At 35.8% G+C, this 63,988-nt stretch overlaps 3 protein-coding genes and 1 pseudogene across 6 annotated transcripts; all 4 read left to right on the top strand.

Annotated features, from left to right (window-relative positions):
• Positions 1 to 4,729: 4,729 nt before the first annotated feature.
• Positions 4,730 to 9,488, top strand: LOC143622756 (putative cytosolic oligopeptidase A). The gene is made up of 15 exons (XM_077093822.1): positions 4,730 to 5,080; positions 5,146 to 5,313; positions 5,406 to 5,529; positions 6,455 to 6,675; positions 6,804 to 7,034; positions 7,128 to 7,218; positions 7,337 to 7,458; positions 7,553 to 7,660; positions 7,727 to 7,972; positions 8,060 to 8,205; positions 8,279 to 8,396; positions 8,464 to 8,623; positions 8,744 to 8,775; positions 8,934 to 9,071; positions 9,253 to 9,488. The coding sequence occupies exons 1-15, from the start codon at positions 4,730 to 4,732 to the stop codon at positions 9,334 to 9,336; spliced, it is 2,340 nt and encodes a 779-aa protein (XP_076949937.1). The 3' UTR covers positions 9,337 to 9,488.
• A 1,044-nt stretch (positions 9,489 to 10,532) lies between these two features.
• On the top strand, positions 10,533 to 12,715 carry LOC143622757 (L-type lectin-domain containing receptor kinase IX.1 pseudogene; annotated as a pseudogene).
• Positions 12,716 to 18,474: 5,759 nt separating this feature from the next.
• LOC143622718 (uncharacterized protein At4g37920-like) lies at positions 18,475 to 21,354 on the top strand. The gene is made up of 6 exons (XM_077093783.1): positions 18,475 to 18,665; positions 19,770 to 20,047; positions 20,124 to 20,289; positions 20,374 to 20,618; positions 20,692 to 20,879; positions 20,967 to 21,354. Exons 1-6 carry the CDS (start codon positions 18,518 to 18,520, stop codon positions 21,169 to 21,171), a joined length of 1,230 nt encoding a protein of 409 aa, XP_076949898.1. The 5' UTR covers positions 18,475 to 18,517; the 3' UTR covers positions 21,172 to 21,354.
• Positions 21,355 to 27,913: 6,559 nt separating this feature from the next.
• Positions 27,914 to 30,886, top strand: LOC143622755 (glycine-rich domain-containing protein 1-like). 4 transcript variants are annotated; one of them, XM_077093818.1, is made up of 8 exons: positions 27,914 to 28,119; positions 28,205 to 28,322; positions 28,404 to 28,652; positions 28,729 to 29,630; positions 29,719 to 29,863; positions 29,947 to 30,102; positions 30,176 to 30,515; positions 30,591 to 30,886. In XM_077093818.1, exons 1-8 carry the CDS (start codon positions 27,962 to 27,964, stop codon positions 30,740 to 30,742), a joined length of 2,220 nt encoding a protein of 739 aa, XP_076949933.1. In that variant the 5' UTR covers positions 27,914 to 27,961; the 3' UTR covers positions 30,743 to 30,886. The 4 variants fall into 4 exon arrangements, with proteins under 4 accessions (XP_076949933.1, XP_076949935.1, XP_076949934.1 ...); XM_077093820.1 differs by having other exon boundaries at positions 27,915 to 28,119; positions 30,176 to 30,362; positions 30,453 to 30,886; XM_077093819.1 differs by having other exon boundaries at positions 27,915 to 28,119; positions 30,176 to 30,578; positions 30,669 to 30,886.
• The last annotated feature ends 33,102 nt before the right edge of the window (positions 30,887 to 63,988 follow it).

The following is a 63,988-nucleotide window of genomic DNA, read 5'->3' as shown; positions in this document are numbered from 1 at the left end:
TGTAACCCGAACTGGACACGTAACTCGTGCAAAGCTAATACTCATGTAACTGAAGATTTAACACATGTAACCGGCATTGGAATGAACGTTACCGGCATTAAACATGCTTAACCGACACAGTGCTGGTAATTCATGTCGATTACTGGTGTGGGGAGTTGGGTAGAGCGTTTACCAAGATTGGGTTACGCACTTTACATGGTGGTGGACACGTGTTTATCGGCCCCGTTGAATGTAATTAATGGCATCTGCGTAACCGGTGACGAAAATCAAAAAGCACGGTTGGAATATACATTAATTTCAAATAAATCATTTTGTAAATGAACTCGTTTTGGCCCGTAACCCTTCTGACCTGACACTGTTCTAACCTGAATCATGTTCTGATCTGACCTCTTTCGACTTGAACCCGTACCAACTTGAACCAAATTAACCCATTTTTCTAAATCGACTCGTTCCTAACCTAATCCAGTTTTACACATGACCCGAACTCACCCGACTCAACTTGTTGCCAATTCTAACTTGTAATCATGTAACATCTAATTTTTTAAAACGACAAAAGCATAGCAAACCTATACTCAACTTAAAGAGAATAATATGTCGTTTCCATGGTGTAATTTTTTTTTAAATATTATTAACGTGTGAAAAAATTATGACCATTAAAAAGTCGTGGGATAGTTGGTTTTGAAATAAAGGATTATGTGTAACTATTTTTAAAATAAAAAAAAATGAGTTGAGTTGATGGACCAAAGTTGTACTTATTGTTTAAGACTGAAACATACACATTGGTCCCTAGAATCTCATAACTTTATACATTATTAATGGTATTTAAAACAACAAGTTTTGTACCCCTCTACAAATTAAAAGGTCCATCATGTTTTGTATATAGTATAGATATAGAATATAGATATAATTTATGAGTCCTACATTAACACGCAATAAGATCATTAATGACAGATCAAGCATTATGCTAACTTTGGTTATTTTAAATATGTGGGTCCCACAACTCCACAAGCAAAGAACCAAAGAAAAATGTGATCAAGAAAAACAAACTAAATGCCGTTATTGACATATTATCGCTGCATATAGCCATATTGACTTATTAAATCGATAAATATGACTAGGGTTGTTCCCGAGAATTATTAAAAACTTTTGAGTCGAAAGCAACAAATATAAGCCTTTAGTAAAAAGAGCTTTTTTATTGGGTTTAAATTTACCGGGGTGATCGGGCCGCATACTAAGGGGGGAGGGGGTAGTTCCATCTCCATCACTCACCATACCCAATGGTGGTGTGCCACCTCACCCCACCACATTCCATCACTAATGATGGAATTTAGTGAGGTTGGTGGTAGTGTGAGTGTGATGGGTTTTAAGAGGGGTTACTCGACCGCATTTCAACTAAATGGGAGCTGTCCAAAAGAGGGGTTATGTTGGAGGATTTACAATGTGTGTTTTGTGGAGACTTTGTTGATTCATCACATCTTATGATAAATTGTAGTGTCTCCAAGTGGGTATGGTCTATTATACATGACTGGGTCAAACTTCCTAAACGGGTCAGTTTTGGCACGTTGGAGGAGATGCTCGGTTACCCGGATAATTTAATAAAGAACAAAGAAGAATGTAAAGCAGTGCAATCCATCTCGGCAGTTACTTGTTGGATGATATGGAAAGCCAGAAACGACATTATTTTCAATAATGTGCCTTTTCATATGTCCAAAGTGGTCAACGACATTAAGTCCGCTTCCTTCTTGTGGGTGAAACATCGTGGCAAGGTTTCGAGCCTTGATTGGGAGAAATGATGCAAGTTTAGCTTTATTAATTTCTTCTTATAGAGCTTTTGTACTCGGTTGTGACTTTTTCTGTTTGTTTAGACTTCTTGCTTCTTACTAGTTGTCCTCCTTTTATTTATTAATATTATTGGTCTTTCAAAAAAAAAGTTAATGTTAGTTATGGTGGAGTGAGAATATTTGATTTTTCAAAAGTAATAATGTTAGTTAGTGACGTCATGTTGACATGTTGTATGTGCATTATCCCCACTAAGTTTGAATAAGCAACCATTAACATATTTCCTTTTAACTTCTGTTATTGTAGACGAATTTTTATCTTATCATTTTCAAAACGATGTTTAATGAATATCTAGAACTACAAAATGCATCATCACCTAATTTGTTGCCAAACATGATCTCTGTTTTCTACTTTTCTTTCTTTTATTTGTGTGGCACAACTAAAAGTTATTTGATGTCTCCAAGTGACATAGTGGAAAGACGTTTTCCTATTGTTGAGGGTTCAAATCTTGTATGAATATAGATGGTTTATAGGAGAAGACTAGAAGTCTTTAAAAAAAAAGAACTCAAGTTATTTGATACAATAACTTCATGCATACTATGATAAATACTATGTAAAGAAAATAACTTAGATTAATGGCAAGATCACAACGTTAGCTAAATACGGAGTGTGTTATATTTTATTAGGTGATAGTATAGTACTAAGTTGTGTATCTATTATTGCTCTAGTAAAAGACTTAAATCTCGTTAATATGCATATGCCCCCACATGGATAACATTCTATATATCAACGCATCATCACAGTCAAATTTATGTTCATTCGTGCTTGTGTATTTGTATTCGTTCATTTATCTTCATTTACATATTTACTTAAATTTATTTATTAGTTGTGCACTTGTGCATCAACCATCTTCACAATCAAATTTTAGAATCAAGTATTGGGTAGTCAATTTGATGAAAGAAGGAGAACACCTGCGTTTACTTCTATTTTTAATCATTTATTTGTGTTCATTCTTAATGGGCGTTTGGGATTGCTTCTTTAAAATGCTTTTTGCTTTTTGGAGATGTGAAATGTCCAAAATACCCCTCTAAAAGCACCCAAAAGCACCAAATTGAAGCTTTTAGGTGCTTTTGGAGGAGCATTTTGGACATTTTACCTTTCCAAAAAGCAAAAAGCATTTTAAAGAAGCAATCCCAAACATGCACTTAGACGTCCATTTATTTTTGTTCATTTAAGTCCAATTCACGTTTCAACGAATGAACATATCCATGAGTATGTTTATTTCCTAACGAGTGTTTACGAACAGTGGCGAAGTTTGGATGAAGATGCAAAGAGGACGGACGAAAATACGCATTAAAAAAACCGTAAACGAAGGGGGCCGGGATCAAATTTTTGGTTGTAGAAGGGGTAAATTTACACTACGTATAAAAAATGTCATGCGCAAACAGATAAATTTACACTACTACGTAAAAAAACGGAGGGGGCCGGGATCAAAATTTTGGTTGTAGACGGAGTACATTTACACTGCGTATAAAAAATGTCATGCGAAAACAGATAAATTTACACTACTTCGTAAAAAACGAAGGGGGTCGGGACCACCCCTGGCCCCAACCATCCTTCGCCCCTGTTCACGAAGATAAAATCCGCCTGTTGAAGTATTTTATTTTTATTTTCAGTTAAAGTTAAATAAACACACACAAACTAGCCTTCTTTATATTTGTTAAGTATGTTATAAGCCAACACAGAGTGTCACCTCTTTTCAATCTACTGATCACTTCTAGAACTTTGTTTTTTTTATCACCCAACTATTCTATTTTTGTATATTCACATTAAAGGACAGCAAAACATTTTCATGTTGCATCACCTTTGTAGATGTGGTATACCAATGCCTTTTTATTGTATTCGACTACCATCTAGGTTGTAACCATTTTAAGAAGATATCTAATGATACATGTTTGTTGTATGCTCCATGATTCATAACTTTAAAGACGCATTGAGATATGTTTTTTTGATTAAGTTATTAACTAACCTATAGTTATTTGTTTAGGTTTTAAATATTCATAACCAATCACTTCAACAAAGGGATTCTGATTTTCTCAAAAATGTGAACGGTGATTTGATTGATTCCTTTACGAGAAAATTTCTAAAATATCCATTTTGAATAAGGTGGTCAAGGTTTTGTCTACAATCATAATGAATTCCCTGAATGTCCATTATCAATACCGCAGGATCCTCCCTTAAACTTTGTCAGACTCACTTATTTTAAACCAATAGTTACTTGCCATGTGTCATATATATCTTCGGACTCTCATATATACCGTCGACCTTACATATATACCGTCAGAAGATGGTATATAAACCGTCGGCCTTACATATAAACCATCGGCCTTGCAAAATTTTATGAAATGATTTAATAAAATAAATTCTTTTACACAAGAAATTATTAAGTTAGGATCCGACGGTATATTTGTGAGGCCGACATTATATATGATCTTCCGACGGTATGTATGTAAGGCCGACGGTATATACCACACGTGTCAAGTAACTACTGGTTTAAAATAAGTGAGTGTACGTAAGTTTAAGGGAGAAGCCAATGTTATTGGTAATGGACGTTTGAGGAATATATAACGATGATAGACAAAAGTTTGAACACATTGTTTGAAATGGACATTTTGAGGATTTTCCCTTCCTTTATTCATTTTTTTTGTTGTGTAAGTCATACTCATTTTGACAACTTTTTGGTTATTCTAATAACTTATACTCATAACTAAACCATAAAACATTACTATAACCTCTATGTAAACACGACACAAACCCATTTTTGGTGTTTTTTAAATGTATGTGCTTTGGCTAAATAACATCGTTTTCTTATCATCTAACTTGTTAATTTGATTTGATGTAATACAAGTCACGTATTTATTATCTATACACAACAAAAAATAAGAAAAAAATGGGAAGAAATATCACATTTGTTATCAAACTCGTAACAATGGCCACCATCATATCTATCGCACGCTCTATACAAATACATCATCGCCCCATTTGTTACTCCACCGCTTGTTCAACCTCCAAACGCCTTCTTAAATCTCGCATCTGCCCACTCTGGTCTCCTTCCTTCTTCATCTGCCTCCGTCAATCTCACTCTCCTCTCACCGCCGTCACTCCTTCACATCATTATTCAATGTCGACGACGGTTTCCGATAACAATAATCCGTTACTCAACAACTTCGAGTTTCCGCCTTTCGATACGATCGATGCCAGTCATGTCCGCCCAGGGATGCGTGCCTTGTTGAAGAAGCTTGTAAGTCTCTAATTGATTATCGATTTCTGCTTATTAGGTTGTTGATTTTGGATATTATGTTACAGGATAGTGATCTGGCGGAATTGGAGAAGACTGTGGAGCCTACGTGGCCGAAGCTGGTCGAGCCGTTGGAGAAGATGATGGATCGGTTGACTGTTGTTTGGGGAGCTGTTAATCATCTCAAGGCGGTCAAGGATACCGCTGAACTCCGGTCCGCAATCGAAGAGATTCAGGTTTATTAATTATTTGTTGTTATTGCTAGTTTTGGTTAATTTGATTGATGCATGTTAAAAAAGCTTGATGATTGGTTATATTCTGATTGCAGCCTGAGAAAGTGGAATTTGACCTTAAATTGGGACAAAGCAAGCCTTTGTATAATGCTTTTAAGGCGATAAGGGAGTCACCAGATTGGGATAAACTGAGTGACGCCCAGAAACGCATTGTTGAATGTAAGTATTGTTTTATCTTGAAGTTTGTTTGTTGTTGCAGTAAAGCTTTATGGGACATGCACCGGTTGATGTTGACTCAATTGTATAGAATAAAAGAAAATGCTTGTGATAACATATATAACATAAAGGCAAGCTTGATACGCTTGCTTCACTTAAATAGGCTAAATATTATAAATTCGTTAATATATCTAAAGCTAACACATTTACAGAAGTTTACTAATTACAACAACAGCTATTGCAATTGACCATAACAAAAGGTGTAACCTAAAGTGTTTCTTTGTTGTCATCAAAAGTTATGCATGAAAATATGTGTGAACCCTTGGGTGGGCAAAAGTAAAATTGCACTAATTTTGACGTTATTTTACTAATCACGTGAAAATAACGTTAAAAGTGGCGGAAGGTTAATCAGGCATCATGTGGTGGCGTTGATAGCCGAAAGACAAGGGCACATGCACCAATCAGCCGGTGTCCCGATGATTGAGTGTTATGTGTCTTATGTCCAAGGCTTGATTCAAAACTACTATCAAGCCGGGGGTCTCACCGGAAGCAGCCTCTCTATCCCTATGGGATAGAGGTAAGGCTGTCTACATCTTACCCTCCTCAGACCCTACCATAGCATTGCTATTGGTGGGATATACTGAGTACGATGATGATGATGATGATGATGATGAAAAGTTATGCATGATTTTTTATCAACAGAAGATTAATTTGTATCTGAAACTTCTCTTTACTCTTCGTTTTCTTTAGTCCTTAAATACTTATTCTGGAGTTGATTCTTTCTTGTTTGCAATACGTTTTTATCTTTTTCACGACTTGAATATATATTACTACTGCAAGTCCGTGTCCAAAAAATAATTATTTTTATTTTAATCCTAATATTGAGCATCTGTGAATTTGGTTTGACATGATATGTGTACGCATGCAGCATCAATAAAGGAGGCCGTTCTTGGTGGTGTCTCTCTTGAAGATTCTAAGAGAGAAGAATTCAACAAAATTCAACAGGAACTGACAAAACTTTCACGAAAGTTTGAGGAAAATGTTTTGGATGCCACTAAGAAGTTTGAAAAACTAATAACAGATAAAAAGGAAATTGAAGGATTGCCGCCTACAGCTCTTGGTTTGGCTGCACAAACTGCCTCATCTAAGGTCATAAAAAAATCTTGTTATTCATGCTCGCTAGTCTTTATCTAAAAAGATAATCTTGTTAGTGTTTTATAAAAACACAACAGTGTCCTATTTGTCTTTATTTTTTTATAATACATATTGATTTTCAGGGTCATGAAAATGCCACTGCTGAAAATGGGCCATGGATGATTACATTGGATGCTCCAAGTTTTATGTCTGTCATGCAACATGCTAAGAATCGGGCTTTAAGGGAGGAAATTTACCGCGCTTATGTAACTCGTGCTTCTAGTGGAGAATTAGATAATACTTCAGTTATTGAGCAAATTCTAAAACTGAGATTGGAAAAAGCTAAGCTTCTTGGATACAATAACTATGCAGAGGTCTAAATTTGTATTCATTTCTCTTACTTTCTATCTAGTTTTGCTTCTTATTCTCTTTATTTGATTGGTGTGATGGTTGAAAATAATTCTCAGGTAAGCATGGCAACTAAAATGGCCACTGTTAGTAAAGCTGAAGAGCTTCTAGAGAAGCTTAGAAGTGCTTCTTGGAATGCTGCAGTTCAGGGTAATATAGCATACATATTTTTTATTTACATTGTTTATATATATATATATATATATATAAGTACTGTTCTATTTAATGGCTTAAACACTCACTATACCAATTGTTTCATATCTTGTAGACATGGAAGATCTCAAACAGTTTTCTAAAAGTCAAGGTGCTCCCGAAGCTAATGAGTTAACTCACTGGGATACCACCTTTTGGAGTGAGAGGCTACGCGAATCAAAATACGAGATAAATGAGGTTCTTTTATAGATCTTGTATACAAAAAGAATAACATCTTTGTGTTGTTTTTAGTTTAAATGTTTGCTCATATATTAATTTCTTGATATTGCAGGAAGAATTGAGACCTTACTTTTCATTGCCTAAAGTTATGGATGGTCTTTTCAGCCTCGTGAAGATGCTATTTGGCATTGATGTTGAACCAGCTGACGGTTTAGCACCAGTAAGATATCTTATTACCTTTTGTTTAAGGACTCAACATGTTTAATTCTTTTGTTTTTGTTTGTAGGTTTGGAATGCTGATGTCAGATTTTACAAAATCAAGGATTCAACTGGCAAACCTATTTCATACTTTTACTTTGATCCATATTCTCGCCCAGCTGAAAAACGAGGCGGTGCATGGATGGATGAAGTGGTTGCAAGGAGTCGAGTATTATCAGATGACAAAACCTCGGTTAGGTTGCCCATTGCACATATGGTCTGCAATCAAATGCCACCTGTTGGAGATAAGCCAAGCCTTATGACATTTCGCGAGGTAAGTGCAATGCTTATTTACATGAGAGAAACATTGCAAAATTTTTAGTATTTATATTGTTTAATACATGATGTATGATGTTTATAGGTGGAGACTGTATTTCATGAGTTTGGTCATGCACTTCAGCACATGCTAACAAAACAAGATGAGGGTCTTGTTGCTGGTATACGTGGCATTGAATGGGATGCTGTTGAGTTACCTTCTCAATTTATGGAGAATTGGTGCTATCATAGGTATCATATTGACAGATTGTAAGAAGAGTTCTTTTAAAGATTATATTTAATTTCAATTAAACGCCTGTTGCAGGGATACACTGATGAGTATTGCAAAACATTATGAAACTGGAGAGAGCCTTCCTGAAGAGATATATCAGAAGCTTCTTGCTGCTAGAACTTTCCGTGCTGGTAGCCTTAGCCTTCGTCAGGTGAGTTTGAGTGTATGACATTATTATTTGTTTTTTCTAAAAATTAACATCTTATGTTAATTTGTAGCTAAAATTTGCAACTGTTGACCTGGAGCTACATAGCAAGTATATTCCTGGTGGGTCTGAATCGATTTATGATGTTGATCGAAGGGTCAGTGAAAAAACTCAAGTAATTCCTCCTCTTCCGGAGGACAGGTTCCTTTGCAGCTTTAGCCATATTTTTGCAGGTTGGTTCCTGGTTTAGTATTGTTATATTATCTTGTCAATGCTAATTAGTTTGCGGATGAATATTTTGTTATTAAATTATATCGCCATTACCTTATTATGATTTTGTCTACCATTTACAGGTGGGTATGCTGCTGGATATTACAGTTATAAGGTATTTTTTATGTCTTTGATTATCACGAAGTTTTTACAGTTTCCACAAATTACTACACAAGTAAATAGTAGATTACTAGTGTTACAACGTTTAGGTTGTATATTTGTTATCTTTTTCTCAGTTGGCACTATTTCTGATTGTGAACATAATTTCTACAGTGGGCAGAAGTATTGTCTGCTGATGCTTTCTCGGCTTTTGAGGATGCTGGATTAAATGATGACAAGGCGGTTAAAGAGACAGGGCGCAGGTTCCGTGAAACTATTCTTGCGCTAGGAGGTGGAAAAGATCCACTAACGGTTAGTTCATTCAGAGTTCATATATTTGTTTTTTTCTCTATCAACTTCTTCAATTACATAATTTCAACTGGTTTCTCTAATACATTTACTAGTAATTTGTGCATTTAAGATGGAAAATGGGCCACTTTCAATACGAAGAAAAAACTTGACTGACTTGATAATGGTTGAATGGAATATACAGGTTTTTGTTGAATTCCGTGGACGGGAACCCTCACCTGAGCCACTACTCAGGCACAATGGTCTGTTACAAAGTGCATCAGCATGATTCATAACAGGAGCAAATTGCTGATCCGAAAGTTGTTTTTGTTTTTCTTGGATCTAAATCATGATTGCAGTTGACATGATGTTTCTAGACTCCTTATGTTTTATCGACTAGTTAATTTAATCAGCAGTTGCACAATGAAAATCTCCCTTTTTAGGACCTCTCATATGGTGGTTTGAGTTGTCTTGTTTTACTTTTGGAGTCTATTTTGACCTGGTGATTCAGTCAGGTTTGACAACCAAGTCTGTTTGAGCAAATTTCCTGGCATCTTATCATTCTCATCATCTCATGTGTATGATAATTATATGCCATTCACATGATGTATATCCAGGGATCATGAGTATATTTTAGAGTTTAATTTGCTTTTATATATACAAAAGGAGATTGTAATCGTAAATTGAATTTTAATAAAAACAAGCCTAGAACTTTAAAATCTTTATGACGGCGTTTAGTTGATTTTAGATTATGTGTGCGTTCTATAGAGTATAGAGACACATTCTTTTCGAAACCGAAAAAATGTTGAGAACTACAAGAGTTTAATAGATTGAACATGGTGCATTAGAAATAACCAAGGTAGGGAGACCTAAGTTGACATGGGACGAGCGTATTAGGTAGGATTTGATAGATTATACATCTCCAAGAACCATGATTGTAGATGGGCTTTTGTAGAGACAAAAGGACGTGTATTGATCGTTTTATTAGCTGTTAATATTGTAGTTTTTATTGTGTTTTACTCGCTTAGGTACTATTTTAGTGTTGGCATCAGCTTTATGTTACTTATATAGCACCACTTTTATTATTAGTATTTGATGTTTATTGTGACTCTTTTATCTATATACTTTATGTAATCTGTTTTCTCTAGTTTATTACTCTTAACACATTATTGGAGCGGGGGTCTCAATTGGAGTGGTCTCTATATCAATGTCCCACTCTCCTTAGACTCTATCATATGAGTGAGATTCACACGTGCCCTACACTGACATAACAATGAATTGTTTTTCTTATTTTTATAACTTAACTTGGCGTAAAGTTCACACACAGATGTGTTCATACAATAAATAAAAGACCTTGACGTTGATTGAGCAATATTAAATGTATATTGTCGCTGCTGCCAACGCTAAAACACTCCATGACAACATGGTTTTGGACCTTGTGATCAACTGGTTGTATATAAAATGTTCAGGGCCGGTTATATTTGGATGGCGTAAATATTCTGTTGTATACTGAAGTTGGAAAATATATTTCAAAATAAAGAGACAGAATCAGTTACTTTCTAACTATATGTTAACTTTACGTGCTTAATCGTTCATCGAATTTTAACTTTCCTTTGATGATATTTATATATAAGACATTAAGATTAAGATTAAGGCGCCATTAACAAAAGTAGTGTACTTACCGGTATGATATTCTGGGTCTTCGCCTTCTTATTCCTGTTGCCTTGTTCTGAACCGTTAGATTTCAAGATCGATCGTTTCGAGGCTGAAGCAACAGACATAATGTATAGAGGAGATGCCATACCTTCTGTTGGAACCATAGAGTTCAACAAAGTCAACTACATTAACCGTGTAGGCCAAGCCATATACTATGACACCTTACCCATTTGGGACCATAAGTCGGGCAAGCTAACCGAATTCACCACTCACTTCAGCTTCTTCATCGACACACAAGGCCGATCCGCATACGGTAATGGCCTCACCTTCTTTCTTGCCCCAGTGGACTTCCAAATCCCACCCAACTCAGCCGGTGGCTTTCTAGGCCTGTTTAACACGACTTACTCCGATTCACCCAAAAACCAAATAATTCTCATCGAGTTTGACTCTTTTGTGAACCCTGAATGGGATCCCGACGTTGAACACGTGGGCATTAACAAGAACTCGGTTCATTTAGCTACTTACGCTGCATGGGATGCTGGTTCACACAGTGGAGACAATACAGATGCATGGGTATCTTACAATGCCACCACAAAGATTCTGAACTTGCGGTGGAGTTATAGCGTTGGAAATGATTCTGGAGGGAATCTTTCGTATCAAGTTGACCTCAGGGAGGTTCTTCCTGAACGGGCAATGGTCGGGTTTTCAGCTGCCACGGGTGCTAATGTAGAAAGACATGTCCTTCAGTCATGGGAGTTCAGTTCAACTTTAATAATGGTTGCAAAAGGTAAAGATGATTCAAAGGATTGGAAACTAGCAGTGGAGATAGCAGTCCCTCTTAGTGTTCTAGTTCTAATAGTCATTGCAGTATGCGTTGCATATTGGAGAAGAAAACAAAGGAGAAGAAACCAAAGAAGACCTGCAGAGAACCCGGTAGAAGCAGCCGCCTTGACATCCATGAATGATGATCTTGAGCGAGGAGCGGGCCCGAAAAGGTTTTCTTACAACGATCTAGTTTTAGCAACCGATAACTTAGCAGATGACAGAAAACTAGGGCAGGGTGGATTTGGGTGTGTCTACAAGGGCTATTTGTTACAGGAAAACGCAGTGGTTGCGATTAAGAAAATTTCAGAGGGTTCTAAACTGGGGAAGAAAGAATACAGAACGGAAGTGAAGGTTATTAGCAGTTTAAGGCACCGAAACTTGGTGCGTCTCGTCGGTTGGTGCCACGATGAAACTCAATTCTTGCTTGTTTATGAGTTTATGGAAAATGGTAGCCTTGACTCTCACCTATTCGGTCAAAAGACTCCCCTTGAGTGGGATGTGAGGTATAAGATTGCTACGGGTTTAGCTTCTGCGTTGTTGTATCTGCACGAAGAATGGGAGCAATGTGTGTTGCACCGTGATATTAAGACGAGCAATGTTATGCTTGATTCGGGGTTCAACGTGAAGCTTGGAGACTTTGGTTTGGCTCGGCTCATGGACCATGATGAGTCGGGTCCACAAACAACTGGTTTAGCCGGAACCCTCGGTTACATGGCTCCTGAGTATGTAACGACAGGGAAGGCTAGCAAAGAATCAGATGTTTATAGCTTCGGGGTGGTGGTATTAGAGATTGCATCAGGGCGGAAGGCGACAAATAGAGTTGAGCCGGATTCCTATCAAGGATTGGTGCAGTGGCTTTGGGGTTTGTTTGGGAAAGGTGAGCTGGTTTCGGGTGTTGACCAGAGGCTGAACATGGTGTTTGACTCGAAAGAAGTCGAGTGTTTGATGATGGTGGGGTTATGGTGTGTTCACCCTGACTTGAATCTAAGGCCGTCGATCCGGCAAGCAATACAGGCGCTGAAGTTTGAGATTGCGGTCCCAAATCTTCCGATGAATATGCCAGTGCCGATGTACTGTGCAGAACCAGAACCAGATGCTCATGAAGGTAGTTCTGGTTCCGGAGGCGGTTCGCTAACTTACACTAGCATTGATCTGATCCGTTAAAGAAATGGTGTATGTTAGTTCAAGTGAGCAATTCTCGGACATAGAAACATAAGCTGTATTGTTATATATCTACTACTCACGACTCAAGTTCGAGTCTTAGAAATATAAATTGAAATGAGCCAAACTCGAGCTCGAGCTCTTATAAGTTAAACAAGGCTCTTTTGTAGTTAACAAAAATATAAGCAAATTTCAAAAAATATTAATATTGATAAAAAAAAAATATAAGCAATCATAAGCAAATTTCATGATATTGTCATCATAGCAAACCATAGTTAACAAAAATCATAAAATATAGATATTGTCATCATACCATTATTGAGTAGACATCAGCAATCAAATGATTGAGCATAAAAATATGGTTATTATTTATCATCTCGTAACTCAATCAATTCAAAACAACTAAACAAGTAACAAAATAGTGTAAAGAAGCTCATATTAGATACACAAAGAATCTGCAGAGGCAAAACTGAGGTTGTGGACTTGTGGCCATCACCATTCAATTTTTTGCCCATTCTTTACTTGCCTCCACTACTCATCCGTTACACCTTCATTCGAAGCCGATTGGACGGTTTTATGCACTTAATACTTTAGATTTAAGAACAACATTACCATTTTGACTTTTCAGGTCAACCCTTTAGATTCAAAATTGTGAGAGAGAGTCCTACAGGCTCAAACTAAAAACATAAATGTATTTTATGCATATAGTTTTGATAAAAAACCTAAAACTAGTGACTGTGAGATGTGCTTTGATATGTGAAGTGGAAAGAGGAACAAAAATGTAATCCCACTTATTAAACCAAGGCTCTGTTTGGAATTTAGTTTGAAAACAGCTTATTAATTTTTTTAAAAAACAATCACTCTATATAATAATAAACAAGTGGACTTTCACAAAATTTCCCTTTTATGTTTCACCAAATTTCTTTAAAATGTCACATGACATTTCCTAATTATTTTATTTCAATTTCAAAATTAAGTGAACTTGTGAGTATTTTTAATTATATTAATTATCTTTGAAATACCATCTAGAGATTCTTTTTTGTTAATTATTTATCACATATTCTTTTTATTTAATGAAGTGAACTTATGAATATTTGTTAGTTATTGTGAAAATATTACTTCGCTTAATAATATTTAACAAAATAAATATAGCTATAATAATTTCATCGAGTTTTCCATCAACAGAAATGTAATTCAATTAACAATTATTTGAAAAAAAAAACAATTACTAAATTTTATTTAACCTACAAAATATCACTTTTAAAGATGATACATTTCTAAATCATATACTATTCATTAAATTTTAAATTTTAGAGACCCAAATCAACTATATATATTATTATTTTATTTTTTTTACATATTTTTCTATTGATATATTTTTATTAAAAACATATTGTTTATAGCTGACATTTCAAGTTTAGTTGATACACCGTTTTATGTATACGATTTGGAATTTTAAAAGTTTGAATGTTGTTAAACGTCGTCACTATTCGTTATTAATGATTATGCAGCTAGGTATAGTTGATTTATTTATCACATTGTTTAAAAGAGAAAGGTGATTGGCTCTAACACCATGCCCCAACAAAACTTGTATAGTTGGTTTACTTCTCATTTTATTTTATAGGTAAAAAACTAAAAAATAAGAAAAACATTAGGAAAAGCAGGGGTGGACCCACGTTGGTTGAATGGGACTAGAAACTCAACCCGAAAATCAACCCAATTTAACTCGATATATTCCACCAAGATCCGAATAACCCCTAATAAACGGATCAATATTTGGATTGATTTCCATTAAGCCCAAACCCAAACAACAGTGATGAATCTAGATTTTTTTTTCAAGTGATACACTATTTTTAAATGCTTCAATTTCATAGTTATTTATTTATTCAGTAAAATTATCATCTTTAATTTTTATTTTTTTTGTATATAGGTATCATCAATGAGAATTTAGTCTCTACACAACAAAGATTGACCACAAATTGTAAGTGACCATGTTACTATCATTATTATATTATTATTTTTTTTAAGTTTAGCTAAAAGTGATTGTATTTTGGGTTGCATATATAGTTCACAAGGCATGTGTACTTTGTTTGCTTCCGAACATAAGAATATGTTTCTTCTTTTTCTTTTTTTTTTCATGTGACCCATTTTAGTAAACGGGTTAAAGGATTGATGTGGCCATTTACGAAAACATTTAAATTATTTTTAGACAGAATTACAAATTTTGTCCTTTAAAAAAAGCCAAATTACGGTTCGTGTCCTTTTTTTAGTTTCCTTGCAGGCGGTGTCCTTTAAACATTTTTTCCTACACGTTACGTCCTTTACGCTAACTGGGTTAGAAAAACTCAGTTAAATACCCTCACGTGAGACGCATGTGAGGGTATATTGGTCTTTTCAACGAAGTGGTTCAAATATATTATTGTAAAAAATAAATAGTAATTATTAGATATATACTCTCTCTCTCTTTTCGTCTTCTTTCTCTCTCTCTCTACTCTTTTTCCTTGTAGCACAGACTATCCTAACCCAACATCACCGACCAGATCGCACTCGTTAACGTCAACGCAGACAAGCTCCGAGGTGAGATGCTTGACCTCCAACACGTCGCCGCTTTCCTTCCTCGTACCAACATCACCGCCTTCGTTGACTACTCCAACATCGTCAGATCTGATCTTGTCATTGTCACTGCTGAGGCCCGACAGATCACAGGGTAGTCCAGGCTTAACTTGCTGTAGAGGAACCTGTCTCTGTATAAGAAGATGGTGCGGCGGGTTTACGGTGGGTTTACGGCGGCGGATCTGCTCATGGATATCCAACAGGGTATCCGGTGGGTTTACGGTGGCGGCAGAGGTGGTGGTGGGAACTGGGGGTGTGGGTTTCGTGGGTCAGTGTTGGATTGTCGTCGGAGTTAGAGAAATTGGGTGATTTGGTGGGTTTGAGATCTAGGGTTTCTAGGGTTAATGATTTGGTGGTAGTGGAGGTAGAGGCGAAATGGTTAGGTGGTGGTGGAGGTAGAGGCGAAATGGGTTGGAGTTGGCCAGATCCGGTGGTGGTGGATGGGTTGGAGGTGGCCGGATCCGGTGGTTGTGGATGGGTTGGAGGTGGCCGGATCCGGTGGTTGTGGATGGGTTGGAGGTGGCCGGATCCGGTGGTGGTGGTGGCCGGGTTTCGACCAGGAGGTTTAATGGAGAGTTGACCAGGTGGTGGTGGTGGTGGTGGTTGTAGATGGGTGGTTGACGGCGGCGGTGGGAATGGAATCTGCAACGGGGTGGGTGGGGGTATGGTGGCCGGAGTGGTTGTGATATGGTGATGGTGGTGGCATAGAGAGAGAAAGAAGAGAGAAAGGAGGGGGAAGGTGTTATAAATTTGCAGGTACATACGAAAAGACAAAAATGCCCTCACATGCGTCTCACGTGAGGGTATTTAACTGAGTTTTTCTAACCCAGTTAGCGTAAAGGACGTAACGTGTAGGAAAAAAATGTTTAAAGGACACCGCCTGCAAGGAAAGGACACGAACCGTAATTTGTTTTTTTTTAAAGGACAAAATTTGTAATTGGGTCTTATTTTTATAACTTTGCAATAGTGCGTTACATAAATAAAGATAAATTAAACTTTTTTAAAGTAGCCTCAAATTTTTCCGATACATTTGATTAGTTTTATTGAAATTTATTTGATATACATTAAAATTTTCCGATACATATGTTGCGATGACTGTAAACCAAAGTCAAGGAAATATTTATAGAATTGTAATTTATATATTTACTTAAACTATTATAATTGTCGATATAGTATAAACCCATTATTTATCTATATATATGTTTTATATTTTGTTTTATAATATTTTTGATCAACCGTGTGTCACACGGGTTCTAACCTAATAAATTAATAAATATTTGGTAATCACAAAAATCTTTTTTTTTTAATTTCTTGTTTGTTTTCAAAAAGCCACAAATCCTGACTTTTTAAATGGCATTTAAAAAAAACAATAAGTAAATAAGTTGTTTTGCAAGTCAATCCCAAACACGCTAAGTAAATAAAGGTTATAGTTGTTAAAATCAGAAATTAATTTCTAAAAAAACAAAACGATTAGATGAACGGTGAATTCCATAAGAGTAAATGTAAAGAAAAAAACCATATAGAGTGACCTTGAGTGTGTTGTGTTGTTTTTTTTTTTTTTTTTTTAACGGCTAATTTCACAGTTAAGTTATACGCAGCCTCTAAAGAGGCACCCTATCGTCCACTCAGGCCAAGACTATGTTGTCTTAACCGGGCATACGCTTGGCATTCGAGTTTGGCAAGGCGTTCCTCGAGAAAATTTCCAGCCACCTGCCACTTGACAAATGTTGTACGCCCACAAGAGCAAGCCCTCTGGGAAGGTACACTATAATAGAAAACTCGAGTCGGCCTCCGGATTCGAACCTGCGACCTCAACAGGTGAGTTTCTTATCCTTCATCAGCCTAGAGGTGCACAAAAAACCCGTACCCGGAACCGGTTTTTTTTATACCCGGGTATTCTATACCCGAAACCGGAACCAACCCTACCCGTAGGGTATGGATAGGGTATGCATTTTGAGGTCAATACCCATACCCGGAACCGTACCCGATTTATACCCGTAAAATACCCGGACCCGGTCATACCCTATACCCGATACCCGGTTATACCCGACACCCGATGCCAATTTTCTAATACCCGAAATAATACATGAGTTTTTATAGTATATTTTTATGTTTACTTCACAACTTTTATGTTTAAGTTTTTGTAAATGCATATTACTAAGTAAATAATTTGTAATTAAGTGGATTTATGGTTTTTGTAATATAGTTTAATTATTTTTATAAATTACAAAGCAATTTTAAATTTTAAACAAATTAAAAATGTATAAAAAAATTACAAATTCAAAACCGGGTATTAATACCCGGTCCCGGTTCCAATACCCGAACCCGATCATACCCTACCCGGGTACATAGGGTTGAGTTTTTCTCCTCAATACCCTACCCGATTTCTCTTAATACCCGATTTTCCAATACCCGATCATACCCGAAACCGGTTTCATACCTAAACCCAGTATTGAAAAAAACCTGATTTGTGCACCTCTACATCCGCCTGGCCACTCCACCAAGATGGAATGGTTAGTGAGCTTGAGTTTTACTTCTATGATTCGCCATTACGGTATCCAAATCAAAAATTGTAATTGCAAAGGAGGAGGGGGAAGATTTGGGAGGAAAATTGCTTCAACTAAGCATTTTAAATAATTATTTTTTTTTCTAAATAATTAAAAGATTATTAAAAAGTAAAAATCTTAAATTTTGGAGATTACTAAAGTGTTATAAATGTATTGTTTATTTGTCAAGGAAGAGTATGGGTATTCATAATTGTCAAGTAAAAGTAAATGCGAGTAAAAAGTGTTGTCATGTATGCGCCATCTAGGCAAGGCTTATGATCACACTCGTTACTCCCGGTGGTTTGCTAGCTCTCTCTCATGGATGGGTGGTGACCCGGCGTGCGGCGTTGTGTTCAGTTGTTCACCACCCCTCATGGTTAAGTGATAATTCGATACCAATTATACCTGTATCGAATCATATACTTTCGGTGCTAATTCGATACCAACTTCTAAAGGTTTAGGATCGGTAGAGGACCGATATTTTACCCATTTTTTTCCTTGTGTACTATATCGCACAAAGCATTTTGAGTTTGACTCCTTAAAATGGGTTTAATTTAAAAGAGGTTTTACCAAAACGACGTCGTACTAGCTCTCTACTATCTATTATCGTTATCCAAATACTTCTTGAGACAGCCAAAATCCCAGGTCCGAGCAGCAGGATAACATAAGATGAGTAACCTACTGCGTTTCCAGGCTTCAATCTCCACCACCACCACCACAAACCCATCTTTATTCAACGCCACTCTTGAAACCTCTTCAACACTCTTCTTTCCCAATAAACCTCCAACCACCAGGCTCTACGGATTCCAAACAACCAGTAAGTAATCTCTATTTCTCAGTTATAACCAATTTCAACCAATATGAATTAACTAGTTGTGTTGCAAGAAAACTAAAGACTAGTTACATATCTTAAATTAAGAGAAGAGCTACCACAATTGACTTACTTAGATCTACCAACCCGGAAACACACCAAACCGAATTGAAATTAACCGAAGATTATTAATCGTATTTTTTTGTACCCTCTGTTAACTGAATTAACCGAAACCGAACCATTCATATTTTGATATTATTATTCTAGCTTTTATGAAAGCCTACATTTTCAAATATTTCTAGCTTTTATACCCTCATTCATTTCATATATGACATGTTTTATACTTCCATTTCATGTATTTATCCCCACATTTCTTGTATTAAAAGTTGGTTGGCTCATTATGTTAAGTTTATAACTTTAGCCCAAGTCTGGATTTGGTTATTAACCGAACCGAAAACCGACATACTAACTATGCAGTCAATCTCGGTGGTATCTCGATTATCGGTCCTCATGTGAAATATCGGTCAAAATATCGGTAAGAATATCGGTACCGATAATATCGGCGATATTTGGCCGATATTGAGCAATATTTCACCGATATTCCCGATATCAGTGTTTTTAGTCTTAATGTTCAACTTTTAGTGTTTAATGTTGGTGGTTTGAGTCTTAATCAGTTCCTACTTGCTACAATTGTTATTGTTTTGCAACTTGCAAAAGGATAATGTGTTAATAGTAGGAGAGTATACTGAATTGTTAGTGTTAAAGTGCTATATATATATTGCATGATATTAAAATTACCGATATCCCGCCGATATCTCACCGCGATAACTGATATCTCAAATATCGGTCCTTGACCAATATCTGATATTTTTCTGCATTAACTGCTTAGCATACTAACCGAAATAACCGAACCAATTTCGGCTATGGATTTTCTAAAAACTGAAAATGGGTTCTCGGTTTTGGTTACAGGTAATAACTGAAACCATGTTTGGTCACCCCTACTAACAACTCAAGTCAACATAAGTCAAACTACATAACACTGATAGAGTTATACAGGTTTTCCCATCAGAGAACACCATGAATGGTTTTTTTTAATTAATTTTGGTACAGAGATTTTATGCAGCAATTTGACAACGGCACAACTTGAGGACGACCAAGAAGGTGAAATTGCCGAAGGTTATACAATGACTAAATTCTGTGATAAAATGATTGATGTGTTCTTGAATGAGAAACCCACACCTAAAAACTGGATGAGTTATTTGATATTTAGAGAAGACTGGAATAAATACAGAGACAGCTTTTATAACCGGTGCAAATCGCGTGCGGATAATGAAAGTAATTTCACCATGAAGCAGCGTTTGGTCACATTGTTAACCGAAGTAAAAAGGGTAAACTCTAATAGCTATGGGTTTCAAACATTTTGTCTCATTGTGTCGTTATGCAAATTACAATTTTACATTACAGGTTGATGATGACATGGAAAAACATGCAGAGCTTCTAAAGCAAATAGAAGATAGCCCTATGGACATAAACGCGATAGTTACAAGACGTCGTAAGGATTTTACAGGGGAGTTTTTTCGTTATTTGACCGTTGTTCAAGAAACACATGACAGTTTAGAGGACCGCGATGGTAATGTCTTATGACTTATAAGTTATGATATCCCAATTTAAATTATTATTATTATTTTTTTTCTCATATTGGTTGTTGAAGCAGCTGTTGCTAGACTTGGAGCCAGATGCATATCTGCAGTGAGTGCATTTGATAACACATTAGACACTGTTGAAACATTGGATGCTGCACAGGCCAAATTTGAAGATATTTTGGACTCGCCTTCGATAGAAGCCGCATGTGCCAAGATTAAGAGTCTTGCAAAGGCTAAAGAACTTGATTCGTCTTTGATTTTATTAATAAATAGTGCTTGGGCTTCTGCTAAAGAATCAACAACCATGAGAGATGAGGTTAAAATTACAACTTTTATCGCCGATGTGTTTTTAAAAAAGAGTCTTCAGTTTAATTTAGCTAAACTTGCAGGTGAAAGCGATCATGTATGAGTTATACAAAGCTACAAAGAAAAGCTTAAAGAGCATTGCACCGAAAGAAATAAAGCTACTTAAGTATTTGCTAAACTTCACGGATCCTGAAGAGCGGTTCTCGGCTTTAGCAACGGCTTTCTCTCCCGGTAAAGATACCGAGGCGAGAAATCCCAATGCGATATACACGTAAACTACCTGCCTGCCGTTTATCTTTTTTTTAAAAAAAAAAATATATAAATTGTTTTTTATTAATTTGTTTAATGTTTGGAGCAGAACTCCAAAGGAGCTGCACAAGTGGATTGCAATCATGCTTGATGCGTACCAGCTTCATAAAGATGAAACTGATATTGAGGAGGCGAAGGAGATGAATTTACCGATGGTTATTCAAAGACTAACGATTCTCAAGGAAACAATTGAAGAAGAGTATTTGGAAAAGGAAACTCCTGAAGCTAAAAAAGACATAGATGTAGAAGTTTAAGGTACTACTATCTATTCACTATTGTTGCCATAGTTTCTTTGTAGTTTGTTATTATTTGATTTAGGAAACATAGGATTGTACTGTTTTGGGTGTATAAATTTTGTATTCAAATGGCTATATAATTTGCTTAGATGTTTTATTAATAGTAGTACTTAGAATAACTTATTTAATTGATTAATGAAACGGAATACTGTAAACGAAAATTTGGCCCATTTTTACTTGAATCCGTTTTTGCTCGTCCCCATTTTGACTTTTTATCTCTTGCACATATCTTTTTTCCGTTTTAGCTCATTATCTCTAGACCATTTTGACTTGAATCCGTTTTGGCTCATAATATGTGACTCTATGACTTTTTTTTTATTTAGCTCGTGCCCGCTTTGACCTGCACCTGTTGTGGCTCATTATCTCACACGCTAAGAATGTTATTTCTTTATAAAAATGTGATCTATTTTGTCAAAATATGACTCTTTTTCAGAGGTGGTTTAACACAATTGCAAATTTTTTAGTTTATTGTGTGTTTTTTTAATATAACAAAATATTTTAAGTGTTATAATGAAAAGAAAATGTATTAACTTATTATTTTTCCTAAAACAATATTAAAGCGAATTGCATATTTGAATTTATCTACAATCATTTCAGTTATATTATTTTCTTTTCTCGGTTTCAGTTTTATATATAACTATAATGTTTTTACCATGTTGGTCCTACTGTCCTAGTGAGGAGTGAATCCAATGTAATACACTGGTCACTGGATCAAATATATATCTAGTGAAAAAAATAAAAGGTATAAAATAAAATAACACAACTTCATATATCTAGTGAAAAAAATGTATTAAACAATTGGAACCGTCTTTGTAGATTTTTGCTTGTTTTCATTATGCCTAAAAGAATTTTTAATATCGGGGTGACGATTCCGAATATGCTGCGTACCAAATTATATATAACATTTAACAAGTTTGGTGCCGCTAAGTGCCGATTAGGCCATTTGGCGACACCAAATTGGTTCTTGTCATTATGGGTTTTATTTTATTTTATTCCATTAACGTAACGAACATAACGGAAACCGATAGAATACGCATAGACTTGCATCCTTAACATCCGCGGCCGACAACACTCAAGTTTTATCAACGCCCCAGTTTTACCAACCGACACCACCCAATTGGTCCACCTCAAATTTTTATATTTTTTTCCCGTTTTTTAAATCCGGAAGTTGGAACTGTGACAAAAGTAACCGAAAATGATGTCTGAACTCGTGTCGAGTTACTGTCTCAATGTCCAGGACTGGCAACACTTGGCTTTTACCACCGCGCGGGTTTGCCGACTTAATAAACATCGAATAGTTTAATTTTTTTATATGTTAATTTGACGAATTTAGTTTTTGGGGATTAACGTTCAGGCTTTACCAACGGTATTTATACCGTAACAAGCGTAACCGATAATGTCCGAATTCGCGTTAAATTCAAGTAATCGATACCCATGACATTGTGTCGATTTACCTTCTCAACATCCGTGACTGACAACCTTAGAGTTTATCACTATCAGGTTTTTATCGATCTGTCCGGCGCAACGCGCCGGGTAAAACATTCGTATTAAAATAAATATAAAGCTAATGACAAAAAGTATATAATTAATTATTGTGGAAAAGAATTTATGCAAGGACAAAAAGCATATAATTAATTATTGTAAAAAAGAATTTGTGCAAGCAGACAACGGATATTGCAATCATAAAAAGTAAAACAATTTTAAAAGTGAAAATTATATGCATGCATCTTTTAAATCCACGTGTCAAAATGATTATATTTAACATCCTTATGTTTTCTCTATTCATTCTTTCCTTTTGATATTATAATTTGTTTTAATCTTACAGGTAGAATGATTCTTTTAAAAGAACATATTAACATTGGCTGTTACCGCCTACCGGTGTTCATAAGTCACTGAAACGACTCAACCATCTAAACCAAACCAAATCAAATCAAGTTGTTTGAGATTTCAACCATTTTTTTCTTATAAACCGGATCAAACTACTCCAACCGTCAAATTGTAACACTTTGGCCGGTCCGACTGACTCAACTAGCCCAACGAGTTTGGTTTGCCGTTTCTTAAAGCTATAACTAGTTGGGCGACTCAAAATCGTATTAACTGGTGGTACATGACCGTATATACCCTTATTGCCACGTGTCCTTTTTTACTTCATTTACCTCACCCTGTCATATTTATCAAATTGATTCATTTACCTCACTCATGTCATATTTATCAAATTATTGTTTTTATATAGGGAAAATCCTTAAATTGTACACTCTCACCCTTGAAGTCAAAGAAAAGTCCATGACACTCTAACATTCCAATAATGTCTATGTTCTATACGTTCGGCTCCTTGCTTATCTTCTGTCAGCCGAACTTTTTATCAACCAACAATCAACCACCACCTGTCCGTTTTATCTCAGGATCCGACGGCTTAACGTAATATAAAGACGGCCGCGACGCTATTGTCTTCAAGATGTCCCAGTCGGAACCGACGGTCTGCCACCATGTCACCGTCGGAACCGACTTTTTATTACTTTTACTAGTTTTTCAAGTAAAACGTGCGGTGGCGATAGTAGGTGGTGGCCACCATGTCACAGTCGGAAAAAAAATTATATCCGTTTCAAGATTTGGTGAAAAATAGTTGAAGTAGGTGAAACTGATTTTTTTAGAAAATCTGAGTTTGTTTATATCTAGTAACAAATAATATAGTAGTTGACACAAAAATAATAGTATATTTCTGTTTTATATTTATAGCAATCTTAAAATTGCTCCAAATATTGCTAAATAATTTCTGACATTATTTGATATAACTACAAATTTACTAGAATTATTGATATGATAATAAGACGAGACATGAGTTTGTACTAATGAGTGTAAGTTGATAAACATATTCGTTTATTTAACTTTTTCTTTTCTAACAAAAAATTTATTTTCACTTAAAATTCTTTGACCTTGTACTTACATTGCAATGATTTAAACTCACCATCTCTGTTTTGAAAGACAAAAAAGTTCAGGAGTTCATTTTTAAGTTTTTTAAATTTTAGAATGTATTATTTGACTTTCTAACAACTAAAATCTTTGTAAATTTAGAGAGAGCGAAAAAAGGGGGGGGAATGGGGATTTCCTTGAGACGGTCCCCAAGTAACCATTTTACGCCTTTAAATACGGCTAGAGCTTTTGATTAAGGCTCGACGAAAATCTGGTTCTTCCAAATAACTTATAAAACCCGAATCTCTATTAAATTTTTTATAAAGATTAAAATTCTTGAAATTAGACTTCTTAAAACTTCGTGTGGAACGACTTAAAAATGTTATATGTTTAACTTTTCTTGTTCGAAGCTGGTGATCCAGCCCTTGCATTATGCCTTGTTCTTTTCGTCGTTTTATAAAATATTGCTCTAACTCGTTGATTAATTTGTATGACCATCGAGGGAGTTTTTTTACCTATTTCGTTTATTCCAATATATTTTTTTCACGTTTAGGGTTAGTTAGAATTGCGTTCAATGAAGGGGTGAGAAAATACACTCTTAAACTAATAATTGGAAACCGGATAAGATTAGAGATGGTTGGTAAATGTCATAATCAACGGATTAACATTTTCTTAAATGAATAATATATTCAAGAGTAAAGTGTCATTTTCGTCCTTTTAGTCTGACAAATAATGCGAATTTAGTCCAAAAAGTTCATTTTTTATATATGGACCCTCCACGTTTCCCAGTTCTTGCCAATTATGTCCAAATCACTAACCCCGTTAAATATAATCGTTAAGTCAGGGGTAGACATGTCTTTTCACTATTTCTTTATTATAATACTTACTTCAGTAAACTACGGTTTTCGTCCTTGTGGTTTGTCCATATTTGAGGTTTTGGTCCAATAGTTTCAAGTTTGTAATTTTCGTCATTGTAGTTTCATTTCATTTGCAATTAAACCCGTGTATTTATTAACCTCATTAAGTCTGGTCGTTAACCCATTTGCGTCCCTCTCACGTGACGACCAGTTTTGTTGTTTTTCTCCCCAAATAAACCTCAGTCCTAATTCGCAAGGCCCCTCACGTGAGGGGCTGGGGTGTATTTGGGGGCAAAGGAAAAAACAAGGAACAAAACTGCCCCGTCACATGAAGGGCATACTGATGGGTTTAACGACCAGACTTAATGAGATTAGGGAATTCGGGTTTAATTGCAAGTGAAATGAAACCATAAGGAATAAAATTGCAAACTTGAAACTATTGGACTAAAACCGCAGATTTAAACAAACCACAAGTTCGAAAATCGCAGTTCACTGAAATACGTATTATAATAAAGAAATAGTGAAAATACATGTCTACCCATGACTTAACGATTAAATTTAACGGGGTTAGTGATTTGGATGTAATTGGTAAGAACTGGGAAACGTGGAGGGTCCACATGCAAAAAATAAACTTTTTGGACTAAATTCGCATTATTTGTTAAACCCCAAGGATGAAAATGACACTTTACTCTATATTCAATTTGTAATATAAACACTAAGATGTTTGATATACATAAATAAGAGAGGAATAGAAAGTATCGTTACAGGAAATTTAAAAAAGAGGTGTTGGTTGATTAATAGAATAAAATCAACCATTACACAAGGAATCTCATTCAAGCCATACCATTCCATCATCAGAAAAAATCGACTAAGTCCAATTAATCTTGTTTTTGGTTGGATTTGACCATTGACCAGTTAATTGGCTGATTAACCCAAAATTAATCAGTGAAGTGGGGACTAGCGATTAATCGACGCCTAGTCGGGATTTTTGCAACACTGATGATAGGAAGCTTGGGTTCTCCATTGGAGATCCAAGTTCGATCCCCAACCTGTGCCACCTTTTGTGGATTAAAGATTTGAGCTAAGTCTTGTGCAAAGTTGTCAGTTCGAATCCCAAATCCATCCGGATTTTTGTCCCACTGTGTGTTACGCCAGAGAATTCTGCTCTTGACCCCCCCCCCCCCCCGTTTTGATGTCACGGGTTAGACTTGAACCTAAGACTTCCTTGAAGTCTTCGGGTGGCTTAACTCAACCAGAATCTAACAGATGTCTTAATAAATTTATACTTTTACAATATTTAATAAAAGAAAAGTTACCTACCAACTGTAAAAGCAGTTTGTTTTGATCTATCACGTGTGCCCTAATAGTAGGAGGCCTAGGTTCTCTATTGGAGATCGAAGTTCGATAATTTTTTGTGTCACTTTTTGTGGATTAAAGCAATAAAATATTTGAGCTAGGCCTTAAGCAAAGTTGTCAGTTTAAATCCCGAGTCCACCCGGGTTTCGCCTCACCGTGTGTTACATCAGAGAATTTTACTCTTGTGGTAGCACAATAACTGTCAAGTGACAGCTAATGGTATGTTTTCCAGGGAATACCTAAGCTAAACTCTGAAGCCAGTCTCAGTTAGGACAACATAATCTGATCAAAAGATGCAACGAGACTCTCTAGTTTAGGAGGTGTGACGATACAAACATAAAAAAAATCGTTAAAAAAAAGAAAAGGCAGTTTGTTACTTTTAGCACTCTAGTTATTATACTATTAATTTATTACAATTCTACAAGTACACGTACAAGCAGACAAGCAGTACATGTAGTGAAACGTTGGCAGTACAGTTAGTACATTTGCTTCATTGCGTGAGTTAGAGTATCATCGTGCCTACAAAAAACCTCCGAACCATCAAACATAAACAGAATCGAACAGGCCGAAGGTGGTTTTGTTCGTAGGGACTATTAATTGCTTCTTCTTCAGGTAACTAGTATTTTATTTGGAATCATTTTATTCATATTGTTTCGTTACAGGAAGATTAAATAATATAGTTTTTGGTTTTCAAATCATGACATTAAACATAAACAGGTTAGTTACTGCTTCATCTTGTGGTTGATTATTCCATTTTAACAAAACGTTTTGTCTATTATGATTTATTGATTTATGACTGCCAAATATTTATTTACAGTTTAAAACTGGACGCTTTAATTTACAGTTTCAACATATACAAGCAGGTGATATTCATGAATATCAGTGTTCTAAACAATTTTGAAGTAGAAAAGTATATTATTGACACAAAGAGTTAAATACATATACTTAGAAGCATTAAATTCCTCTTGTGTTTTTCTGAAGTTGTTGCTTCTTTACGCGTTTACAAAACTTAACTTGAATCTGAAAACAATCATGATCAGAGTATTTCTGATGGAGGATTATGCAGAAACGATACCCCGATATTCGTGTTTGATTGGTCAATGAATGTTGATCATCTTATGTGATGCTTTCTTTGCACGTTTGGGACATTTGAAGTGATCAAACTTACATGAATCTTAGTAATAAGTGTTGACTATTTTTAGTCAAACCGGTTATGGTATTTCCATAACCAGATCCACTTTAGTCTCCGGCTCAGTTCAAACTTTTAAGAAACCGGTCTCGAATTAGCTCACAAGTGACTCGACTCGTTCACGCCCCGAGAACTTTTTACAATTCGCATTATTGACCCAATTTTGATCATTATTATTTTTGCATATTTAAATTTATTCTTGCATAATTTCCAGCACAAACCGAAACAAATTATTTGATTTGGTTTGGTTTCAATTGTCAACGACTTGACTTTAGTTTACAATAACAAAAGTTCATTAGTAACAGTTTGGCATAAAAACCGTCCCATTCTGACCATGCACACCCCTAATTTAGACCATGTTTAACTCTTTTTTTTGTCAGATTCACATGTTAACTGGCTGCGAATCGTTTGTTTCTTTGTAGGTGAGAACTGTAATATGGGTATGGAACAGGAATCAGAGTGGAATGCAGCACAAAGTATCAAAATAAGCGAAGATCTCGTGGCTGCAGCTAAGCTTCAGCTCCAGTTTCTTGCTGCTGTAGACAGAAACCGGTGGCTTTATGAAGACCAGACCTTGCAAACAGCCATCTACAGGTAAAATTCTCATAGGCTTACAACCACACTCACCTTCTTTCTATTTTCTTTATGTGCACGCGTGTAATTGTTTAATCCTTTTCAGGTACAACTCTTGCTGGCTTCCATTGCTTGCTAAACACACTGAGTCTCGGGTCACAAACGGGCCTTTGGTTCCCCCTCTTGATTGTGAATGGGTTTGGCATTGTCACAGGCTCAATCCAGTAGGTCCCACAACTGAAACTTTGTTTCAAAACTCGTGTTTTGATCTTTCGATGAATCTAGTTCTTGCATTTCTGTTTCAGGTGAGATACAAATCCGACTGTGAAGAATTCTATGGAAGAATACTTGACAACTGTAATGTTGCATCCTCGGTTGAAGAAATCTCGACAAAAGAAACAGAAGACGTATGGAACAGCATGTTTCCAAACGAGCCGTATAACATCAACCCAATACTTTCAGATAAATTTTCAAAAAACGTTAATGGGTCTGCAAACCATTCCAAATACAACCTGCTTTTGGCTATTAAAAGACAAATCCCATTTTTTTACCAGGTAACCTTAAAACCAATAGTTCATATCTTCACTATTTAGTCTAGTTCTATAATTTGAACCGTGCTCGGTGTGACAGGTGTCGAGATCCCACATGAACACTGACCAGTATCTTGAAGCAGCTGTAGCAAGATACAAAGGCTTTCTGCATTTGATCAAGAGAAACAAAGAGCGATCGATAACATGTTTTTGTGTTCCAACTTATGATATCGACCTAATCTGGCACACACACCAGTTACATCCTGCTTCCTACTGCAAGGACTTGATGACATCACTTGGGAAGATTCTAGAACATGATGACGCAGACCAAAACCGAGGCAAAGGTCAAAAGCTAGATGTCGGATTTTCTAAAACTATCAAACAATGGGAGGAGTTATTCGGTTTAAGGTATTGGAAAGCAGGAGCAATGTATAGAGGTAGCACACCTTCTCCTCTAACCACCTCTCCTTTCATACCAAAACTCATGGCCAAGTCAGTTACTTCAAATAATAATAAGTTTCAGAAGCTAATCAATCTTCGTGAAACAAACGTAAATGAGGTTGTTTTGGAGATTGTAGAAGTCGAAAACTTACCAGAAACCTACAAGAAAAAGGTTTATGTCCTTTTTAGCAAGGGACAGCCTGATGGAATCTTTGATGTCAAGAGGAAGATTAATATCCAATCTGAATTTGGTAAAAAGCAGGTTGCTACATTCCAGTGTGAACCGACTGGAAATCTTGTCTTCGAACTTGTTTTTGATTTGGTCAAAACGTTAGGTTGCTGTTCTATCTCTTTAGATGACTTGGTTTCTAACCTCTCTGTCGAAAAGTGGTTGGATTTGGTTCCAAGTTCTGGTACTTGTGATCCGGTTCGTTTAAGAGTTGCAGCCTCATGTACCGTGCCAATGCCAGCACCGCGTGTGTTTAAGATATCCCATGCTTCAAAGAGCTTGGCACAGGTTGCAGATGGAAATGGGAATGAAATCATTGGCCTTCAAATGAGGTTATCTTTGTTTTCTTAACCAGTTTTTTCAAAAACTTTGAATTTGTATAATGTTTTAAGTTGTTTCAATTGGGTCTTTGTTACACAGAGAGATAAAAGGAACGAAAGAGCTCGTTGGAATCACAAAAGAAGATGAAACTGTTCTTGGACAGTTGACTGGGTCAGAGTGGTCTTTGATGGATTCTTTATGGACCCTTGAGGCTCAGAAGATGCTGCTCACTGGGCCTCAAACGGTTGGATTAATAAGCTTCATTTGTGTTCATGAAAAGATTCACAATATGTTACTACTAATGACTAGTTGGTGATTTTATTTTAGGTTAAACTGGTTCCTGGAAGAAAGTTGGATTATGAGCTGAAGCACTGTGAAAGGCGAACACATACGCATAATTTCATGACGGCGGTTGAGTTCTCTGCAGAGTACCCATATGGAAGAGCAGTAGCATTGCTTGATGTTAAATCTGGTGCTTTGATGGTAAAAGTTTGTTTCAAAGTTTTTACATATGGATTTACCGGTATGTTTTAACTGTTTTTTTTTGTTTTGACAGGTACAAGAAGCATGGTTTGTGTTACCAGCAATCATGTTGGCTTTCATAACGTTTAACATTTTGAGAAAGGAAGGAAATGATGGTGAAAGTTTAAAAGAGAGAGAATTTATGTCTGAGAAAATTGTATTTGATGCTGAAATTACTAAAAACAAATTAGCAAGTGGTGGCTGTGGTAGTGGATGTGGTGGTGGGTGTGGGAATATGGTCAACAGTGGTGGTTGTGGTAATATGGTCAACAGTAGCCGCTGTGGTAGTGGATGTGGCAGCGGCTGTGGAGGTGGTTGTGGGAATATGGTCAACAGTGGTGGCTGTGGAGGTGGATGTGGCGGCGGTTGTGGAGGTGGCTGTGGGAACATGGTCAGCAGTGGTGGCTGTGGTAGTGGATGTGGCGGTGGTTGTGGCGGTGGTTGTGGAGGTGGCTGTGGGAATATGGTGAATAGTGGCGGCTGTTGTGGCGGTTGTGGTGGTGGTGGTGGTTGTGGCGGATGTGGAGGCGGCTGCGGGAGTATGATGAAAAGTGGTTGTATTGACAATGAACAACCAATGCAAGTGGCAGCTCATGCATAAACGGTCTGTTCATTGTGTAAATTTGTCACTTTGCAAATAATTGATGTTATGCATCAAAGTATTAATAACTTTGCATTGCTGTGCAAAGAATGGTTTGAAAAAAAGCTCGTTGTGTATAAAAATGTTGTTTGTAAAAGTTAATTAGAGTTAACGGCCATTTTCGTTTTCATGGTTTGCTACTTTCGCTACTTCAATCCAAAGTTTGAAATTTTATCAATTTAGTGCTCATAGTTTTAAATATCAACCAATTACGTCTCATCCGTCTAACGGCATCCAGCTATGCCGTTATTTTAAGGGTATTTTGGTCTTTCTTTTTTTTATTTTGAGTTAATGGTCATTTTCGTCCATATGGTTTGATGTTTTTGTCACTTCGCTCCAAAGTTTGAAAATTTATAAATTTAATTTTCAATTTAATTCAGTTTTTTTTCTATAACCATGAAGAGCATAATCCAAGCTCAAACCATCGAGCATCAACCAAAACAGCTCCGCATTTACCATGTCGACAACAGTATTCATACCATCTCCCCTCATATTTAGTTTCTAGACGGTTCCTAAACTCTCCCCCATGGTGTAATTCAATGGTAAAGTGGTCAAAGCAATTCCCTGAAACTGAATTGTACGAAAAAAAACTAAAAATTGTTTATTTGATGAATGCATAATAGTTAGGGTCTAGTGATTAACATATCGTAACGAAAATCAGCATCTGGGTCGAAATTAACTATTGTCAACATAGTTGTTTTGGATAAAAATCAGTTAAGGATAATGTATCCAAATCCGTAAATGTGAGGTCTAGTGCTATGATATTAACAACGAATGTATAAACAAAATTGAGATGAACACAACGATTTGTTGCGAGGAAAAACCCTTTGATCTTGTTTGGATCAAAGGAAAAAAACCTCGGGTGATGACAACTCGTCAATCACCAATTTATTAGTCAAAAAAGGTTACAAGTGTTTTGGAGATTACGATCAACATTACAATGAATGCTAGTGTGTAGAGAGAAGTATGAGTTATACTCTAGTGCGTGTGAGTACAAGTGAGTCTAATCGATCGTTATCTCAATGTTTATAAAGTAAATAACAAATAACAGCAATTCCTAACTATCCGCCACTCTTCCACAACTCCTCCAACGTTCATTGATCACGTGCTTGGGAGCTTCCAGTAGCGAACTTTAAGGTAGACCAAGTCATAAAGTCGTTATACCTGGCTAACACATCACCATTCAAATACAATCATTAGTAAATAAATAATACCGAGGATCCATGATCCTTCATAACTTGAAACATATCTCAAGGATAATCTATCCACAAGACAGTCAAGAATAATGGATCCTCAGCATAAAATTCATGCCCTAACAATAGTAAATGCATACCTTTTGGTCGAAAAAAAACTAAAAATCGTTTATATGATTACTGTTGTAAACATAGTAAATGCATACCTTTATTGTAGGTTGCTTGATGGTTTTGGGCTTTGATTATGCTCTTCAGGGTTATAGAAAAAAAAACTGAATTATACTGAACATTAAAATGACAAAGTTTCAAACTTTGGACCGAAGTGGCAAAAATATCAAACTACAGGGACTAAAATGACCATTAACTCAAAATAAAAAGGAGAAAGACAAAAATACCCTTAAACTAACGGCATAGCTGGATGCCGTTAGACAGATGGGACGTAATTGGCTAATATTTAAATCTATGAGAACTAAATTGATAAAATTTCAAACTTTGAACTGAAGTGTCGAAAGTAGCAAATTACAGTGATGAAAATGGCCATTTCAGTTAATTAAGTTATAAGTATGTTCTCTCCTTGTAGGTGTTTTTATGAAGCATTTTCACAAACACACCTGGTGTACCTTGAATTCATGTTTCAGATTTCTATAATGAGGTATGAATTTAAGCCTATGTAGAATGGTCTACTTGAAAACGGCTACTATGCTCATAAACGTAATGTTTCACATTCATTTGGAAATTATTGCTTCCTGTGAACTATTTGTATCTATATGTATCATTTTGGCCCAAATTTTAATTAAATTTCTGGCGCCGATATAAGGTGTGAATATAGTTTATATTTTAGAAATTTAACGTTAGTTAAATAATTTAAACTAAAACTCGCCCATAAGAATATATAGTGACAATATAACCATTAACAATCATGACTTTCACTTTTGTCGTGAAAAAGGGATCTCACTCACATAACTACAATAGATATACACTTGTTTTCCACTCGGTTACGTTCGTAAGAAAGATATGTCCATGTTTTGTTTATACCCATTCATGTTAGTGAAAGAGAGTTTAAATTAAGTTTAATTAGATAATGATGCGAGTGTTCGTCCTCAAGAACAGAAGTCAAAGTTTGGAGTATCATTGGTGTCACAAACACAGATTAACCCTTAATTCTTCAAACAACAACCGGTTACAAGGAGTCTGGATTTCAATATAAAATCAAGATGAAAAAAATACATCACTCACAAAATACAGAAAACAACAATAACAAGACTAATCGACTACAATGACATGGCCGATATGAAACCATAATTAGGGGGACGATATTTGTGAAAGCGTTTGATGTAAACCAAATGCAGGGCCAGCTCGTAGATCAACGAAATCAAACAAGGGATTTAGGCTCACACTTAATTGAGGCATTCAAAATTCAAAAAAAAAAATATTTTATATAGATATATTATAATGGACAAAGTTAACTTAGAATTATGTATTGGTTTGGTGATGAACTTGATTGTTGCTAAGCTTTAGGTCATGTGTTCAAGACTTGTAATAAGGGTTTTGTCTTTTTTTTTTTTAATTCACAATTATCGTGAGAGGGAAACATAATCTAATTCAATTTAGGCCTGACCAAATGTAAACAAATGGCTGAACTTGAACTTTAACGACTTTTAGTCCATTAATCCAATAAGCTTCCAGCCCACAAGTCAGCTCCAAGCCCAGTTCCATAAGCAGCTCCAAGATCAATTCCATGTTCAAGCCCAAATAAAAAAATTATCATGATACACTCATACAAGAGATATTTATAACAAATATTGACGTTATATATTGAATTGACGTTGGATAATGAATTGACGTTGGATATTGAATTGACGTTTGAATTAACTAAATCTTAACTTTTTTTTACGGCCAACAAACAGAATTGTCTAGGTACTTCGTACGGGGTGCCCAGTGGAAAAAGGCCACCGTCAGTTGGCCCAACCTAGCCGCACGGAGCCCTTAAGCACCTCCAAGTTATTTTTAGTTCCGAGAAAAACCTACCCACCCGAAGGCTCACTGGTGGTAAAACCCGAACGCCCTCAGTATCGAACTGAAGATCACAAAAATCTCAGTATTCCTTCATTGAGCCACCAATGCCCCCTCCAAAGTGTTGTTAGTGGGGTTTGAATTTGGGTCTTCATTGAGACACCCAAGTTTCTTACCACTACACCACATTGGAAAGTTTTAGGCGTTGTTTGTTTTTTAAGACAAAAACAGTCTGTAATCTGATTTCATGTTTGCAACTGAAGATATAGTCTGAAGGTATGCAATCTGAAATATAATACTGCTTGTTTTATAATCTGGATACCGTCTACATAAACTGAAAATTAGTTATCTATCATACATATCACAGTAGATATAAGTCATTTAACGTATGTGGATTGCTAAAATAATTGATGGTGATGTACGAACTACGGAAGTGGGTGGTGGTAGACGATTGTTGTAGGCAGTGAACGGTGGTGGTGGACGGTGGGTGGTGGTGATGGACGGTTGTGGTGGGTGGTGGTAGTGGACAGTGGTGGTGACTGACGGTGGGTGGTGGTGGTGATGGACAGTGGTGGTGGGTGGTGGCAGACGGTGGGTGGTGGTGGTGATGGACGGTGGTGGTGGCGGATGGTGGGTGGTGGCGGCCGGTGGTGGTGGCAGACATTAAGTGGTGGTGGTGGTTGTGGCCGACAGTGGGTGGGTGGTGGTGATAGAATGTGGTGGTGGTGGGTGGTGGTAGTGGACGGTGGTTGTGGCCGACGGTGGTGGTGGTGGCAGACGGTGGGTGGTGGTGGTGGTGTTGAACATTGAGTGTTGGTAGGATGTTAAGAAGTGTGAAGATGATGAATACTAACTTATTTTTTAAGACAAAACAATTTTCAAATCTTTTTATTTTAAACAAACTATCTTCAGGCGCGCAGACATAAGCATATTACAGACGTTTGAAGCGAAACAAACACAACCTTAATTAAACATTTCAAAAAATTTATAGACCATGTATTCATGCTCTCCTTAATTGAGAAATGAGGTTGGATTGATGCGAATAACATTAGATTAACATCTAAAATTTTTAAGTTGTTTAAACGAGTTGTTAGGTGCTGAAACGAACTTAAAAATCACTTAAACGAGCTGTTAGGTGTTGAAACGAACTGAAAAATCGCTTAAACGAGCTGTTAGGTGCTTAAACGATCTGAAAAATTGCTTAAACGAGCTGTTAGGTGCTAAAACGAACTGAGAAATCGCTTAAACGAGTTGTTAGGTGTTGAAACGAACATACAAATCGCTTAAACGAGCTGTTAGGTGCTGAAACGAACTGAAAATCGCTTAAACGAGCTTTTGCTGTTAAAACGAGTTGTAACGTGTTGAAAACGCGCTGATTCGTTGGTAAAAAAAAAAACTTAGCCGAAACCCGTTTTGACCCCGTTCCGACCTTGACCCGTTCTAACCCGAACCTGTTGACCTTAGCCATTTCTGACCCGAACAAACACAACCTTTTTTTTAAGTGACCCGTTTCGACCCTAACCCGTTTCGACCCTAATCTGTTTCAACCCTAACCCGTTCCCACCCATGACCCGTTTTGACCCAACCCAACCCATTTGCCACATCTAAAAAACTTTTATTTTTTTTTAAAGTGGTCTATACGGAATGATCGTTTTTTCAATATATATATATATATATATATATATATATATATATATAGGATCAGGATCAGGATCATGAGAGAACCTTTTTGAAATTGAGAACTATAAGAACCATTTTGGACCACAAAAAACCCAAAAATTAAAAAAATCATAAAATAAAAAAACACAAAAATCAAAAAAGTATAAAAACCAAAATTCTTATTTTATCATCCCGGTTTCATAAAAAAAACTCGGTTTAGCTAAATTATATACACATATGTATAATATATACATATATGTATATTTATATGTTTTTTTTTGTACACATATGTATAATTTAAGATAAATGATACTGTACATATGTGTATATTACGTAACTAAAGATTATATAAAATTATACATGTGTATAATACGACGTTTTTTTTTATTTTTTTTGTATTTTTTGTATTTTTTTTAATGAAACCGGAATGAAATATAAGAATTTTGGTTTTTTTTACTTTTTCAAAATTTTTATTATTTTTTGTTTTATGATTTTTTTAAATTTTTTTAAAGGTGTTTTTAGTGGTCTAAAATGGTTCTCAAAGTTATCAATTTGCAAAGGGTTCTCTTAGGATCCTTAACATATATATATATATATATATATATATATATATATATATATATATGATTGATTTCTTTTGAGAACCGCTTTGAGTTTTAAGAAATCGAAAGAACTCAACGTAACAATTTTTTTTTGAATTTTTTTACACATGTGTAATACGTAAGTGTAAGTAATGTACAAAAAATTACCGTAATTTTTTACACACCGAATCGACTTTTTACACATGTGTAACTAACGTTTAAACTTGTGTAATTATCAAAAATACTTATTCTCTCTCATGCTTTATTTTTTAATTAAATTTAATCTCAGCCACATATTTCATATCATTTAATTAAATGTGTGGTTCAAATTTGAGTTCTTAAAGTTCTTAAAACTCATCATGGTTCTTAAAATAACCCTCCCCTATATATATATATATATTTCATATCATTTAATTAAATGTGTGGTTCAAATTTGAGTTCTTAAAGTTCTTAAAACTCATCATGGTTCTCAAAATAACCCTCCCATATATATATATATTTCATATCATTTAATTAAATGTGTGGTTCAAATTTGAGTTCTTAAAGTTCTTAAAACTCATCATGGTTCTCAAAATAACCCTCATATATATATATATATATATATATATATATATATATATATATATATATATATATATATATAATATGTGTTTGAGATTAAATTTAATTTAAAAATAAAGCAGGAGAGAGAATAAGTATTTTTGATAATTACATAAGTTAAACGTTAGTTACACATGTGTAAGAAGTCGATTCGGTGTGTACAAAAATACCGTAATTTTTTGTACATCACTTACACTTACGTATTACACATGTGTAAAAAAAATTCAAAAAAAAATTGTTACGTTGAGTTCTTTCGAGTTCTTAAAACTTAAAGTGATTATCAAAATAAATCAATCCTATATATATATATATATATAGGGTTGATTTTAATTGAGAACCCAAATTAGTTATAAGAACTTAAGAACTCATCTTAACCATTAATCAATTTAATCAACGGTTTTAATTGCATCTTGACTTTTATATATAAGTTGTGGCTAAGATTAAATGGGGTTATTATGGTAATTTTCTTTTTAACTCTCTCTCTCCACATAAATATAAATGATAGTCATATACATTTTTCTTTATATATCATCTCTCTTCAGTATTATAAAACATAATTTGTTTTCATGATAATTTTGAAAAGGATATAAACGATTTAAATTTTAACAAAATTTTATAATTTTGAAGATAGGAAGGTAAACCTTTCAACCCATTCCATTTTATTTCTTTGTTTTGCAAGTAAATTGGGTAAAAACTAAAAGGTCAAACATTAACAAATATGTAATGTTTAAATTCATCCAAATAATAATATATTTAATGCATTTTGCCTCTTTTCTTTGGTGTCCTATAATTTAAATTTTGAACTTTTGTTAACCGAATGAAAAAACGAAGGCATTTTGTTTTATTTAAGTATTTCTTTATTTAATTCCAGTTTATTTTATTTTCATTATTGTTTATTTATTTTTTGTTTTTTAGAGAAATGTAACTTGTGAAAACATTTACGAAACTCTTGTAACTTGTGTAAATGTTGTTACATGACTTAAACAGTTCTTTTTAAGAAATGTAATTTGTGTAAATGTAACTTATGTAAAAAATATTAATTACATAAATTCCTGTTCATGTAAAAACAAACAATACATATTATGTAAGGTAACTTATGTAAAAAATGTAACTTCTGTAAAACAAAAATATTATCTTTATGTAACTCGTGTAACTTACGTTAATCAATAATGTAACTTCTGTAAAATAAACAATATTATGTCAATGTAACCTGTGCAAAAAAAAAATATTAAACAACACTTTGTAAAAATATTTAAAAGAGAATAGAATTAAAAAAAGGAAATAAAAAAAATAAAATTGTAGACGTGATGCTTGACCTTTTGTAGGGTTAGAAACATTACATAATATTGGTGCATCCAATTTTTTAAAAACAAAATTTCCAAACAAAAAGGAAAATGAATATATAATGCGAGTACACCTAACTAAACATTTTGTACATAAAATTTGTTATTTTATATAAAACTATGAATTTTTATTTTTGTAGAAAAAATTAAATAAATAAATGATGTGAGCTTTATTAGTGTTTGAAAAGTTGCATGTAACATTTTACCAAAATAATCTTCCATCATTTTATAACATTTTTTCTCTCTCATCTTTTAATTGTTTATGGTGATTTAATCAGAACCACAAGAATTCAAATAATTAATTGAATGTGTAGTTGTAATTGGTTCTTAAAGTTTTTAAAATTCACAAAGTTCTCAAATTATATATATATTTACACGTTCTACTCTACAGCTGTATTGCATGTAGAGGTGCATAAATCGGGTTTTTCAAATACCTGGGTTCCGGTATGGAATCGGGTTCGGGTATGACCGGGTATTGAAAAATCGGGTATTGGCAATAACCGGGTCGGGTTCGGGTCCGGGTATTGTCTCTAAAAACTATATCCTATGTATCGGGTTCGGGGCAGGTATAGAGCCTGGTATTCTAAAACTGGGTATTTGAATACCCTATTTTAGGGTATTGAAAAAACCTTATTTTCGGGTTTTTTCGGGCTTTTTTCAGGGTATTTTTCGGATATAGATTGGATTTTTTAAAAGGGTGCACTTTTTAGGTGTATTTTTTGTGTATTTTTAAGGTATTTTTTGGGTATACATCAGGTATTTGAAATACCCGGTTTCGGGTATTGGAAAAATCCGGTTCCAGGTATGGAACCGGTTCGGGTTTTTGGGTATTACCGGGTACAAATCGGGTCCGGTTCGGGTTCGGGTTTTTGGGTATTACCGGGTACAAATCGGGTCCGGTTCGGGTTTTACTTGCATACCCTATCTGTACCCTACGGGTAGGGTCGAGTACTGGTTCGGGTATTAATAAAACCCGGGTATTAAAAAACCGGTTCTGAGTTTTTATTTCGGGCCCGGTTCCGAATTCAGTTTTTTTTCACCTCTGATTGCATGTGTATACCAAATATTTAAAAAACAATGTGAAGTTAATTAGTGACAGTTTTGGGCTGTAAAGTGTAAATTAAGTCCAAGTCAATTCCTTTACAAATGAGCACGTTTGGGCCCATAAGTTCCAGCAAAAGTTGTCAATTGTCACGCAAACTGCGAACAGCTATCGTTTAGTATATTTGATTACGACTCCTTTCACTTCCAAGTTCCAGGACCAGCTGTCATATGAGTTCGATGATAATGAAATATTGCTTAGATAACTTAAAAGAGTGTTAAATGGTAAAAAAATCTACTAAAATAATAATTCACTTATTCTGAAAGAAGAAATTTTATATATATATAGGGGAGGGATATTTTGAGAACTTGATGAGTTTTAAGAACTTTAAGAACTACATTTTGGACCACACATTTAATTAAATGAGTTTGAATCTGTGGCTGAGATTAAATTTAATTAAAAAATGAATTAGGAGAGAGAATAAGTATTTTTGATAATTACACAAGTTTAAACTTTAGTTACACATGTGTAAAAAGTCGATTCGGTGTGTAAAAAATTACGGTAATTTTTTGTACATTACTTACACTTACGTATTACACATGTGTAAACAAAATTCAAAATTCTTTTTTTGTTACGTTGAGTTCTTTCGAGTTCTTAAAGCTCAAATGTATATAATAAGTTATGAGTTTGCGTAGAGGTTCGCGGAAAGTTATTAGGTATTTAAGTTGTGGTACCTTGAGGTGAATAAGATATTGGTGATTAAAACGAAATATTTCAACTGAATTTGAAAATATGAAACTTGTAAAGCTAAATTGCATTCATGATATTTCATGATCACTTATAAGTGCACTATCATATAATGTTAAATTAAAATCTTTCACTTTTCCAAACTATTGAACTATACAATGATGGTATTGTTCAACTCCATAGAGTTTCTTTTAGAGAGAAAACGATGTTAAACTCTTATGTTTTGTTATGTTTTGTTCCCGTTGTAAAATAGAAAGCATGGGAAGAAAGACTATGTGGGTGTTTGGGATTCCTTATGAAATCTCCGTAAAGTTTTTCAATAAGTTAATAAAGTAGTTACAAAAGTGTAACTTATTAATTTTTCCCTCTCTCAACAAAAGCAATCCCAAAAACCTTATTATTTTTCAAAAAAGTAATAAGTTAATGAAAATAAGCAATCCCAAGCACCCCATATAATCTTTTTTTTGTTAATACACAATATACTGATATCAAGCATAAAAAGAAAAAGATAATTGATTGTATTAATTTGTGGTGGTTTATAATAAAAAGGCCTATCATCTTTATAGGCAAAATACAAGATAAATATGGATACAAGAGTAACTATAGGCTAAATGTTTGCTGTTTGTGAGATGTGAAGTTACCAAATGGGAATGATGTAACAAACTTTGACCGACCCCAATCTTTACTAAAAATATTTTCTTTTCTAACATTCCCCCTCAAGTTGAATGGTGGGATTTCCGACATTTAACTTGCTTAAACATTTGCTAAAGATTCTTCCATTGACAACTTTCGTTAGAATATCAGCTAGTTGATCTTCAGACCGAACGAATGGTAATTCAATGATCCGAGTTTCTATCTTTTCTTTAATGAAACTCCGATCCACTTCTATATGCTTTGTCCGGTCGTGTTGTACCGGATTCTCCGAGATTTGAATAGCAGCTTTGTTGTCACATAGGATTTTGTTAGGTTTATTTGAAGGGAAACCGATTTCAGTGAGGAGTTTTTTAATCCACAGAATTTCGGTTAAGCCTCGTGCTATTCCTCTGAATTTTCGGCCTCTGCACTGGAAAGAGCCACCACTTTCTGTTTCTTGCTTCTCCAAGTGACAAGATTTCCTCCAACTAAAGTAAAGTATCCGGAGGCTGACCTTCGGTTTCCTTTATCTCCTGCCCAATCTGCATCAGTATAGACTTGAGTGTCAAAATGACCGTTTGGTTTAAATAAAACACCATGACCAACAGTTCCCTTGAGATATTTGATAATTCTCAAAACCGCTTCCATATGTGGCTCTTGGGGTTGATGCATGAATTGACTTACAACTCCCACTGCGTAGGCTATGTCTGGCCGAGTGTGTGACAAATATATCAATTTCCCCACGATTCGTTGGTATCTACCTTTGTCAGTCAACTGTGCTCCTTCCTCCATAACGAGTTTTTGATTCATAATCATAGGAGTGTCTGACGGTTTACAGTCAATCATACATGTCTCTGCTAACAAGTCAAGAACATATTTATTTTTGGCAAATGAAGATCCCACAGTTCGACCTTAGTACTTCAATTCCAAGGAAGTATTTGAGTCTTCCCAAGTCCTTCATCTCGATTTCTGAGAACAAATTCGCCTTCAACCTTTTCATTTCTTCCTCATTATTTTCCTGTAACAATCATATCATCAACATATATAATTAGACAAGTTATGAGTTTACCTCTTCGTTTAAGGAACAACGTATGATCTGAGTTGCTTTGCTTGAATCCGTATCTTTTCATAGCTATGGTAAATCTACCAACCAAGCTCGAGGAGATTGTTTTAGACCATATAGAGATTTCTTCAGACGACAAACTTCTTTTGGTTTAAAACCTTCGGTGAATCCGGGTGGTGCTTCCATATATACTTCTTCTTCAAGCTCCCTGTGTAGAAATGCGTTTTTAACGTCAAACTGGTGGAGAGGCCATTGTTTGTTTGCAACTATAGAGAAAGGAACCCTTGTCGTGTTGATTTTGGCAACTGGGGAAAAGGTTTCAGAATAGTCAATTCCGTACGTCTGTGTATATCCCTTGGTTATCAATCGCGCTTTGTATCTTTCAATGGTTCCATCTGGGTTATGCTTTATAGTGAATACCCACCGACATCCTACTGGTTTTTTACCTTCAGGAATGACACATTTTTCCCACGTGGCATTTTTCTTCAGGGCATCCATTTCTAATTTCATGGCTTCTTTCCAGTTCTTTGATTTGAGTGCTTGCTCAATAGTGGTTGGAGTTTCTTCAGAGTAAAGTGAGACAACAAATGCCTTGGCTTCTTGTGAAAGGCTTCCTGTGGCAATATTGGCCATAGGATATTTGGAATTTCGAGACTCTTTCTCAGGAGAGTATCTTTTTGGAGGAACCCCTCTGTTTGCCCTAGGAGGTAAGACATATCTTTCATTGGCTTCTTCAGAGGCAACGGGGGCTTCTTGATCATCTGCGGCTACATCGTGGCTTATCGGTATAGGTTCATTAGTAGCATCAGATTCATTAGAAGGGTCAGAAACATTAACAGTTTCATTAGAAGCATTAAAAGTTTCATTAGAAGCACCAGAGGAATTACTTACATCAGATATCAGATTGGAAGGAGTGATCGGGGCACTGGTAATTGGAACCTCGGGTTCTATGGGCGTTGAGAGTGACTCGTTTTGGGTACTGTGAGTGATTTCTTCTCCTGATACTGAAATAGGTTGCAACCAACTCAGTGTGTCTGGATATGTGTTTCCCCCCTGACCACTGTGTTGGGGAGTATAATAATATTGTGTTTCAAGGAAATCGCAATTCATAGTTGTGTGCATCCGCTTTGTTGTTGGGTTATAACACCTGTATCCTTTTTGATTAATTCCATACCCAACGAACACACATTTCTCGGCACAAGGGTCAATTTTGGTCCTGTTGGTTTTTGGTATGTGAACAAAGGCAGAACAACCGAAAACTCGTGGTTGAAGAGTAAGAGATGGGGGGACTTTGGTAAGTGTTGACAATGTTTCTAATGGGGGGTTTTTAGTTTAAGGATTTTTGTTGGGAGGCGATTGACTAGGTAGGTGGCAGTGGCAACAGCTTCGGGCCAGAAACTGCTTGGAACTTGTGATTCAATCAAAAGTGCACGAGTAATTTCTAAAAGGATTCGATTTTTCCGTTCTACGACACCATTCTGTTCTGAAGTGTGTGCACATGAGGTTTGGTGGATTATCCCTTTAGTTTCAAGAAATTGTTTTATACGTGTGTTAATAAATTCACCGCCATTGTCGGATCGAAGGGTTTGAATTTTCTTTTGGAATTGTGTTTCAATCATGTTATAGAAAATGGTAAACTTGTCAATTACTTCAGATTTTTGTTTTAAAAAATAAACCGACGTCATTCGAGTGCAATCATCCACAAAGAGAAGAAAGAAACGAAAGTTTTGTCCACCAATAATTGGGGCATGACCCCAAACATCTGAATGAATCAAAGAAAAAGGTACATCAACCCTTGTGTTGGTTGGTTTGTACGTTTGTCTATGACTTTTGACAAACTTACAAGTTTCACAGTTTGAAACATTATTAGGAAGAAACAACTTTGGAAATAAAATGTGTAAATAACCCGTAGAAGGATGTCCCAATCTTCTGTGCCATAACCAAGCTTCGCGGTTTGAAGATCCATGAGCAAGCATCACAGTACCCGATTGAGTCACCTCATCCACATAGTAGAACCCTTGTCGTTCAGTGCCACGCCCAATTATCACTCCCGTCCTGATATCCTGTAAGATACAAAAGTTTGGATGCATTAGAATAGTTCAATTAAGTTCTTTTGTCACATGGATTATTGACAAAAGTTTATGTGACAACGCCGGAACGTAAAGACAATTCGAAAGTTTTAACGTTGGTGAGATTTCAATGGTTCCCCCTGTCCCTACATTCATTCTTTCCCCATTTGCGGGTTGAATATATGTTTTTTCCGATTTAGTCGAAGAAATAAAGTCAGACAATTCACATGTCATTGTATCAGTAGCACCACAATCGAAAATCCAAGACTTATCTTGCTTTTCATGGTGTCTAATGGCCATACTAGCAATTCCATTTTCTTTAGGATCTGTTGGGTTCTTTTTTGTTTCCATAGGGGTTATAAAGGAAAAATTTTTAGAGATAAGATTGGAAGGGTCTGAAGAAATATCTTCAAACCCAATACCTGTCGACACCACTTCTTCGTCTTCACCATGTTCGGCCGCCGCCATACCCACGAAGCCACCGACACTGTCGTTGATTACGCCGGTATCATCATTGTTTCCCGTGACCACAGCAGCTTTTCCTGTCTTTTGTGCGATGTTCTTGGTCCCTTTCTTGTGACCATCGCTCCACCAGTCGGGATACCCAACGATTCTGAAACATTTTTCTTTGGTGTGTTTAGCCATACCACAATGGGTACATTTCAGATGGCTTTTGTCAGTTTTTACCGAATGGGATTGGTGGAACCCCTTTGAGACAAGACCTGATCCGCTAGGGTTTTGTTGTTTGGTGGCGATAAGTCCGGCTCCAACCCCTGATGTTTCACTTGTTGGGTTTGTACCAAGAATTTTTTGATGAGCCTCCTCTTTTCTAATGGTTGCATAAGCTTCTTCTGCGGTTGGCAGAGAATCCAACCAGAGTATCTCGCGTTTTATAGGTTCGTATCTTCGATCTAGCGCGTTTAAAAACTGGAACAGCTTCTGGTCTAACCTAATTTTTGTATAGGTCTGGATATCATTCGGACACTTCATTGGATTTGGGTCGATTCTTTCAATTTCTCCCCAAATTCCTTGAAGGGTAATCCAGAGGCTTTCCAAACAAGTCTCGTTTTGCTTGATTTCATTTGCTTTGACATGAAGGTTGAATGTTTGGAGCTTATCTTTTCCAATGCTGTACGTAACCACAAGAGCATCCCACAACGCTTTCGCATTAGGGAACTCAGTTAGATTACCGGCTAGGGCTGGTTCAATATTCTGAATGAGCCACAAAAAAACGACTAGGTCGTCCTGTTCCCACTGCTCATATGTTGCATCACTTTGGTCGGGAGGATCCGAAGTTAGTGTTTTAACAAGTTTTTTGATTTTCCGCCTAATGCGACTCGAATCATTCGAGTCCATAAAGCATAATTTTGACTATCGAGTTTGAGGTTGATTTGCAGGTTGTCGGAAAGTTTGGGATTTTGGGGTTGGAGATTGAAGCCATTCTTGAGAAGATTGGCCAGTTGGATTGAGAAATCAGAACCCGTGTTACCGTCTTCGGACATGGCAGCAAGGGTTTCCGATGAATAAGAAAAAAAGGGTGTATGATGAGCAGTCCGATTCTAGGACCAGAGACACTGCTTTGATACCATGATATCAAGCATAAAAAGAAAGAGATAATTGATTGTATTAATTTGTGGTTGTTTATAATAAAAAGGCCTATCATCTTTATAGGCAAAATACAAGATAAATATGGATACAAGAGTAATAGGCTAAACGTTTGCTGTTTGTGAGCTGTGAAGTTACCAAATGAGAATGATGTAACAAACTTTGGCCGACCCCAATCTTTACTAAAAATATTTTCTTTTCTAACATATACTTTGCATAAAATTTAGACACCTATCATATTTTTGTTTATATTCATAAAAGAGAAACAACACAAAAACCCTTGTGGGATAACGAGACAAGTTGGTCATGTATTTCTGTTGTGACTATTGTATATCAAGAAGAGACATGACAAGACATGAAAATTAGGGGTGAGCAATTCATGGTTCCGAACCGCTAGAACCGCATAACCGGAACCGAACCGCAAGATCCGAACCGTATTATTGTATTTCGGGTCCGGTTCCGGTTCTTAAATTTAGGTGAAAATGGTTCCCGGTTCGGTTCCGGTTAGAACCGGCGGTTCCAATTAGAAACGTTAGAACCGGCTTAGGTTTAAACTTTGAAGTTTATATTTAAAATCCTATATATTTGGTAGGCTTTCCAACTTCCATGTACTAAAGACCATCCACGTTCTCACTTTATCGGTTATATACAATCCCTTAACGATAATCATATTCCATTGCCCTAAATTTATTTTAAGATATAGTTGTTTTTTGTAATATTTTGAGTCATTCTTATCTATTCTGAATCCCCTCCATTTAAATATAATATGTTTATATAACAATGTTTTATTTTCCGAATTGTAGATTTGTTTCTTGCACATTCTAATATTTATATTTAGATGTTTAATTGAAAACCGCTGTTCCAGCAAGAACCGTTTACACAAGAACCGTTTAACTCGGTTCTGAACCGGACCGGAACCGTTCAAATACGGTCCGGTTTCGGTTCTCATATTTAGCCTTTAATGTTCCGGTTCGGTTCCATTTCGGTCCGGTTCGGTTTGGTTCTGAACCGTTGCACAGCCCTAATAAAAATGTTATAAGAAAATTGCCGGAAACACAGGGTCGAACCATTACTTTTTTTTAGCTTATTGTTTGGATCATCCTGTTCTACATTTTGATTTGCCTTAATTTCTATTTTCCTATGTTATATATATTTAAGCTATTGTAATTTGTATATGTACTCATGGTTGACCCTAAGATGAACATGAATACAATAAGAGACTGGACACAACATAAATATTTACTAGTTGACAGTTATAATCAGTTCAGTCTAAAAATATGTGTTAAAGTATTTATCTATAAGGAGTGATATTGGTTTAACTCTAAGCTGGTGTCACACCCTGATCAAAGGCGGCGGAACATGCCGGGGTGCAACGGATTGCTCAAGAACACAAGACACTATTAAAGTGACAATATTTAAACAACTCATTAATTTCATTCAATCACCAAAGTAGCACATATCGTTCATACAATAAACATCAAATATAAGAAATAAATATTGTTCATTCTTCTAATAACCTAGCGGTATCAAATAGAATGACGTCTTCAAACTCCAAGTCAAGAAATAATCAAACCTGTAACAATGCATAAAATAATATATGTCAACACGTATGTTGGTGAGCAATTTCATAGTTTTGAGTATATATATAATGTGAGCGAAATCCACAAACGTATATGAGACAATAAATAAAAGCATCAATCGTGGTAAGCATATGTAAATGAGGATCCTTTCTAATCGGTAACAACCGACATACTTGGATAATAAGGTGATATTCTACTAGCACAAGGCTAAGTAGTTAGGGGAGCGTATGATCATACTTATTGAGGCTCAACAACAACATAAAAATAAACACTCGTGCACGTAAAGCATATGAGACGTATAACACACAATAGAGCAAGTATTCTAAGTATAATACACCCTAAAGTTTGTGGTTTGAGAAATAAGTATAATAAATCATTCTTGTTTTGAATAAGTATGCATGTTACCCCCAAAATATAAAAATGAAAACGGGGGATGAAATGTACTCACGTTACTAAGTAACTTGAAAGATTGATTCGTGAATAATGGGAGATCGGTTTAACGAGCAAGACCTAGATTAAACGGGTCTTAAGTTAGTAGGTAGTCTTGAAAAGGTTTAAAGTAAAACATGACAAGTAAACTGTCACACCCCCATCTTAGGCCTAGGAGTGCGACCCAGTAGTTGGTACCACGAGTGTAAATAAATCAGAGTTACGTTAGTTTAGCGGAAGTCTTTGAAAACTTGTGGATTTAAGTTGTAAATATTTACATAAACAAAATTTGGGATTTTTAAAAGATTCCCAAACTTTTTACAAAAGATTACTTGTTTTTACATTACAAAACCATCATCATTTATATATTAAAGATTATTACAAAATAAAATCCGAGCCATCGGATTTAATATAGCACTTCGATGCTTCCAAGCGTTAATCTTGTTCACCTGCAAAATGTAAGAAAATACGTCAGTAACGAATGCTGGTGAACACGCTGACGCAAAAATATTTTCTTTTACTTTATTACCCCTCGAGACTACGCCTGCCTCGGCCCAACGTGGCTTAGGAATAACAAAGTCAAATAACACATTATAAACACGAGCCTCTACTGTAGATCACCTCAGCAAACACCGCATCGTTCGACTTAGTTAAGTACCCGTAAATATACACAACGGTCGTACTCCCTGCAGGAGAGCGTCCTACGACCAAGGGTGGTGCGATGTGCCCATTCATCACGTAGTACCACCTATTTAAGGATCCAAACACACGTATTCCACAGCCTGAGGGCTAGGTTCATACCCTTATTTATAACGGTTTTAGGAACACATAGTTCCTTGTAAACAAATTTCATATAACAAGTTGACTCATTTTAAAACAAGTTTAAAAGTTTGGGGCGTATTCACCTTTTCTCTTTAGGATCGGCTTCACTCACCGTCCAAGGGTCTTTCCCTTCTTTATCTCGCATCTATAGTACGAGTATAAATATTTGTTAGTCGGATACACGATCCGGCTTAAGACCTTTAGTCATATTTTATATCTCAACCTTGATGAACCTTTAGTTCATTTTCTTTTACTTGAAAACTTTTAGTTTAAAAGTAAATTATAAACCTTTAGTTTATATTAAAAACCCGACGTTTCTTCTTCTCCAAGAAACGTATTCTCTTTCTTTTATTATTTAAGAATACTCATTATTCATTAAATAATATTTTCATAACAAAGAGCATACATATATACTTACACACAGTAAATCTTACTCCATAGAGATAGTGCCTCCAAATGTTAAGTGCAAAGATTATGGTGCGTAACTCTAGATCGTGAGTCGTGTAATTCTTTTCGTGTACCTTGAGTTGACGAGAGGCGTAAGCGATACATTTCTTGCGTTGCATTAGTACACATCCCAAACCAGAATGGGACGCGTCACTAAAGACCACAAAATCCTCAGTACCTTCTAGCAGAGCCAAGATAGGTGCTTGGGTGAGTTTTTGTTTAAGTATATCGAACACCTCTTGTTTCTTCGTTCCCCATTCATACTTAATGTTCTTGCGTGTTAAGGAAGTTAAGGGAACGGTGATTCGAGAGAAATTTTCGATGAATCTTCGGTAATAGCCGTCCAAACCTAAGAAACTTCGGATCTCGGTTGGCAACTTTGGGATCTCCCACTTAGAGATAGCGTCTATCTAAGCGGGATCCACTTGAATACCGTTAACGTTAATGATGTGACCAAGAAAATGTACCTCGTGCAACCGGAACTCGCATTTCGAGAACTTGGCATACTACTTTTCGGTTCTCAGAATTTCAAGCAATGTTCGAAGATGGACTTCATGATCGGCCTTTGACTTAGAATAAATAAGTATGTCGTCGATGAATACAATAACAAATTTATCCAAGTAAGGCTTGCAAATGCGATTCATCATGTCCATGAACGCGGCCAGAGCATTAGTAAGTCCAAACGGCATAACCGTGAATTCATAATGACCATACCTTGTTCGAAACGCGGTCTTTGGAATATCTTCGGATTGGACTTTAAGTTGGTGATATCCGGAACGAAGATCGATTTTAGAAAAGAAGCTAGCACCATGAAGTTGGTCGAAAAGATCGTCGATACGAGGGAGTGGATAACGGTTCTTGATTGTGACTTTGTTTAGCGCATGATAGTCGATACACATTCGCATGGATCCATCCTTCTTTTTAACAAATAGGATTGGCGCTCCCCAAGGCGACGAACTTGGTCGAATGAAACCCTTTTCCAATAATTCATCGAGTTGTTTCTTTAACTCTTTCATCTCGGTTGGCGCTAAGCGATACGGAGCTTTGGCGATTGGAGCGGTACTGGGAATCAGATCGATCCTAAACTCTACTTCTCGATCGGGAGGGATACCAGGAAGTTCATCAGGAAAGACATTAGGAAAGTCCGAAACGATAGAACGTCTTTGATTTCTTCTGGCTTAGATTCTTCGGTGACGTAAGACATGAATGTGAGGCATCCTTGATTCAAACATTTGTAGCTCTAACCATGGAAATTATGCTAACTAGGCCAGCTTCTTTGTCCCCTTCGATTCGAATTGTTCGTTTATCGGGGGCTTGAAGTTCAACGATTTTGCTATTGCAGATGATACGGGTATGGTTATCGGATAACCAATCCATACCAAGTACAATATCAAAACCCGCCAGACTCATAGGCAACAAACAAATCGGTAAAATATAACCAGCTAAAAGAATTTTTCCGTTTTCAAGGGCTTCAGAGATCTTAACGACTTCACCGCTAGCAGTCTCGACATTTAGAGTTTTATCTAATTTTGTTAATGGTTAGTTTAATAGACTACAAAAATTATAATCTATAAAACTTAGATTGGCACCCGAATCAAATAAAACTCTGGCATAGGTGTCGTTGACTAGAAACGTACCGGTGATGGTTTTCGGCAAGTCGGCGGCTTTCTTTGTGTCGTGTACGAAGACTCGAGCGTTTCCTTTCTTATCCTTGCCACTTCCACCCGCATCACCAGTAGCGGGTTTGTTCTTTGGGCACTCGAAACTCAAATGGCCCATCTCCTTGAAATTGCAGCAAGTCATTTTCTTCTTCCAACAGTCAGCAGCCGCATGACCCGTACGGTTGCATGACTCACACACTTTGGGTGGCGGAGCAAAGTTGCATCGGCCTTTTGTGGTACCTTCAACATGTCTTGCAAAGCGTAGAATTTGAATTGAACCGATTTTGGTGTCGGTTTACGCTTTTGCCTTTGAAATTGGCACCTCCTCTAGTTTTCCCTTGGGCAGTTGTTGTCTTGTCTTCCTCCTTGTTACGAACCATGCCGCCCATCAAATAATCGGCCAACTCCATTGTGGAGTCAGTGGTTTGAGGTAGGTGAGACCTCACCATGTTGCGGATTTCCCGCGGCAGTCCCCAAATATATCTCGTAACTTTGCTGGACTCAGGGTTAACCAGCTGGAGAACCAGACGACAGTATTCGTGAAATTTTGTGTTGTATTCACGAAGGTTCGTCCCCACGACCTTAAGATTGAGAAGCTTTGTTTGAATTTGGTCGGTCTCATGCATGGGACAAAACTTTGCCATCAACAAGGCTTTAAACTCACTCCAACTCAAACTATACATCATCTATCGTCCTTTGCTCATCAACAGAGCATTCACCACTCATGCGCCTCACCTTTAAACATTAGGGCGGAGTACTGTATCTTCTCTTCATCAGATTACTTACTTGTTATCACAATTGTCTCCATTTCCTCAAGCCATCTCACAGTCGTGATGGCTCCTTTATCACCATGGAACTCTTTCGGTCCATAGTACTTAAAGTCTTTAAACGAACACCCACTAATTTTCATTTTCTTAAACTTTTGCCTAACTCCAGCGTCGGCGTTAGACTCATGAACACTCTCCTCCACACGAGACGGGTTCGGATGGGATTTTTCGGATTTTCGAGAAGGATTAACGGAATGAGAATGTTTTGAATTTTTTGATTGAGACCTAGCCATGGACTTTTCTCTCACCGCATCCTTAATCATCTTTTGAATTTTATTCATGTATTTTTCGGGAATATCATCATCTTGATTTCCCGTGGGGTCTTTCCCCTTGTCTTTCATTTCTTTCTCTTTTCGTGCGTTTTTAATATTATTACTTTATTCAGACATTTTTGATATATTTTTGTATATCTGAAATTTTAACAACATTTCGTTTATTAAACACACACTTTATTATACATACATATATATATATATCACAAGTTATATATATATATATATTTTACAATACAAATATATATATCGTTCCAATGATATATATATCATCCTATCATTACATGAGAATGTTTCAGACGTTCTTTATTATACAACATATAACACATAGGATTATATTATATACATAGTCTCCACATAACATTCCTCTTCACCGTCTTCAGTCTTTCAAGAACTTCTTCACTACCCTTGTTAACTTGTTGCATTTGTAAAGAAGTTTTTCTCCCATTTTCTTTTTCTTCTTTCCTTCCTCATCTACCTTCTTTCTCCAGTCGTCAGTTTCGTGCAAAGCGCGATCCAAATGCTCTTCACATGACCTCGGAACTACGTTGGGGTATCCGTATTGTGGAGGTGGGTCGCGGTAACCTAGTGTCACCATCTCGTAGTGATTCCTCGGTTCAGGATACGGAACGTGAGTCATGTCGGAGGCAAGGCAGAGATATGTCTTGGCAGCTTGATTTTGCTCACGAATCTCATCGGCTTGTTCTTGAATTGAAGGAATTCTTCCTTGAAATGGTGGGAAGCTTGATGAAGCTTGATTCCTTAGTTGCTCCAGATATTGAACATATGGATCGACGGAACCGTAGCTTGGGTTCTGGGAAGTGAGTGATCCATCCATTGAGCTTGATATCTCGTTGGGGTTTCTAGGATGCTCTTCTTCCAGTTCTTCCTCATTTTCTTCTTCAAGGTCCTCCTCTTCATCGGGGTCCCCTTCTTCTTCTGGATCCTCCTCTTCTTCCGGTTCATCTTCCTCCATAGGTTGTGTAGTTTCGTTCTCCATTGGGGGCATCTTGAAACTTTCGTAGGGCATCATTACCCTCATTTTGGGCTTGCGGGACGGCCCTTTGTTATTTTTGGGTTGCGAGTTGACTTCACTCATGGTGGAGCTTCCAGTAAGCCATCTCCGTGGGTCAGAGTGGCACTGCATCCAGTCGGAGGATGGGGTTCGTGGTTCTTCCTTTATGGGTCGGTTTGAAAGGATAGCATAGGATGGGTGTGCATTTGGGAAATATCCAGTGGGGTAGTATTGTGGTTCTTGTGATGGTTGATAAGTGGGAATCTCCGAGGTTTGATACTAGGTATGGTTGGTGGGTGATAGCTTGAGTGTCTTGGTGGTTCATTTCTTTGTGGACTATCGGAAACGTCTATTGGGTAGTGTCGGCTTCCGGGGTAGCACACAGGTTTGGTCAAATCGTTTTCCACATCTTGGTTAAAATACGCTTCATAGTATCCATCACTCATGTTATCCTCGGGGTAGGGTTCAGCGATTCCTGCTTCCTTGGCTTTGCGTACATAGTTTTCCATCCAACTTTTGAATGACATCTACATTATGGGTGGTTTAGAATGTGGAGGGAAAGAAAAGGTTACCAGCCTATCTTATCCCTAAAACATATAAACAATTATTTTCTATACTTGGATCGAAGCTTTCTTGTTTTATGATACCCAATTCGCTAAGATCGATGGCTCTGATACCAACATGTCACACCCCTATCTTAGGCCTAGGAGTGCGACCCAGTAGTTGGTACCACAAGTGTAAATAAGTCAGAGTTACGTTAATTTAGCGGAAGTCTTAGAAAACTTGTGGATTTAAGTTGTAAATATTTACATAAACAAAATTTGGGATTTTTAAAAGATTCCCAAACTTAGTACAAAAGATTACTTGTTTTTACATTACAAAACCACCATCATTTATATATTAAATTTTATTACAAAACAAAATCCGAGCCATCGGATTTAATATAGCACTTCGATGCTTCCAAGCGCTAATCTTGTTCACCTGCAAAATGTAAGAAAATACGTCAACAACGAATGCTGGTGAACACGTTGACGCAAAAATATTTTCTTTTACTTTATTACCCCTCGAGACTACGCCTGCCTCAGCCCAACACGGCTTATGAATAACAAAGTCAAATAACACATTATAAACACGAGCCTCTACTCTAGATCACCTCAGCAAACACCGCAGCGTTCGACTTAGTTAAGTACCCGTAAATATACACAACGGTCGTACTCCCTGCAGGAGAGCGTCCTACGACCAAGGGTGGTGCGATGTGCCCATTCATCGCGTAGTACCATCTATGTAAGGATCCAAATACACGTATTTCACAGCCTGAGGGCTAGGTTCATACCCTTATTTATAACGGTTTTAGGAACACATAGTTCTTTGTAAACAAATTTCATATAACAAGTTGACTCATTTTAAAACAAGTTTAAAAGTTTGGGGGCGTATTCACCTTTTCTCTTTAGGATCGGCTTCACTCACCGTCCAAGGGTCTTTCCCTTCTTTATCTCGCACCTATAGTACGAGTATAAATATTTGTTAGTCGGATACACGATCCGGCTTAAGACCTTTAGTCTTATTTTATATCTCAACCTCGATGAACCTTTAGTTCATTTTCTTTTACTTGAAAACTTTTAGTTTAAAAGTAAATTATAAACCTTTAGTTTATATTAAAAACCCGACGTTTCTTCTTCTCCAAGAAACGTATTCTCTTTCTTTTATTATTTAAGAATACTCATTATTCATTAAATAATATTTTCATAACAAAGAGCATACATATATACTTACACACATATACGTAATCATATCCAATATCTTACATTTCATTCATTTCTTTGTTATGTTTATTTCTCTTTTATCGAGGTAACGAGTAAAACCTCGATTTAAGGCTTAAGCCTTTAATATAATATTATATTATATTCAATTGACATTACGCCTAACCTTATTGGCGTATTGGAAACCCTACGAAATCGAGCATCGCTCCGATGCCGCTTTACTTCTTGATCAACTCTTTTCTCGACACGCAAATCAATGAATGCCAAACTTCAACACACGTTAGCACGTACTTCGAGAACAAATGCCATTCTTGGTATGTGGGTGGAGGGTGGCACGCACTTCGAGGAAACGTTGGTACACAAACGAGGAATCGGGGCACGCAAAACTAGGTGAATCGTTAATATGATTGTCGAGATCTAGTGAGAAGTTAGAGAGAGAAAGGAGTACTGAATTTTGGATGCATCAAATGAAATCCCTGACCTTGCTATTTATAGACGGCTTTTGGGGTCCCAGTGCGGTACGCGACCGCCTTCAGGGCACTCGTCGCGTACCGGGACGTAGCCCTGGTGACGCAGACAGTAGGTCTGCCACGTGGCAGACGGTGTGCCACGTGTTGACACGTGGCGGACATCGTGCCACGTGTCGGGACACGTGGCGACCGGTATGCCACGTGTGGACACGTGTCGTGCCACACGTCTCGCTGTCAGACATCCGATCGCGATACGCGATGGGTTTCTTTTATGATGCATCGCGTGGCGCGATGGGTCAAAAATTCATAATTTTCATTTTTAACCCTCAACTTTGGAATTTGGCCATTTCAGTCCCTATACTTTGGAAAGTTGACATTTTGAACTCGAAATTTTCACGATGTTACATAAAGTAAATAAATGAAGTTTATGGTTTAAAATGTAAATATTTGAGAAATTAAAGACATGTTCTAAAGAAATAAGTTTACTCGAAACCGGGTCTTGGTGTTCTATTCATAAATATTACTCAACCTATGTCAGGTAATTATGTGAGTTATTATGCACTATTGCATGACCCTTGATTATATAAATACCAAAAGGAGGTTTTAATCGAGTGTTCAGATTTGTCAATTTGAGTCTAGATAATTAACTAAACTCAAATTCAACTTTCCAAGTGACAAATGTTATGAGATAACTTAATAAAAATCAAAAGTCTTAAACCAAGTGTATAGTTCTATTGTGAAGAACCTTAATGACCGTTAAGCGAGTATTTGGTTTCACCGGATCAAACTTGTTACAAGATCAAGTTGGATTCCGACACACCAAGTATGTTGATAAAATAACTTAAAATTAGTTTCAAATACATTCTTGTAGAAAAGTTGAGTTTCGGTGGTCAAAAACACACTTGTGTGTCTTAAGCAAGTGAACTCGGTTTTAGTTCGGTTTTGGTTCGGTCATTGAATCGGAATGATACCGAGGATGGTTGCCACATACCCAAATACCATAGAACTATAAAAATGATTTTAGAAGTTATAATATTCAAATCTTACATATACATGTTTATTCAACTATTTAAAACAAAACTAGTAAATAAGAGTTCGGTTTTGGTTAGGTTCTCAACTCGGGATAAAACCGAGGCTAGTGACTTCATACCCAATACCATGGAACTCTTTAAACATGAATTAGAAAATAAACTACTTACAATATAAACAAGACAAGTAAGCATTAAAGGAAAATAGTATAATCAAGGACTATAATGAGTCCTATATGAAGCCTTGCCTTGTAGCATACCACCTCAACCGACCATGGCCGGAGAAGATGAAAGTCGAAGGAAACAAGGGGTTCATATCATATATATGTTGTAACATAAGATTCAATTAGTAAGTAACAAAACAAAATTTAAGAAAGGTTGTTGCTTGATTATTATGAACCTGGAAGAAAGAATACTTGGATTTGAGAGAGAGAGTTTGGAGAAAATGAACAACCAAAGTGGTGTATGGAACATTGCTTTTATAATGGTAAGAGTATGCTTCATTCATATGGGGAAGTTGCATGTGATTGGTTAAAATGCTCAAACAAGCTTTTGATAGTTGACAATAATAGTCCCTAAAGTTTGTTTTAATTTAAGTTATTTTTCATCATAAAGAGGTGTTATAACATACCGGAAATGATGTTTTCTTGACCCGACATTTGTGAAACATAACCGAATATAAAATCCAATATTTTATTAATAACGACGAATCCGAAAGATCAAAACGGGTCGGGTTTTGATACAAATACAAATGCAAGTTAAACCGAAAAATGACAAATGTTACAGTCTTCCATACGTTAGGAAATTTCGTCCCGAAATTAAGATGAATCTGTAATAAACAAATGCAGGTAATTTTCCTTCATCTCGTCTTCTCGTTCCCAAGTAAATTCAGCGCCACGCCGTGATTCCCAACGGACGTTAACTAAACGGATGCGGCTACGTTTGGTTCGTTTCTCATTGCGGTCCACGATTTCAATGGGTTTTTCGATCATTTGCAAGGTTTCATCGATACGTACTTCATCGAGAGGTATGTGAAGATTACCTTCGGCTAAGCACGTTTTGAGGTTTGAGACATGAAAGGTTGGATGAACACCGGTAAGTTATTTCGGTAAGTCGAGCTTATAAGCCACTTTTCCAATCCTTTCGAGGATCTTGAATGGGCCTACAAAAAGGGGACCTAGTTTTCCTTTCTTTCCAAAACGGACTACCCCCTTCCAAGGGGATACTTTGAGAAGGACAAAGTCTCCAACAATAAACTCGAGGGGTTTTTGCCGTTTGTCGGCGTAACTCTTTTGGCGACTTCTAGCAGCGAGGAGATTTTGCGGATTTGATCGATACGATCGGTAGTGTCTTGGACCATCTCAGGACCGGTGATTTGGGTTTCACCAATCTCGTTCCAACAAATCGGAGAACGACACTTACGACCATAAAGAGCTTGGAAAGGTGCCATATCAGAGCTAGAATGATAGCTATTGTTGTATGAGAATTCAATAAGCGGGAGATGAGAATCCCAATTTCCACCAAAGTCAAGAACACAAGATCGAAGCATGTCCTCGAGGGTTTGGATTGTACGCTCGGATTGGCCATCGGTTTGAGGGTGATAAGCGGTACTAAGATCGGGGCGAGTGCCCAAAGCTTCTTGAAGCGATTTCCAAAAACGGGAGGTGAAACGAGCATCACGATCAGAAATAATGGTCGAAGGAATACCATGGCGGCATACAATTTCATGAACGTAGATTTAAGCGAGTTGTTCGACAGAGTACTTATCACGGATCGGGATTATGTGAGCCGAGTTGGTTAATCGATCAATGATGACCCGAACGCTATCATTGTGCTTTTGAGTGGGGGGTAATTTGGTGATAAAGTCCATAGCAATGTCTTCCCATATCCAAACGGGGATAGGAGGTTGCTCGAGTAACCCAAAAGGTTTTTGATGTTCGGCTTTAACCTTTGAGCAAGTAAAACATTTTGAGACATAAGGTGCCACGTCCTTTTTCTACCCGGCCACCGATAAATAGATCGAATATCAAAGTACATCTTATCCGCACCAGGAGTTCGGTTTTGGTTCGGTTCTCAACTCGGGATAAAACCGAGGCTAGTGACTTCATACCCAAAACCATGGAACTCTTTAAATATGAATTAGAAACTTAAATAGTTACAATATAAACAAGACAAGTAAGCATTAAAGGAAAATAGTGTAATCAAGGACTATAATGAGTCCTCCATGAAGCCTTGAGCATATCACCTCAACCGACCATGGCCGGAGAAGATGAAAGCCGAAGGAAACAAGGGGTGCATATTATATATATGTTGTACCACAAGATTCAATTAGTAAGTAACAAAACAACATTTAAGAAAGGTTGTTGCTTGATTATTATGAACCTTGAAGAAAGAATACTTGGATTTGAGAGAGAGTTTGGAGAAGATGAACAACCAAAGTGGTGTATGGAACCTTGCTTTTATAATGGTAATTGTATGCTTCATTCATATGGGGAAATTGCATGTGATTGGTTAAAATGGTCAAACAAGCTTTTGATAGTTGACAATAATAGTCCCTAAAGTTTGTTTTAAGTCATTTTTCATCATAAAGAGGTGTTCTAACTTCTAACATACCGAAAATGATGTTTTCTTGACCCGACATTTGTGAAACATAACCGAATATAAAATCCAATATTTTATTAATAACAATGAATCCGAAAGATTAAAATGGGTCGGGTTTTTAATACGAATACAAATACAACTTAAACCAAAATTGACAAATATTACAGCTGGCATGGAATGATGAGGCTGGACTCCACTAGGCCAAGCCTAATTTGATCTTACGACATCATATTATATTTTGGATTCAGTGGGTGATCAACCTTTACCCTTTATATATATTTTTGCATAAGTTATAAAGAAATATAAGTTTTTTTCTACACACACTTTTGATTGTCTTAGAAGGATAAACATAAGTTTCTTTGGATATATTTTTTTAAGTCTTATCAGGTCATTATCAATAATATAAGATATAATGTGATTGATTATCTCCCACGTTTTTTTTGTTTACTAAAAGAGTTAATATTTTGTCATTGTAAACAATTATTTACATGTAAAACAAAACTTAAAATTTATTAAAAACAATGAGTAGCATGTGAGTGTGTGAATATATATATATATATATATATGTATATATATATAACTAGTTTGATCCTCCCGTGTTACGGGAGTTTATTTAAATTTTTTGTTTTTAACTGTTTTGCTATTTTAAAAAAGATTTATATTTATTTTTAACGTAGTTTTGTTTTTAATTTAATACCTATATATTAGTTTGTTATTATATTTTTTAGTGTTTGAGTTTTTTCAATTGAGATGTGTAACCTTTTTAGATTTTTAACGAACAAACACGAACACAAATAATTGTCTAATGAAAAAGGGTATGTTGATGTAGTTGACAATGGTGGGTAGTATCGGAAGTTAACCGACGATAGAGATGATAACAACTGAGAACATGTAAAGGAGAAGATGAAAGTGTTTACCAATAAATGAGAATTTATAACCCATTTGAGGGTTATTAGGGTTTGGTGAGACCCATAACCCGTGAAAATTATTCATTGATGATTAAGGGGTCATTTCATAAATAAATGAGATGTTATAACCCGTTTAAGGGTCATCCAGGTTTGGTGAAACCCATGACCCGCGAAAATTATTGTTTGATTATGAAAAAGTTTCATAAATAAATGAGATGTTATAACCCATTTAAAGACTATCCGGGTTTGGTAATACCCATATCCACGAATTCGGGTCAAATGCATGAGAAGACTCCATTTTGAAGTCAAACAATCTGGTGACTCAAGAGAATGGGGGGAACAACCTAAGAGCGACACGTATAATTTTATGGTAGACAATTATATAGATGGTTAGATACAATAGCAAAATATATAGAGAATATCACAAGTAAATTTCCAGAAGTCAAATATTCAATTCGTTTTAAGTTAAATACATGTGCACATTGAGAGTTGATCGTAATTTAACTGTTCAAGAGTCTTATTATTGGTCTTTATTTAAAATAGTGGACTTACTAGGGTATGAGATCTATTGATTCTTTGATGAATAAAATCGTCGATCAAAATTATCTACCGCCGGTACTTTCTTACGGTTTGACCTCATTAATAATGATGATGATACTTTCTAACATGACTAAGTGAAAAGTTATAAATTTCATCATTGTTTATAATGCTACACTTGTATCATGTGCAATTGTTAGTTTGAACTTTAACCTTTTATCTTATACAACGTTTTGAAGTGAATCACTCAAAAAAAAAGAAAATATCTAACAACCCCTACAAAGAATTGTAACCAGTATACAAACTCAAATTGATATCTTTTACTTTGAATATTGAACCACCAAAAATTTATGCACATTAGTAGACCAAAACGTTGACCATTATAGTTGGTACTTGGTAGGCCATGATCCCATGTGGTATTGGTGCCGGTGCACCCTACAAGTACAGGACAACCTCACTCCAGCTACTTCTCCTTTTTAACTTTGCTTATCATCCGTACGTTTCGACCACCAACATTTTATTTTGCCTTTTTCTTTTTCCTAACTAAAAAATTAATCATAAAAATCTACTTGTTGATATTCTTGCCCCCCTTGTTATAAATTTAGTAGCATTACTAAATTAATAATTAAAAACCAGAAAATACCCTTTCAAAAGAAAAAAAAGAATAATCAAGAAATAATTTATAACTAATGATATATTCAAAATTTAATCAAGAATGTATTTTGAAAGGAGGGATACCAGTAGCAACATGTTGCCGTTTAGTGGGGATACACAATGTGTAAGCCTTTTCTTGATGACGAAGGTGTTGATCTTTTGGTGGACACTTCTTATCACTACTCATTTGTGACCCCATTACTAAAGGTAACTCATTGTCACCGAATTAATGGATTCTGATGTTCAACTTTGGCTATCAATTATTGGGTAACTTCAATAAAAATGGCTCAAAATGTATATTTTAATTTATATACATAGAGGTGCATTAAGTAGGTAGAAAACTAATTTGAAGTAGAGAGTTGAAACCTGAAGAAATTTAATACGCTTGTACATGGTACTTTGTTAGAGTATCTAAGTATCTTCATGTCATCGATGCTCACTCGGCCATGTCTGGGCTTGCGCCTCTCAGATCCAAAACCACCTCCAAAAATGTCCTCCTCACTCACATAAGCCGTATGTAGGTGTTCGTGTGCAAAAACGTCTATCCTTCATCCTTCCTCCACATGAGCCACTTCTCTTCTCTTCTTTAAGTGAGCTCAAATTAAACGCCCATACAATCTTGAAGCGACTGAAAACAGAAGAGATAAACCAACTTGGCGACTTATGTACTAATCTAATATAAAAATATGTGGTAACCAATTGATTATCACAAAATTTTATTCTGAATTGGTTATATCCCATTTATATGATAGTATGTTTAAAAGATTACTATTTCTTTTTAAAAAATTTGCAAACGCGTGAGAAACTGAAAATCTAAACCTTCGTGGTTATAAACAAAGGAAAATGGGAAATGAGGCAAAAAAAAAGCACTTTACTTGAAGTGATGGAAAAATTAGGTCAAGGAATTAAAGTAGACAACAAAGAAAGAAAAAAACGCACCTTTCAATCATATCTTTCAAATCGCAATCTCGGACCTAAATTTCCTTCATCCAACCCTTTTTTTGTTGGCTTGATATTTAGATATTGTATTATTAAGATAGAGCCGTGTGATAAGGATCACACTGGTGGTTAAAAAATAACAAAAAAGTTAAATTTAATAATATATATAATAAGATACTTTATTAATTAATAAGATATAAATGAATAATGACAAACAAAATTTTACAATTTATAAATTTATAAAAACCTCTTTAAATACAACATAGGATATCAACATAAATGTTTTAATGATTTTGACAGCATAAATTATAAGTGAATCTTACTATACTACTAAAGTAATACAAGATATCCACATGTTCTTCAGCTAGCTTGTCTACATAGGTTTCAAAGTCATCCGGTTTTTATCTATAGATTTGCCACATAGTTCACTAATTAATGTTTTCTAGAATCATAACCTTACTAATTAATGTTTTATACAGTGTTTTAAAAACCGGTTCAAACCGGTCGATTGAACCGGTTAAACAGGATTTTGCTCAGTATGTCGGTATTTTGAGTCCGGTATTTTTGACCGGTTTACTAAAACATCGTACCAGCGTTTTTTGTCTAAAATACTGGTTTTACCGGCAAACCGGTTTTAAGCACGAGAAATTTTTGATATTTGCGACCTATATTATTTCAAAATTACTTTTAACCCAACAACTAACATTCAAATATGTAAACTTTAGGACTATTTTTTAAAAATTGAGTGTTTTCGTTTTTTTTTAATATGGATTAACTTTTAAATTATTTTTTGTTATAGGAATCATTTTGTTTTGGGTTATTTTTTATTGAAGTTACATTATAGAAAATTATAAGGTAAACTATTCAACCGGTTGAAACTCCTGGTATAACCCGGTTCAACCGGTTGTACCATTTTTTAGCCCAACCCGGTTCAAGTAAAATACCGGTTTTTAAAACATTGGTCTTATATAACCATAACCAACTATTTATTTTCAAATGATTTAAAAACATATTTTAACCACAATTAAATATTTATAAATGATTTTGTGTTTTCTTTTTAATATGACTATTATTTTAACAATTCAATGATTTGTATATTTATATAGTTTCTCATTGCACCATTTATACATATTTTTCCTACATCCTGTGGTTTTGCAGAGAACAGAGTACAAAATTCTTATGATATCTACATATATATGACGTTTGAAATATTTTTCATCTGTGTGTAACACGGGCCAGTATTCTTGTTAATAATATATCATTTATAAGTCAAAAATCTAACACAATTACCACTTAAGTGAAGTCGGTAAGCATCTTTAGTTTGAAGCATTAGGTTTTGGGTTCGTGACTTATATCACACAATAATTTGTTTTTCAAAATTTTACAAAGTCTTGTTGCCATACGATGATTACGATTGATGTATTTGAGAAGAAACCGGATCATTGTTCTAGCATGAAAACTGGGTCACGGGTTATAACATAACTAAAGTCCCCGTCTCCCATATTGTGTTTAGAAGAGGAAATAATAAAATAAGAAATTGTTCACAATTCACATGACATTTTACGTGACATCATATGTGCAGGCTTTATTAATGAGTATCGTAATTTTTTTTTGGTTTAATGTTTTACCCTTAATTTTGAATTAATAAATTTCTTAACTTTTCTTTTAACCGCTAACACCTGCTCTTTAATACTACTCGATCAACCATGTTAGTTTAATTTTTAAAATCTTCTAGCGATAAGTGAACATAGAAGAATTATTGGCATGATACATGGATATGCATTCGTCAACTTGTGCATGAGTTTATTTAAATATACTATATTACTATGACTTGTTTTTTATATTTTAAAAAAAGCCATTATAATATGCAAATAGTCTTTCTCTCGTTTGGCTAATATGCACAAACTGTGCTTTGAAGGATGTGTTATAAACTTATAATCTTCTACTCTCAGTATGACTTTGCTACAACTTTTTATTGTACTAACTGAAATTTCATATAATATAAGTTACATGAAATTATTTAGAAGAAATGTGTTTATGTGTATTTATCTATATATATATCCAGATAAGTTATAGGGGAAATCTGTATTTACACATTGTATATATATAATAATATTATTTTTGTTTCATGTTTAAAAGACCCTAAAAATAATAAAAGCTAAACAACATAACGCGAGTTTTTTGGAGTTGAGCTCGATCTCAACATTTCAACTCGTTAAAATATAAGCGAGCTGAGTCAAGTTGGCTTGTTTAACTTCAAGCCCAAGCCCAAGCCCACTATGGCTTCGCTTAGATCATAAATTTACAAGACACGAGTGTTAGTAAGCTAATTAACAAGGGTATCCACTTAGATGGGTCATATCCAAGAAGAAATGGGAAACCGGATTGCAAACTAATTCCTACAACAAATGGCAAGAAGTTTAATTGGAATTCATGATTCCACGTCAAAATCAATAAATGCGTTTGGACCCATTTCTCAACATCATTTTCGTACAGTAAAAGACCATTCTCTTCAATATAAACTATGTGATATGTACGCGTTTCAAAACCTGAACTTCTACTATAACTTCTAGACTTCTGGTAAATAGTCATGAATACATGAACTAGTTCAGATACATTTTTTTATTTAAGATGCAGATGGAGTTGGTGGAACATTAATTTTTTTATTTTAAAACCATAATATAGATCGTGGTAGGGAGTTCAATCGAA

This window comes from Bidens hawaiensis, unplaced genomic scaffold (genome assembly GCF_021521415.1).
Source record: "Bidens hawaiensis isolate Kalapana, Puna unplaced genomic scaffold, B.hawaiensis_p1.1 tig00003241_1, whole genome shotgun sequence".
Taxonomy (NCBI): domain Eukaryota; kingdom Viridiplantae; phylum Streptophyta; class Magnoliopsida; order Asterales; family Asteraceae; genus Bidens; species Bidens hawaiensis.
This window is presented reverse-complemented; position numbering and strand designations above follow the sequence as displayed.

Bases quoted from the DNA above. Each gene is read 5' to 3' on its own strand.
- LOC143622756 (XM_077093822.1), top strand. From the start codon at position 4,730: ATGGGAAGAAATATCACATTTGTTATCAAACTCGTAACAATGGCCACC. The intron at 8,776-8,933 runs GTATTTTTTATG...TAATTTCTACAG, and splicing joins CTGGATATTACAGTTATAAG to TGGGCAGAAGTATTGTCTGC. The intron at 9,072-9,252 runs GTTAGTTCATTC...TGGAATATACAG, and splicing joins GTGGAAAAGATCCACTAACG to GTTTTTGTTGAATTCCGTGG.
- LOC143622718 (XM_077093783.1), top strand. From the start codon at position 18,518: ATGAGTAACCTACTGCGTTTCCAGGCTTCAATCTCCACCACCACCACC. The intron at 20,048-20,123 runs GTAAACTCTAAT...TTTACATTACAG, and splicing joins TGTTAACCGAAGTAAAAAGG to GTTGATGATGACATGGAAAA. The intron at 20,880-20,966 runs GTAAACTACCTG...TGTTTGGAGCAG, and splicing joins AATCCCAATGCGATATACAC to AACTCCAAAGGAGCTGCACA.
- LOC143622755 (XM_077093821.1), top strand. From the start codon at position 27,962: ATGGGTATGGAACAGGAATCAGAGTGGAATGCAGCACAAAGTATCAAA. The intron at 28,120-28,204 runs GTAAAATTCTCA...AATCCTTTTCAG, and splicing joins TTGCAAACAGCCATCTACAG to GTACAACTCTTGCTGGCTTC. The intron at 28,653-28,728 runs GTAACCTTAAAA...TCGGTGTGACAG, and splicing joins AAATCCCATTTTTTTACCAG to GTGTCGAGATCCCACATGAA.